The 71,527-nt window shown below is 32.6% G+C and overlaps 6 protein-coding genes and 2 long non-coding RNA genes across 14 annotated transcripts in view; 7 read left to right on the top strand and 1 right to left on the bottom strand.

The window, feature by feature from the left end:
* LOC111695047 (probable maltase-glucoamylase 2) overlaps positions 1–6,407 on the top strand; it is an 11,840-nt gene extending 5,433 nt beyond the window's left edge. The window contains exons 7-14 of the mRNA XM_023464197.1: positions 101–318; positions 952–1,071; positions 1,621–1,662; positions 2,044–2,126; positions 2,440–2,527; positions 3,850–3,963; positions 4,557–4,653; positions 6,221–6,407. Of these exons, the coding sequence (XP_023319965.1) occupies positions 101–318; positions 952–1,071; positions 1,621–1,662; positions 2,044–2,126; positions 2,440–2,527; positions 3,850–3,963; positions 4,557–4,653; positions 6,221–6,296 (838 nt within the window). The 3' untranslated portion in view covers positions 6,297–6,407. The remainder of the gene's footprint in view (positions 1–100; positions 319–951; positions 1,072–1,620; positions 1,663–2,043; positions 2,127–2,439; positions 2,528–3,849; positions 3,964–4,556; positions 4,654–6,220) is intronic.
* Positions 6,408–11,573: 5,166 nt separating this feature from the next.
* Positions 11,574–24,403, top strand: LOC111695045 (titin-like). The gene is made up of 11 exons (XM_023464196.1): positions 11,574–16,792; positions 16,941–17,289; positions 18,735–18,792; positions 19,392–19,536; positions 19,960–20,073; positions 21,406–21,577; positions 22,046–22,178; positions 22,257–22,322; positions 23,075–23,132; positions 23,559–23,828; positions 24,346–24,403. The coding sequence occupies exons 1-11, from the start codon at positions 12,075–12,077 to the stop codon at positions 24,401–24,403; spliced, it is 6,141 nt and encodes a 2,046-aa protein (XP_023319964.1). The 5' UTR covers positions 11,574–12,074.
* Positions 24,402–26,689, top strand: LOC111695048 (kinesin-like protein KIF13B). The gene is made up of 3 exons (XM_023464198.1): positions 24,402–24,487; positions 24,834–24,935; positions 26,348–26,689. The coding sequence occupies exons 1-3, from the start codon at positions 24,405–24,407 to the stop codon at positions 26,406–26,408; spliced, it is 246 nt and encodes an 81-aa protein (XP_023319966.1). The 5' UTR covers positions 24,402–24,404; the 3' UTR covers positions 26,409–26,689.
* Positions 26,690–32,896: 6,207 nt separating this feature from the next.
* LOC111695044 (uncharacterized) lies at positions 32,897–38,304 on the top strand. The gene is made up of 7 exons (XM_023464194.1): positions 32,897–32,968; positions 33,639–33,687; positions 34,364–34,463; positions 35,182–35,376; positions 36,504–36,626; positions 36,941–37,061; positions 38,223–38,304. The coding sequence occupies exons 1-7, from the start codon at positions 32,904–32,906 to the stop codon at positions 38,302–38,304; spliced, it is 735 nt and encodes a 244-aa protein (XP_023319962.1). The 5' UTR covers positions 32,897–32,903.
* A 2,125-nt stretch (positions 38,305–40,429) lies between these two features.
* Positions 40,430–41,435, top strand: LOC111695067 (uncharacterized). Its single transcript, XR_002763773.1, has 2 exons — positions 40,430–40,483; positions 41,258–41,435. It is a non-coding gene; the product is annotated as an uncharacterized LOC111695067 (long non-coding RNA).
* Positions 41,436–47,014: 5,579 nt separating this feature from the next.
* Positions 47,015–58,256, top strand: LOC111695056 (uncharacterized). Its single transcript, XM_023464217.1, has 13 exons — positions 47,015–47,301; positions 48,066–48,143; positions 48,281–48,318; positions 48,758–48,841; positions 50,628–50,701; positions 50,833–50,881; positions 50,941–51,028; positions 51,459–51,656; positions 55,576–55,698; positions 55,799–55,925; positions 56,914–56,994; positions 57,759–57,808; positions 58,074–58,256. Exons 1-13 carry the CDS (start codon positions 47,283–47,285, stop codon positions 58,163–58,165), a joined length of 1,101 nt encoding a protein of 366 aa, XP_023319985.1. The 5' UTR covers positions 47,015–47,282; the 3' UTR covers positions 58,166–58,256.
* LOC111695055 (uncharacterized) lies at positions 58,242–68,837 on the bottom strand. 7 transcript variants are annotated; one of them, XM_023464210.1, is made up of 16 exons: positions 68,777–68,837; positions 67,633–68,205; positions 67,500–67,553; positions 65,902–66,002; positions 65,531–65,588; positions 65,163–65,276; positions 64,776–64,861; positions 64,268–64,346; positions 63,843–64,020; positions 63,126–63,181; positions 61,392–61,624; positions 61,202–61,265; positions 60,022–60,123; positions 59,212–59,564; positions 58,908–59,036; positions 58,242–58,727 (listed from the first exon to the last, which is right to left on the bottom strand). In XM_023464210.1, exons 2-16 carry the CDS (start codon positions 67,675–67,677, stop codon positions 58,529–58,531), a joined length of 1,851 nt encoding a protein of 616 aa, XP_023319978.1. In that variant the 5' UTR covers positions 67,678–68,205; positions 68,777–68,837; the 3' UTR covers positions 58,242–58,528. The 7 variants fall into 7 exon arrangements, with proteins under 7 accessions (XP_023319978.1, XP_023319979.1, XP_023319977.1 ...); XM_023464211.1 differs by having other exon boundaries at positions 67,633–67,688; positions 68,777–68,791; XM_023464209.1 differs by having other exon boundaries at positions 67,633–68,831.
* On the top strand, positions 65,234–66,423 carry LOC111695057 (uncharacterized). Its single transcript, XR_002763770.1, has 3 exons — positions 65,234–65,326; positions 65,510–65,546; positions 66,232–66,423. It is a non-coding gene; the product is annotated as an uncharacterized LOC111695057 (long non-coding RNA).
* Positions 68,838–71,527: the final 2,690 nt, after the last annotated feature.

The following is a 71,527-nucleotide window of genomic DNA, read 5'->3' as shown; positions in this document are numbered from 1 at the left end:
AAAGGTGAGTGGGGTTTAGAGGGTTGATTCGTACCGTTTTAAGTCGTTCTATAGACTTTCTTTCATTAAAGCTAAAAATTCCATTAACAATTCTTTTAAGATGGGCCTTGGAGCAGAGATACAAACTTCTACCTTATTTGAAAACATTGGATAGAGGATGGTACAATAATTCTTTACCAATTGTTCGCCCCGTGTTCCTCGAGCACCCAGATAGAGATTATCTTCATCATTGGACTCAATTCTTCCTTGGAGAAGATATCCTGGTTGCTCCTGTACTTGATGATAACACAGAGCTGGTCAATATTCACTTCCCAATGGGTACTATTTTACAATAAGCTTTAGAGAGGACAAACAATCACAAATTAGATTATGTTATATTTCATATTCGAAATACTGAAACTTGTTGATAAAAAAATATCCAATAATTCTATTGATTCTTTTACCTATACAAGGGTCAAAGCATTGGTTTGGGCACTTATTTCTTTAGAACAAAAATTAGAAACGTAAACTATGAAACAAGTTTTTATAAAAAAGAATTCTTCTTAAAGGATTGTTTATATAATTTCAAGTGACCTTCCAGTAAAGAGTTACATGCCCAATTTTCTTTGTCAAACATTAAAATTTTCACTCAGGGAAATTAAGAGGTTGCCGTTGTGAATCAGACATGTAACAGTTTAAATATGAGATTATTTTCAAGGAGAATAACAAATTGGNAAGGGGGGGTCACTTATAATTTATTTTTTTATTAAAGAAGCCCGGACATTTGACCAACTGAACTCAACTAAATTATTTCAGTCAATTATTTTAAAGTAAACATCAGCTTTTAATAAAACACAGCTGCAGATGTAAGAACAAAGACTGAACAAATTTAGTAAAGTCGTCTTTGAAGTCTCATCCTTTGTGGTTAACCTTGTTTTTAAATTCTAGAACTGCAAAATTTAAAGTTTTCAGGGTCTTGGTATAATCTTGGATCTGGGAACATGGTTAGTTTACCTAGACCTGGAGCAGAGATAACAGTCCGAACAACTCTTTATGAAATACCAACTTTCATCAGGGGTGGCGCAGTCATAGGAAATCACCAACTTTATTCATTAGTTGTGATATAAAGCCTAATATGATATCAGTAGAGCTGTAGTACAAAGGAGTTGAGTCTTTGCCACAAACACACATTTTCTCATCCCAATATTTGTGCAATGGCATGGCTTGAACCTTTGATATTTCAAGCTTAGGTTATTTGATCTGACAGAAATCCAAGTTCGAAATATCTAATGTTGGCTTGCAGTGGTAAAATCAGAGTTCTGTGAAAGGATTAGTTCCAGAAGAAGTTTTATGTCTGTCCTGGAAACAGATTTCATGAATAGCAATATTAAGTTGAACTAGATAGACTTAGTTGAACCACTTCTCATCAACTTGAACCGGTCACACAAGAGAAGAAGTTCAACTAAGTCTACATAGTTCAATTATGTGTCACTATAGCGTTAAAATTGGTTTAAGTTATATTAAAAAAAAATTCTTGGAACCCGTACGGAAGTCCATTAAATTATTTCTTCAAAAGTTGTGTTTTTTGGTACATCATTTTCCCATATTACGTTCCAGTGTATCAGGTTGGTCATTTTTTAGTAATGTACGAATCTGCTGGAAGTGGGACGCTAATAGAAGCAGGTTAAAAAACTTTTTAATAATTAATACACAAATACAGAATTTCAAAGCTTATCTAGCGCACAATATGCAGGTCTGGTGATGTGCAATAACTTAGTTCGTTTTTTATTTGAAATTTTATGGTATTATTTCTTTGAATTCATTGCAGAATAAGTTAGTTGTTGTTAATTGCAATATAGTAGACGTACAAGTCATAAAATATTTATACATTACTACACAGCAGTACAATGAACCAATCAATGATTAAATATCGTACATACGCTCCTTAAACAATGAAATTAGAAACAAGCGCTTTTGAAGCTTTAAAATCTTCTTATCAAGGGAAACAAAAAAAATAGGCATGAACAAAAAAGCAAGGGCACTAACATGCATGTTTCTTTTAAGATCAAGTATCCAATTTCACTGTTTACATTGGACTGGAATGTACTGCAGATCCTAGGAGTCAAATTCAAGAAATCAACAACAAGGTGACTTAAGAACATTACAACAAATTTTGCACATGACTAAATATTATCGCATAGAAATAGAATAGTTTTTATAATTAACGTACAAACAAACTTTTTATTGTAATTGGGGGCATTTTAAAACAAAATTTGAAAAAACTTTCCTTAAAATGGGTTAAAGGTTTTTGCCCGTGGAACCTTTACTGCCTGTTTTACCAACATCGGTTAGAATTGAAAATAGAACCGATTGACTCATAATTTAAATAAAAAAATGTAAATATAACCCCTTTAAATTTTTCGAAAACACTCTAAAAAATGATAAATATTCTATCTCTAGATGTCCAGATGTTATGCCTCTGGGGAATCCTATTTAAACACAGAAACCAATATTCTAAAAACAGCAGTGACAACCTCCCAATCCAAAGGTGTGTATTAAGGGACTCTTGTTGAAATTTCCAGTATGCACGGCCCCCCCCCCTGAGCTTTGGCGGGGGGAGGGGCCGCCCCCTCGTAAGGAAATTCATGATATGAAATAAAAGCATCAAGGAATGAAAGATACAACGAACATAGAATTGAATAAATGACCTGAACTGAAATACCTTTTTAAATTGTTTTCTCATACAGTGATAACCAGAAAACAATGGAATAGAAAGACGACATTATAGCAATAATTAAGCGTTTTGATGTTGTTACAAATCAAATATTTTTACTAATAACTTAGCAAAGCACTATTTAAGTTAAATGGGTCCATTTACACTGATCAATTACTATGCCTAATGTTCATTGAACTAGTTTAAGTCCTAACTTGAGTTTAAAAGTCGTCTTCCTATTTCAGAGTTTTCTGGTTATCACTGTTAAAATTCATAAAACACGTATTTATTAAATTATTAATTAGCGCTCAAAAAAGAACGGATAATCACCAACCTTTGATTAGATATGTAAAAATGTTAAAGATGTTCCATATTTTGGAAATTGGTAAACAGTTTAAATTCCTATTCAAATTATGAGTTGGACAGCGACTTAATTGTTTATTTCTTAATTACCGATAAAATACTTATGCTTAATCGATCTCAATAAAAAAAAAATCTATTTTGGTATGCAAATCTAGAAATGTGATAAAAAATAAGAAATTGGAAATTTACTGCTTTTTGTTTAATTTTTAATTTATTTTTTTTTTGGCGCGCTTACGCGCTCAAATATCGATCCCCATGAGATATTGGATTAGTCCGCCCCTGGAAAGCATTGCATGCCTGATTCAAAATGGTGACCTTTAGAACTTTATTCGATCAATATCAATGTGAAAGATATCCTAGTAAAGAGTAACTTGAGTAACTTTAAAAAGTAAATAAAGTAATTTAAATAGTAACTCAAGTAAGTTTTATAATTAATTACAATTGAAAATAATCAATTTTTCTTAAATAGAAACATATCTGATATTATTGATCATAAGAAGGTTAAAGGATACTGTTGTAAAGCGGAAATGTTATTTAATAAAAATGTATAGATTCACTTAAACTTAAGTAAACGTCTCCAATCCCTTTAAATCTGTATTAAGAGATAAGAAAGTCCTGTAAAATAGCAGAAAATACAAGGTTTTGTGTGAAAACTTGTATAATATCCAGAGTGATGATTAAACACAAAGCTTTCTTAACTTCCCTATATAAGTTTCGTTGGATCAAGATTATATTGGATTAAAACTAATCATACAGAAATACGAAACCTTTAACATCTCTTCTGTTTTATTTAGGAACTATCACATTTAAGATGGACATGAATCCAGATGATAAACTTCGGAATATTAACTCTATGCGAATGTCTGGACTTCAAAATAATGGGGATATTCTGACAATCAGCTTGCCAGGTATTCTAGTAAAGTATACAAGGAAATAAAAGAATTGTTGTTTTATAAATCTGTGAGTTCAGAACGGTTTTCCCCCTCATAAGCTCAAAAGATTCATGATCCGAACCAGTACAAGGATACCAGTCTAGTTTTTACCGTACCATCCCGTCTAGTGTACCCAGTATGTGGTTGTGGACATTTAGAACACCTTCATGAATGCTAAGCTCTCCATTTCCATATTATTAGATTTGTGAATTTTAAAGACAAGAGTTTTGTTGAGTAAACATTTTTTTTGAAAAAGCCAATAAAGGTGTACTGTAAATTGTTCTGTACGTCACGTATACTTTTAAATCAGTAATTCATGATACGTATTTTTTGCCTTATAATTGCAAAAGTTAACGAGGAATGAATTCTTAACTCAAACGCCAATTTTCTAATTATTATATCTTTGGAACCTAATGGCATAGGCCAGTGATGTTTCAAACTATTAATTCGGTTAGCTCAAGGTCAGAGTTTAAAATATAAAATATTTACATCTTCAGGTTGCCAGCTACAAGGGTTAAAACATTAGTGTTTGAATTGAGTTATTAGTTTTTTATCCTGATTTATTCTAGGAGGGGTTAATATAACCGCAACAGATAGTATTGATACATCTGTGGGGGATGGACCGTCAGCCGTTTACAGCAAGGATAAACAGCACCTTCTCCTTAGGTAAATATCATTCTTTCTCCTTCTCATACTATAGCAAGGATAAACAGAACCTTCTCCTTAGGTAAATATCATTCTTTCTCCTCCTTCTCATACTATAGCATAGATAAACAGCACCTTCTCCTTAGGTAAATATCATTCTTTCTCCTCCTTCTCGTACTATAGCAAGAATAAACAGCACATTCTCCTTAGGTAAATATCATTCTTTCCCCTTCTTCTCTCTCTCCCACTATAGCAAGGATAAACATCACCTTCTCCTTAGGTAAATATCATTCTTTCTCCTCCTTCTCATACTATAGCATAGATAAACACCACATTCTCCTTAGGTAGATATCATTCTTTCTCCTTCTTCTCTCTCTCCCACTATAGCAAGGATAAACATCACCTTCTCCTTATCTAAATATCATTCTTTCTTATCCTTCCCCTTCTCATACTAAAGCAAGAATAAACAGCACATTCTTCTTAGGTAAATATAACTCTTTCTAATCCTTCTCCTTCTCATACAGCATCATAAATAAACAGCACCTTTTCCTTAGATAAATATTATTCTTTCTCATCCTTCTCCTTCTCCTACAGCACCATAAATAAACAGCACTTTTTCCTTAGATAATATTATTCTTTCTCATCCTTCTCCTTCTCATAATAAATTCCGAAGGATAAATACAATAAAAAAAGAACGACTCCACGTGGGCCTATTAGGCTGAAAAGTACCATCACGATGTATACAATTATTTGGGCGCATTTGGGCAGTATTCACATAAGAAATAATATTGATAAAGTGTACTGCAGTTTAGTGTTTGTAAACAAATCTAGAGGAGTTCTTCGTAAATATGCAAAGTTTGGCCGATATTTCATTGCGGATAAAAAAATTCTGGTTTGTTGATTTATTGGAAGCTTTTGTTAAAAAAACAGATATAATTGATTTAATGGTTTACAATGTGGATATTGTTAAAATGTAGAAGTATAAAGGATAAAAAGTACATCCAAACTTTAGGTGACATTTATTTCTATATTTTATGTGAAATCCTAGAAAAGGTCAACAGAAAACAGTCATACACAAAGCACTTTCTTTAATTAAGCGCAGATTTTAAATAAAATTTTAAAATTTGTGGCTTTGGTCATATGTTATTTTTCAATGGACACTATGTATACGTAATTTTTCAATGCCTCTTCATTTATCGAATAGCATGTTCGATTCACAACGGTGTTCTTTCAACCTTTGTGTGATCCAGGATAACATAAACACATAAACCCATAGTTTTTGTGACATTCTACTATTTATCTATAAAAACATATAATTAGACCTTTAAAAAGATGTTAGAAAAAATACGAAATATTAATGATTACTAGTTTAAACAAGAATTAAGGAACTGAGTTTTTTTTACACAGAAACTGTGATTTTAAAATCCCTATTATGCAGACCTTTGATATTTCAGACTATGAATTCAAAGAACAAAGAGTATAAGTTTGAAATATCAAATGTTTACACCATCAGGTTGGGATTAGAAAATTTGAGTTTGTGGCAAAACTCAGTTTTTATTGCGAAATGTAAAATAAATGTTATTGATAGGAATCTGGAGATGGAGTCCAGCACCTACCAGAATACCACTCTTAGTTGGGAGTTCTCTGCTGAAAACACTACCTAGAGAACGTGATGAAGAAGTCTGTCTGGAACCTCATTACGAGTGATATGTTTACAAACAAACCAGTGCTTTTTTGTCAATAAAAATTGCAATAATAATGTTCTTTAAAAAACATTTTTTGATTTGTAGAAAACGGTTTATCTTATTTTTTTAGTATTAATGATTTTATTTCCCGAAAATTATTAAGCCTATTTGAAAATCTAGAATATACCTTTTTAGTCTGAAATTTTATTCTCTGCCCTGCGATCTAATTTAAAAGTTTAATTCTCTATTCTATCCAAAGAAACAGACAACTCTTAATCTTTAATAATCACTATATCTTTGCAACCTCATGTTGCATGGACCTTTGATACTATAAACTTAAACTATATTGAAATTGGAAATCATAGTTTGAAATATCCAGGGTATACAACATCAGGTTGCAAAGATTAGATTAGAAAATTAGAATTTGATTCACATTTTTGACTTTTCCATTATAAACAAATACTTTTTTATTTTCCCTCCCTCAATCTATCGACTGAGGTTTCTGGAACCCCTGCCTCACATAGATCCGGACTGCTCTGAAAAGTTGCATCTATTTTCTTCAAAACTTCGTCAATTTGAAAGTGTCGCAACACCTTGACCTTTAATTTTACCCCATGGCATACTGGCTAGCTCACTTGTATTTGTGGTCGCCCTTTTTTTATGAGACGGGGTCATTTCCTCCTTATACATATTTCTATACATATGTATAGTTGTTTCAAAAAATTGAAATAAGGTTCCATATAAAGAAATTGAGTCTTTGGCACAAATTTTCTCTTCCCTTTATCTTTGGAACTTGATGGTGCACTATTACAGGGGCGGATCCAGAATCATTTAAAAATTTTGTAGAATGACTTTGCGAAGGTGAATTTGATGATTTTTTAAGATTTTATTTGATGAAATTTGAAAAATTCTTCGAGTGGGGGTCAACTTCCAATAACACTGTGATGGGGGAGGTCACCGAGCGAAATTTGTGAGCGAGGAGGGACTCAATTTTTTTTAAAGGAATTAGCATTGAGAGTGAGTATTTTAAAGGCTTAAAATATAGTAAATTACTCTTAAAATATGTACAAATATTGCCACCTTAGTTAGAACTGATACTTTCAAATTTTTCACTCAGGAATCTCAGACAAGACAAATATTGCCATATAAAAGGATATCAAGGATAGGTCGAGAATATAGCATTTTAAAATCAAACATGGCTCCCTCAAATTAGGTTTTAAGAAAAAAAGTTAAAAAATCGCTAGTAGTATAAGTGAAAATCAAATTTTTGAAAGCATTTTGATATAGGTATGCAATAAAATCTGCGTATGTAAACCAGAGTTTAAAACAATTTAAAGTGTTAAAAATGTTATGAATTGAGCAAGCTATGGTGAAATTTTTTTTTTCTGTATCTAAATTTGTTGGTACTAAAAAATGTGTTTTTACTTTAAATCTGTCAATTTCTAATATTTATATATTCTGTAATTTGATTTAAATTCTTAAAACAAACCCAGTTTCAAAAATACCCATATATTGAATTTCTGAAAAATGTCACAAAATGTCACATTATTTATCAATGAAATAAAAAATGTTTTGTCAAAGCACCCCTCTAAAATAAAAAAGTGACATCTTGAATCATTCTACTTCAAACTTGATTTTTTTAGAACTAAAGACGCTGTCAGATTTAGTATGAGTATAATTTTGTGTGTGAAGTTAAGAAGTTTTATTTTGGACACCCGGTTCTTCAAATTTTACGCACACATGTGTATTTAGGTAGGCGTATGTGTACATGGGGGGGGGGAGTGCTGCCCTATAAAGGGGAGGGGTCGGGTTTAATCTCTAACGTAAAACTGACAGTAACACTCCAGTTCCTTCTTAGCTGTATTCCGTTCTTATCTTTCATGTTGCAATTATAACAAAATCTTCAAGAAATTACATGTTTAAAATAAAACCCATTATTGATCGATTTAATAATGAATGAAATCAGCAATGTATAAAAAATATAAGATTTAAGACTAGTAAAAGAGTTAAAATTGCAACTGTCCTCATTTCTTCAAGGGGGGTGATGTAAGAAAGTATCAATTTTTGCGATGAACATAGATCGGCTTCTTTAAATATTAATGTGTGACTCATAATTGGAAATATTCTAGTTCTACCGTGAATTAAAATCAACAAGTGCAGAGGGAAGGATCCCTCCCCCCCCCCCCCCCCCCCCCCCCAACACCAAACTCAGCTGTAGAAAGCTCAAAATATTCAGTAACAGTTGCTAAGTTACAACTGTGCTCTTTCCGTAACTGTACAGTGCAGTGTACTGTGTAAGTGTACAGTGTACAGTGAGAATATAGTGATCGTATAAAGCAAGTAATGTGATATCGATAAACGTTTACAAATTACAAGAAGATTGAAAAAATAAATTTATACCTTACACTAAATAAATAACAAGAATAGTAAACTGCAAAATTATTCCTGAAAATCCACCAATTTTAGAATGGGAAAATCTGAAGAATTGTTTGCTTTAGAAAAAGAGGGAAATGAATTTATTTTGCAATTATCAACAGGTTTAATTGTTTAATTGTTTTGTTTTTATAGTTACTAGTTTCCTATTTGTAAAACAATTTACTCTGTTTAATTCATAAAAATTTTATTTGGCTTTTTGCTTCAAAATTAAAAAATTAAGACTTTGATAAAAATATGTTAAAATCTGCAAATTCTGTTATAAACACAAAATAAATTCATTTACTGTCATCAGGTGATTCATGCATTAACAAAAACAGTAAAAAAGATTCATCATTTAAATCTTGAAAAAAACTCTAGTTTTAACAGGAGTAATCCCAGTTTCAAATCATCCAGTGAAAAAACTGATTCGTTCAATGAATCTGGGGATCCAAGATTTTATCAGCCTAGTCCTTGTTCAATCAGCAGTATTGAACATAATATCTTAGATAATCAGCCAGGGCCTAGTTCAATCAGCAGTATTGAACATTATCAGCCAGGGCCTAGTTCAATCGGCAGTATAGAACATTATCAGCCAGGGCCTAGTTCAATCAGCAGTATTGAACATTATCAGCCAGGGCCTAGTTCAATCGGCAGCATTGAACATTATCAGCTAGATAATGAGCTAGGGCCTAGTTCAAACAGCAGTATTAAACATTATCAGTTAGATAATCAGCCAGGGCCTAGCTCAAACATCAGTATTAAGCATCATCAGCTAGATAATCAGCCAGGGCCTAGTTCAATCAGCAATCTAGATAATCCAAATTTCAGTGCAGTTGTCAACTTTGAAACTAATCAGCCAGAATGTGACAGAGGAGCACAAAAGGAGAAAGAAAATTCAACGGAGAAAATAAAGGTTAGAATTCAAATTAGAAATCTTTATAATAAAACAAGACATTCGTATATGTATACAGGGGCGGACACAGGATTTAAGTGAGGGGGTGGCAAGATTTTTTATTCCATTTATCGTATTTGAATAAGTATAGTCAATTTCTTGAATATTCTGATTAATATGAGCTTGGTTCCATATTACTTGATAATTTAGATTGTTCACAAAACCTGAAATTGAGTTCACAAACTGAGTATTTCTTCTAAAGTCACAGTTTAGATCACCACAAATAAGAACACTGGAAAGCATATTTTGTCTTATAATATCATTGATCTCAGCCAGAGTTTGAAGAAGTTCTTGATCATTAAAATCATGTTGAGGATCGTTCATCCGGCCAAACTGCTGGACCGAATGGGCTGAAATTTTTGAGGGAACCCATGGGTAACCTGGGGGTAACATGGGCTAAAGAAATTCTGAAATTTGTATTTTTAAAAAATTTAATTTATTTCAAAATCGGAATTTCATTCTTTCAAATTTTTTATTCAAAATTCCACGGGCAAAGCCGAGCCCTTCAGCTAGTATAGAAGCATAGAGAATAGAATATATATTAGAGGGGAATTTAGAGAATCTCTCGGTATGAGTTTTTTCAGTCCCTTTCAGCCTGAAAGGGAGTTCAAAGTGTACAAATCATGTAAATGTTCACAAATTATGTGCAGTAGAGTACATTAATACAGTATGTTCCCTAGACTATTCATTTCAATTTCGAATTTTTTAAAGCTCTTAAATAAACTTTATAATGAATTAAGTGAATAAAAAACATCATTTGATTTATAGTTATAACGGAAATCATCGTTTGTAAAGTGAAAAACATAGAGTCTATTTGAAATGATCATTGGTCAATTATGAAACCAGCCTATTTCATAATTTGATTTTCATTAATTTTAGATTTTCTATAAAATGATATTCCAGGGCCCAAAAGGTATATAGCATAAATATGTGATGTACACCTGCACAGTATGGAAACTGTACAACAAAATGGCCGTTTTATACTTTTTTCTAGTAAATTCCCCTCTAATATATTCTCTAATATATAATATTCTCTTTGTATAGAAGTAAGACTAAATCTCTTTTTTTGTTTATCAGTTATATTACTTCAAACATGTCTTAACCTTTTTAATGTCTTACTAAGATACTAGGCTTTTAGAGATGTCACCCTTCTTCTCAAGTTACAATATTAGTTTTCAACTGTGATTTACAACTTACAAGCCAACAACTTAAAAGCCACTATTTTATCATCGAACTATAATAAACAAAACTTGGCTTAGATTCTTCTGCTTAAGATGATTTTTATTCAAACATCGCAAAGTTTTTAATTTCGACCAGTTATAAACCTTCCCTAGCGTCATGTGAGTTGCCGCACAAATTTAGGCCCGATCGGTTCAGCTGTTTTGACGTTTATTGGATACAAACAAACAAACATGTAAAATAAATGGACTAACTTGAGAACCTGGAAACTATATCTAATCTATTAGATTAAAGCCAACTCAACCTATAATGTTTAAACCAAGCTAACAACATTTTATTGGTTCCTCCATCAAAATTCAAGGCAACTCGGATAAGGGGTTCCTGAGCTATGATCGGACATACATACACCCTTACAGAGATTACTGCTTTATATATTACAGCTCCACCTGCACACTAAACTTTACCTTTAAATGTAAATCTACTCAACTTTGAATCTTTGATCCAAGCTAAGAACATTAGTTCTACCGAGTTCTCCAATAAGATTGTTTTGATCCCTTATATCCTAATTTTTATATTTTCATCTCTTGTGCTTTTTTTTTTATAGTTTGATCCCTTGTATCTTTTTTATAGTTTGATCCCTTGTATCTTTTTATAGTTTCATTCCTTGTGTTTTTATTTTTTTTGTTTCATCCCTTGTATCTTTTTATACTTTGCTCCCTTATTTCTTTTTTGTATTTTTTTGATCCCTTGTATGCTGATATCCTTTGTCTATTGTAAACAGATTCCCTGTATCTTGTTCAATTGTATCCAACTGATCCTTTGTGTATTGTGACCCAGCCCTTGAGTCTACCTTACTTTATATTGTTGAATATTTTGTAAAATATATAACCATGACAACTTTCTAACTAGTCTAGTTCTTTTATTTAACTATCAATCTATTTAACTATCTATCTATCCCAATTATCTGTAAAATATTGTGAAGCTACTTATCATTAAATGGTATACATTTTGAAAGGTAACTTTAGAACAGAGGAGGGGGGAATCTAACCTCAGTTGCCATGGTTCTCCTACCTTTCCCCCCCCCCCTATCCTCACAACCAGACACAACTAGTTCACTCTAACTAATCATCCATATACACACTGTGTGTTTTTTTAAACCCAGTACCATTGTACAGCAAATTTATATACTGTATAAATAGTTCGTAAATATAATGTACGGGAGTGAAAGTGAAGAAGAAACTATCCACGAGGATATATTAGAACAATTTGTTCTTCTAGAACATCCAAATCAAGGATTGATGAAGAATGCATCCAACTCTAAATCTTTGGATGCAGAAAGTACCATCAAAAGTAAAATAAAATCAAAATTTGATACAGAGAAGGAAGAATTATTAGATTTTTCCTTGGATAGCCTCAATACTGGAGATAATATCGTTTTTAATTCATCTCATGCAAGAAATATTCATGAAACTGATAATGATGTTACTGAGGTTGATTTCACAGATATATTTAAACTCTCAAAGTCCGAAGAAGAAGAACGCTCTGAAATTCCTTCTGTATTTCATCTACCAGGAAGATATTTACTCTCTGCAAGTTCCATGTTGGAGCCGGAGTCAACAGACTCTTTATTGTCAGATACCGAACCTAAATCAAAAGATTTTCTAGAAGGAGAAAATGGAAAAGATATTTTTGATATGACAAATTTTTCTGACTTTAAATTAGAAAGTAACTGGCTCTCTAAATATTGCCAAAAAAATGGGATTGATGCGAATTCACAAGAGCTTTGGGACGAGGAAGAAAATTGTGAGCAATTTAAAACTGGCTCAGCTTTCTGTCTACCATTGATTTCTACGAAAAAAGAGATTCTTGATTCTGCTACGACTTTTACCAAGGATAAAATGAATAAATTTGATTTTCCATCTGAAGCGATAAGCTCCACTGTTAAAAGCATAAAACATCAAGATGAGCTTGATCTGGAAGAATCCGAATTTTCAATAGAAGAAGTAGATATTGTTGATGACACCAATAATTCTGTTCAAGAAACAGAAATCTCGGATGGCTTAGATAAAGCTAAGGTTGAACAAGATAAAAATCCAATAGATGAAGACGATAAACCTTCAGTAGATGAAATTAAATCAATAAATGAAGATGATAAACCTTCAGTAGTTGAAGATAAATCAATAAATGAAGACAATGAACCTCCAGGAGACGAATCTAAAACAATGAATGAAGACAATAAATCTCTAGTAGTTGAAGATAAATCAATAAATGAAGACTATAAACCTCCAGTAGACGAAACAAAACCAAAAAATGAAGACGCTAAATCTGCAGTACATGAAGATAAACCAATAAATGAAGACGACAAACCTCCAGTAGATGAAGATAAACCAATAAATGAAGAAAATAAACCTGCAGTAGACGAAACAAAACCAATGAATGAAGAAGCTGAATCTCAAGTAGATGAAGATAAACCAATAAATGAAGACGACAAACCTCCAGTAGATGAAGATAAACCAATAAATGAAGACGAAAAACCTCCAGCAGATGAAGATAAACCAAGAAATCAAGACATAAAACCTCCAGTAAATGAAGATAAACCAATGATTGAAGACAATAAACTTCTTGTAGATGTTGTAGGAGATGTTGCTGAACCTCTAATTGATCTTGTTTCAGTTTTTGAACCTCTGTTGGGAGATGATAAATCTCTTTTTGCAGATTCTGAACCTTTAGTTTATGAAAGTAAATCTCTGGTTGAAGAAACCGAACCTCTAGATATAGATTCTAAACCTCTAGCTGGAGATTATAAACCTCTAGTTGAAGATGCTGAACCTATACTTGAAGATTATAAACCTCTAGTTGAAGATGCTGAACCTCTAGTTGAAGATACTAAACCTCTAGCTGAAGATTATAAACCTCTAGTTGAAGATGCTGAACTTATAGTTGAAGATACTGAACCTGTAGTTGAAGATACTGAACCTGTAGTTGAAGATACTGAACCTGTAGTTGAAGATACTGAACCTCTATTTGAAGATACTGAACCTGTAGTTGAAGATACTGAGCCTGTAGTTGAAGATGATAAACCTTTAGTTGAAGATGATAAACCTCTTGTTGAAGATGCTGAACCTCTAGTTGAATATCCTGAACCTATGGTTGAAGATGCTCAACCTTTGGTTGAAGATGCTGAACATATGGTTGAAGATGCTGAACTTATAGTTGAAGATACTGAATCTGCAGTTGAAGATACTGAACCTGTAGTTGAAGATACTGAACCCGTAGTTGAAGATACTGAACCTGTAGTTGAAGATGATAAACCTCTTGCTGAAGATGCTGAACCTCTAGTTGAAGATGCTGAACCTCTAGTTGAAGATGATAAACCTATAGTTGAAGATGATAAACCTATAATTGAAGATGCTGAATCTCTAGTTGAAGATGATACATCTCGAGTTAAAAAAACTGAACTTCTAGCTGTAGATGACAAACCTTTAGTTGAAGATGCTGAACCTCCAGTGGAAGATGCTGAACCCCTAGTTGAAGATACTGAACCTATGGTTCAAGACACCGAACCTATTCTTGAAGATGCTGAACCTCTAGTTGAAGATTCTGAACCTCTTGTTGAAAATGATAAACCTTTATTTGAAGATGCTGAACCGTTAGTTGAAGATGCTGAACCTTTTGTGGAAGATGATACATCTCTAGTTGAAAAAACTGAAGCTCTAGATGAAGATGCTAAACATTTATTTGAAACTGCTGAACCTCTAGCTGGAGATGCTGAACCTCTAGTTGAAGATTCTGAATCTCTTGTTGACGATGATCAACCTATAGTTAAAGAAGCTGAACCTATATTTGAAGATGCTGAACCTATGGTTAAAGATTCTGAACCTATGGTTGACGAGGCTGAACCTCTAGTTGAAGCTGATAAACCTCTAGTTGACGATGCTGAACCTCTAGTTGAAGATGCTGAACCTCTAGTTAAAGATGCTGAACATCTAGTTGAAGAGGCTGAACCTTTAGTTGAAGATGCTGAACCTATAGTTGAAGATTCTAAACCTCTAGTTGAAGATGATACACATCTAGATGAAGATGTTGAACCTCTTGTTGACGATGATCAATCTCTAGTTGAAAGAACTGAACCTCTAGTTGAAAGTACTGAACCTATTGTTGAAGATGCTGTACCTCTAGTTGCAGATGATCAATCTCTAGTTGAAGATGAAAAACTTCTAGTTGTAGATGATCAACCTATAGTTGAAGATGATAAACCTCTGGTTGAAGATGATCAACCACTGGTTGAAGATGATAAACCTCTGGTTGAGGATGATCAATCTCTAGCTGAAGATTACAAACCACTAGTTGTTGATGATAATCCTCTAGTTGAAGAAACTGAACCTCTAGTTGAATATGATAAACCACTAGTTGAAGATACTGAACCTCTAGTTGAGGACCATAAACCTCTAGTTGAGGAACCTCTGTTTGTAGATGATACACCTCTAGTTAAAGATGCTGAATCTATGGTGGAAGATGCTGAACCTCTAGTTGAAGATACTGAACCTCTTGTTGAAGATGCTGCACCTCTAGTTGAAGATACTGAACCTCAAGTTGAAACTGATAAACCTCTAGTTGTAGATGCTGAACCTCTAGTTGAAGCCACTGAACCTGAAAACTATAAACATAGAGTTGACCATATTGAACTTCTAGTTAAAGATGATAAGCCTCTAGTTGAAGCCACTGAACCTGGAAACTATAAACCTAGAGTTGACCATATTAAAGGTGCTAAGCCTATTGTTGAAGACACTGAACCTCTAGTTGAAACTGATAAACCTCTAGTTGGAGATGCTGAACGTTTAGTTGAAGATGCGGAACCTCAAGTTGAAGATGATATACCTATTGTTGAAGATACTGAACCTCTAGTTGAAGATGATAAACCTCTAGTTGAAGATGATAGACCTCTAGTTAAAGATGATCAACCATTAGTTGAAGATAATACACCTCTAGTTGAAGCTACTAAACCTGAAAACTATGAACCTAGAGTTGACCATGATGAACCTCTAATGGAGAATAACGTGCCTCCAGCAGAAAATACTGATCTTCCAATTGAAGATTCTGAAGTTTCAGCTAAACCTGAAGTAAAAGAATATGAACCTCAAGATGAAGATATTGAACCTGTAATTAAAGAACTTTGTGATTTGGAAAATGGTTCTGTTAACAAAGAAGTTTTAGAAAGATGTGATTCTGAAGCAGAAAAACATTTGAACAAAGATATCACTGGTTTGAAATATATTTTAGAAAAAGATTTTCATTCTGGAGATGAGATTTCAAAGAAAATTGTTGATGTCCAAGAACCTAATGCATTAACATCTTCAATAGAAGCAAACGAATCTTTGGACAACAATCAATTACTTGTCGAAGAACAAATTCTATCAGATCAGGAACTGGAGATGGTTCAAACTGAGAGAATCAGGAAAGTAGAACCAGTCAAAGATGTTCTAGACACAGAGCAGATGGAAGACATTGAATATTCAACAACAGAAAGCTATTCTATAAAAATAGCTGAGAATAGAGTTGAAGATCATCATTTCAAAATTTCTAATAAATGGGTTCATGATGACAGCATAATTAATGATGATTGTATGAAAGCTAAAGAAAAACTAGAATACTGCTCAATAGAAAACCTTAATATGAAAAAGTTTATATCAATGACGGCAGATCTTGAAATAGTGGAAAAAATTGAACTAAGCTCTGATGATGATTGGGACATGAATGTTAATACAAAAGAACATGATGAAAACTTTCCCTTTGGGAATTCTGTGGAACAAAGGCTGACTTCATCTGTGGGCTCACATAACAATATTAATACAACGTTTGATCAAGAAGTACAGAAATTGAAAAATATTGCAAGTTCTCCTCAAAACCTGAATTCAACTTATTATGAAAGGAATATTTAACTTTATTGGTATTTTTGTTTAAATTTGGATTAACACAAGCTTATCTTTAGCTGTACAATAAAATATAAAATTATTTAGTTCATGTCAATAATTCACTCACAAGACTTAAAATATATAAAGTTAAGTATCATTGATCAGACCTGGTTCCTGTAGTGAGTCTGTACTAGAACCATCAGTTCCTACCTGGAATAGAAGGATGAGTGAAGAGAAAATAGTTCCTGCAGCTCCTCTGGCTGGTAGATTCAAAATAAGTCCTGTCTCTGATTTCTCTAAACCCTCATACTTAAAGAAGGAGAAATCTGTTCACAATAAAGATTCCTCCACGGATGAGAGTGAGGATGAGAATACAGTTCATGTTTACAAGATTGTTCATGATAACCTGGTAGAGCACAGGAACCTCAGACCTATCTTGAAGAAACCAAACTCTAACAGCAGTTTCTGTTCTGGAGGGAGTCAAACAGATATATCTGCAATACAATCAGTTTTGGTACATAATACACATTTACATACAATAAAGATATATCTGTTTGGTACATAATACACAGATATATATGCTATGCAATCAGTTTTGGTACATAATACACATTTACATACAATAAAGATATATCTGTAATACAATCAGTTTTGGTACATAATACACAGATATATATGCTATGCAATCAGTTTTGGTAAAAAATATACAGATACATTTAATATAGATAGATATTATCTTCAATACAACTAGATTTGGTACAAAGAACATTTATATGCATTATTTCCTAATTTTCATGAAAAAGTTTTATGTGTACACCAACTTTGTAAACCCAGCTTGGCCTGGAGAAGATAAGTTTTCCCTGTTAAGGTCGGCCCGGGACAATACCTTTGACCAACAAACAATCAGATATTAAATATCTGTGATTTACTGAATTTATTGAAAATCAATAATAAAACCAGGATTACAGATATCTAAAAATCAATAATAAAACCAGGATTAAAGATATCTGAAAATCAATAATAAAACCAGGATTAAAGATATCTGAAAATCAATAATAAAACCAGGATTAAAGATATCTGAAAATCAATAATATAACCAGGATTACAGATATCTGAAAATCAATAATAAAACCAGGATTAAAGATATCTGAAAATTGATAATAAAACCAGGATTAAAGATATCTGAAAAGATACCAATGTATGGAGCTTCTGTCTAATTGTTAATATCAAGATCAAATAGTATTTCCAATATTTTACTGCGACAGTTCCTTCATTAGTAACTTATTCTTTTTTTAAAGAAAAAAACAACAATTTTCTAAATTATTCACGAGATATATAAATACATAGTTTTCGAATCCATTAAAGTACTCTCAAATTAAGAAAAGATTAAATTTTCGTTTTTATATACCTGCATGGGTTTCAGGCAGTGCATTATAATGAATGGTCTTTTTGTTATTATTACGCTGAAAATTTTAAATAAAGATAAATTAAAGTTCATCAAAGATAAATACTCTTTAAAACACAGAACTTCACCAGCGTTAAACCTCACAGACTTAAAGAGACTGTAAGCGTATAATTGCATGTGACCCTCCATGTAAAGATTGAAATCCTCGATTCACAACTATACCCTTGAGACTTTAATCTGATCAATGATGTGGAATGTATTGTCGTTTTCTAGGTTTATAACTGTTTAATTCTGATAATTTTAAAAGTTTTCATGCAGTGGAATGCGCAAGTGACTTTTACAGAGAACCCAAAGTTTCCAAAACTATAAACGTTGATATCTAATTCGTACTTGACCAGGCATTGCTTTTAAGGGTAACATTGTGAATCGGGAATTGCCATCTTTGCATTGAGGGACCTTGAAATTTCGCTTACATTCCCTTTAATAATAATAAACAATTTCCGAATATTCAGTTTAACAGACCAGCATTAGAAAATTACATATATTTATTCTAGACTCGGAGTGATGATAAATGGGATCCCCAGGTTCTATCCAAATCCAAATATAGTTCAGGTAGAATCATTACAAATATGTTGGAGAGAAAATTAAACTATAAATGACGATTCAAAGTTTAAATTAAGTCTTCTGCCATTCCACGTTTACCATACAAAAGTCGAGTTAAATTTTGCAATAGTCGTGTGTTACAGTGCTTAGGATCCATTTAATTTTGATGCGGATTCAGATCCGGATCCAGGTCATTTCTATAAGATTTACAAAAAATAATTTTCAAATTTTTTGTTTTATTTTTTTCGCATATTTTTATCCTAAAACTTGATGAACCATTCAGAAATGAAATTTTATAATCTCTCTTTTTTTCAAAAGTTCAGATTTTGGGTTTAGGCGTAAAAAAGTATTTTTTGCAGTTTATAGTTGATATTTTACCCCCTTGGATCCGGATCCGGATCCAGGAAGCCAAAATCTTGCGAATCCAACGGATCCGGATCAGGATCCTAAGCATTGGTTAACAATAACACCGACTTTTGAACCACTTTTGAACTTGACTTTTTGAATCCCAGTTTGGTTCAAAAGTCTGTGTTTTGCAACGACTAATGCAGAGTTTAACTAGTTGTTCCCGCCAGTTCTGTTCGGTGGGACCTTAATCCTAATTTTAGAATCCAACCTGGGGAGAAGGACGATTCCACACTACTCCTCCTCCTCCTCCCTCCCTCCTCCTCTTACACCCATCCTTCCTTCAGTACCTCGGGAACTCACGAAGAGTAATTCTGTTACCTTTCTGCTTCACAACTCTAAGGAAGTGTAAGTATTTTTTTTCATGAGAAATTTTTATTTTTCCAAATGATGAATTCAAGATTTAAAAACTTCATGACTGTGATCATGTAATGGAATATTTATAGGTTTTCTTCTTTAGTTCAACATTGATATCTGTGCAGGAAAGGTTTTAGACCTTTCTTGCTAAGCTAATACGAATTGTTGTCGTCATACAAAGGTGGATTAGAAAGACTCATAGAATAGAGAAATAGAATTTTAATTATTTTTGCGACTACTATATTGTATCGTATAGTTAACCTACTATATAAAGCTGCCCTCAGTAGTGCCTCCTCAATTGTGCTTAATCCCAACTACATAGTCCTCATTATTAGTGCATCTTTTGCATAGTGATTCATCCATATTCAATCCTTGCCTATTTTTTATCGTAAAATATAATCCTGCTTGGTTTAGATTAAGACCTGAGAAGTGTGGTAGTGTGGAGAGTATATTCCAGGACATAAATTATCTGAAAACGTTTAAGAAGAAAATATCATCATCTTCTACACAAGAAGAAACGACTGGAAGGTACCCTCCCCCCCCCACAGTGGGGTAGTAGGGGGAGGGGGGGAATAAGCCAAAATGAGTTTATCATCTTATTTATGTCAAATAAGGCTTGGCCGCTCAAGGTTTTTTTTGAGAGAAGTCTCTTAAGTTGTTTAAATTTTATATTTTAGTTAAGAATTTCGACCGAAACCCACTATTTCATTGAAAACTCTTAAAAATAGGATTTTTCAACACGCTACTCTGACTAAATCAAGGTTTTGGCGTGCTGATTGAGCCCCTAAATCTTTTCTTATGGCTGTTAGAATCCTTTTATATATTTAGATTATACCGAACCCCATATGCTTTCTTGCTATAAAATATATGTTTTTCTTCCGAAATAGCTCGCTCAACAAAGACGACATCTACATATATTGCGGGTTTACATGATCCATTCAAGGAGAAATATATGTGCGGGAAAAGTAATTATAAATTGAAATCATAAATAAATGCTAGCTACAATAATTGCAATGTTTGAAAAAAAAATATTAGAACATATTCATTTTCTCCATTCTCACCATGTAACACAAAACAAATGCATTTTAAGAGGAATTTTGTGACAAAAGCCAGTCACCCTCACTCCATGACCCCCTAAAATATCCCACCGTGCCCCCCCCCTTATAGGGACTCCTTTATTCTTCTGTACATTAATTTTTATCGTAACATAAAACTAATTACACCTCTCAAAATCGAATTTTCTAATCCTAATATCTTTGCAACATGATGTCTTAGACCTGAAATATTTAGAACTCTGATTTTTTTAGATCACAAAGTTTCGGTTTGAAACATAAAAGTTAACACCATCACATTGCAAAGATATAGGGATTAGAAAATCAGATGTTGAAAAAGTAATGTGAGGGAAAGAAATACAGTTTCATCCAAAAATTTAGAGACATCTACAATATCCAGGGGATTTATTTTATTCATATAATCCAGAAAAAAATAAAAAACCATTTAAATTCCTTTAAAATTCTGTGTGCACAGTGTAAACTCAACACAGCTGATGCGTTACTTGTGTCCCTTGATATTACCGAATATTTTACATCCATAACGGTTTCCAAAGATTTGAAATAAATATTTATTTTCTACCAATTCTAGAAAGTGAATATTAAGAGTTAGAACTTAAAACAGCTTGCAAACAAAGCGTTTAACAATTAAAAGCGTTTTCGTAGATTAATGAGAATAAGTCCGAAAACCTTGATCAGTCAAAGGTTTACAGGTACCATTGTGAATCAGGCATTACCAACTTAGCACTGAGAGTCACTTAAAATTACGTGGACAGTCTCTTAAATCTTATAAAATTCTATTTTATAAAAGGTATTCTTTACTGGACCGGAATCTGACTGCTCTTAAATCTTACAAAATTCTATTTTATGAAAGGTATTCTTTACTGGACCGGAATCTGACTGCTCTTAAATCTTATAAAATTCTATTTTATAAAAGGTATTCTTTACTGGATGAATACCGAGCCTTTTTTTCATTAAAACTAGTAATTTTTGTTTGATAATTAGAATATATTACGTAGATTTCTTTGCATTATTATCAGTTTTAAATGTTAAGTACAGTTAATTTTTGTATTTCTTTGTTACTTATTTTTAAAACCAGCCTTTTTTTTCATGAAGAGGTAGATTTTGATATATTGTTTCATGGAACGGGTTAATTTAACTTAACTTTTACCAAATGAAATTTTTATCAGTTTAGCTTGAATATAAGGATATCAAAACGAAATCCATTATCAAAACTTAGCTTGATTGATTTTTTACTATGTACAATGAACTAAACAGTCTACCATAAAGTCAACCATTCTGACCTATAAACCAACTGTATTATCTTGAGATATTGCTCAAAATGTGATGCTAGAGTGGGAGCGGCGCCCCTCCCCTGCTTGATTATATGTATGGGCGTTTTTTTTTGAGTTGGGAGGATTTGTCACATTCTTCAAATGTTCGATTTTTAGGTAGACCTAGCTCTAGTAGGACACATGAACTCCTGCGAGGAGGAGGATACGGAGATAGATTGTTCAATTCTTCCCGGTTCATCTCCGATCCTCTCCAATCTTTCTCATCCGTCCCACCCTGCAATCAAGCGAAGTAAGCGAAATGTTTGTTAAATTTCGCTACTTTAAAAACATGTTCAAAAGAATCAAAAATTTAAACTTTTATTTTCAGTTGATTACAGGAGTGAACTTGTTCCTGGCACTTCCAGGGATGTTCAGTCAGATAATTCGGATTCAGGTACAGGGTGTCCCACGAAACATGACAGTTGGTAAATATTTTTGAATGTCGTCTTCCATACACAGTATTAGATACTAAAGGCTGTTTCCAGTTTATTCATTTAAAAAATATTTTGCTCAAATATATTTTACTTTGAAGTTAATTTTACTGTAATATGACTCCTATATAATATTTTTATTATTGTCTTTGGTATTAAACAACTTAGCAAATTGTGGAAGAAGACATTCTAAACTATTTACCAACTGTTATGTTTCGCGGGTACTCCCTAGGTATGTGACAAACACAGTAATCCAAAATGCGCAATCTCTCACGAATTTCTCCTCCTAAACTGAAGTCAAAAACTGATACTCTGAAGTGCTAAAATGGCTTGGGCTACAAAAATGTACAAGTGAGCTTCAGTATCACATTCAACTCGTGTACATTTGAACCTGAGCTAAAGGTCCTTTGTACTGCCCCACCCGGTACACCAACTACATTGTCAGGGATCAATAAAGTTGGCCTAGCTCTGTAGGCAAGGCTAGCTGGTTCAACTAGGTTGACGCGGTCTGACTTTAGGCTGCATATAAGAGTAAATTTACTAAAGTTGACATTTTGCTTGGTATGATTAAACCAAAAGCCAAAGAGTAACAACACTGTAAAGTTAATGCTTTAACAATTTATGCATAATTTTCACAGATGTCTGAATCTCTGTGCATAGTTAATCAGTTAGAAATATGGTAAGGTTCATTCTCAAATTAATTTTTAAATATTAGGTAACGATACAGACGACCTTATTGAAGATGCTCGGAACTTTGTTAAACTCGGACAAACGTAAGAAAATTTTACTAAATCATCATGATAATACATTAACTAAGAATATCCCATACATTCAGAAAGTGGAATTAGTGATTTCAATTGTACAATACATATATATTTAAACCTTTATCAATGGAACATTGATGGAGGTACATGGTTATCCACAAAGATTGAGACTGTAAGACGATCCCTAGTTTAGATTAAGTCTTCTGACTTGAATCTGGTCTTTATATGGCTTATTTGATAATTTGATCCTTTAGGGGTAACCATGGTATCTCGTGAACTTTACTTGAATGTCAAGTAGATTATTTCCACACAAAAAAGAAAAAAAATATCTTTAATTGTCACATTTCAGAAAAAGAACACACTATCTTTTCTCATTGAAATAAAAAATGTGATGTGGGATTCTTTAAATGAGAGCTTTCATAAAAATTAGTTTAGTAAACTTGTAACACTGGATGACTGGGAGGAAATTGACTTCATGCGAAAGGAACGAAGGAGAACAAAGAAGGAACGGAGCAGAGTAGGAAGGGATGGATTCAAGGATCAGGAACAGACGACAGCTGGAGATATTGAACTTAAAAACAGGACGCAAGATAACTCAGATCCAAGTAATCCAACCCTTCCTCGAGCACTCTCCGACCTTGAGCTTGGCTCTGTTGTAAAACTTCTCTCTAGCTCAGGAATTGGAGTTCTACTGGGAGTAGTCAGGTAATCATGTCAGTTCTAGGAGAGGAGTTCTACTAGGAGTAGTTAGGTAATTTTTTCAGCTCTAGGAGAGAATTTCTACAGGGAATGCTCAGGTAATTATGTCAGCTCTAGAGGGTTTATATTGAGTAATCAGCTCTGAAAGGCAAAAGTTGTACTGAAAACGGCCTGATTTAAATATTTTTCAAAAGTTGAACTAATCGTTCTGCCAAAAGAATTCGAACCTTTGCCACAAACTCTGATATTCCAAACCCTATATTTTTGCAACCTGTTAATGTAAACCTTGGAGAAGTTGGAGATTTTATAGTCTTTATTTGGACCTTTGTTCAATATGGTTGAAAAAGCCTTGTTTATCGTCTTCCTGAAATAAATGACTCCGTCCTTCCTTCTCATAAGACTGTCTGTGACTATTTTAAAAATGGTAATCCTACTCTGCAAACCTGTAAGGTCCTCCTGTTATCTATATCGACCAGAAAGCTAAACTGCTTTGTCAGACTGCCTGAAAGTATGATACTTTCAGAGTGTGCTGGTCGATCTGGTTTGACTGGCCGAACCGTGATGGTCTCAAGGTCTACTGAGATGACCTGCAGTCCGGCCTGGCTTAAACGGTCAACCGTATTGATCTTCACCTTGAGACAAAGCTACTACTACTTACTTGTAAAGTAAGCATGGGGTGTCAAGCCATGTGTTTTGTTTCAGTGTGCATCTGGACCTCTAGTGGGTATTCAGGGCCGGTCAGCTGGGTTGACCGACCCTGTTGGTAACGCCCTTGAGGACCAGAGAGTAGAGAGGGTGTTAAATCCTCTTCTGAATCATGGAAGACGACAAACATAGGCGACTTTTTATTTTCTCCTGAAAGTACTGTAAACTTAATTTAAAGTGACCCAGCTTTCCATTATGGAAAATCACTTAAAATTGCGCTTACAGTCCCTTCACGCAATTGAGATTTTTTTTATTAATTTTTTAAAAACTTTTTAAATTTCCATATTATGATTTTTAATATTATAGATATCTTGGTTGTGATGAGGGTGAGGATAAGGTGGGAGTAGAACTAAAGATGAAACGAGGAGATTCTGATGGAACATTTAATAACAAGCAATATTTTCACTGGTATATTCAATATTCATTCACTATTTTCATGTGTCATAAAAAATAATAGGATTTTAAAGATATGACAGATAATATACAGGATTACCCACAAAGGACGAGACTGTAAAGACGACCCAAAACTCTAAAAAAGTTTTATTTTTAATTTCTGCATTCAATTGAGTAGGTTGATGGTTTACACAATGATAAAGCACAGAAATGAACAAGTTTCGGCCGAAAAGGAACCCAGAATATATAAGAACGTACTAAACAGAATATATAAGAACGTACTAAACAGAATATATAAGAACGTACTAAACAGAATATATAAGAACGTACTAAACAGAACGTACTAAACGGAATATATAAGAACGTACTAAACAGAATATATAAGAACTTACTAAACAGAATATATAAGAACGTACTAAACAGAATATATAAGAACGTTTCATCCTTTGTGGGCAAAATAGTAATCTCCGTTTGTCTGTTTGTTCGTTTGTCCGATCATAACTCAGGAGCTCCTTGATCGATTTGCCTCAAATTTAGATTTTAAAGGGAGTGTTCGGTTTAATCCGATAAATAGCGCTTTTGATCGCAACTAATCTTACTTTTATCTGTTGCGTCTATAAGGAGAAAATTGTAAAAGACGTCTCATGCCGAATAACTTAGCGCCCATGCAAATTGAGAAAATTGCAACATACGACTTAGACCGTAAAAAATCAATTTAAATTTAAACAAATCATTCAGATATTACAGCTTATAGTGATCGATTATCTTTCACCACATTTGTATATAGTTTATATTTTATAATATTTTTTAATTAATTTGTTTTGAATTTGATTATTTCTCAAGAGAAATAATCAAATTCAAAACAAATTAAAAATAAAATATTATAAAATATAAACTATATACAAATGTGGCGAACGATAATCGATGACTATAGGTTGTAATATCTGAATGATTTGTTTGAAATTAAATTGATTTATTACGGTCGTATGTCGTCGAATGTTGCAATTTTCTCAATTTGTATGGGCGCTAAGTTTAACAATTTTCTCCTTATAGACGCAACAGATCTAAAGCGCTTTTTTATCGCATTAAGCCTATACCCCCTTTCATTTTTCGCGAACACTCCCTTTAAAAATTCTTAGCTTGGTTAAAAAATGTTACTTGGGGCGGTTGACTTTTATTGAGAAGTTCAGTTTCAAATGAAAGCTAGTTTCCAAATTGAGCGCTTACAGCTGAAAATAAATCAAGAACGTTTTTGCATAGAACTATGATTGATTTCATATTTTTATGGCATTGTTTTATTTTTACTTTTACAAGAAAATAATCCGTTTTATCGTTAGCTTTCTTGTTTCACAAATAATTAATTTTTCAGCTCTTAATCATAATAGAGTTTCTTGAAACTAATTATAAATTAAAATATTTTGTTTCAGTGCTCCCGGGTTTGGAGTGTTAGTTCCTTTAAACCAGATTCTAATCGCCTGGAGACCATAGATTTATAATTAAGCGTGAAATCAAAACCAATCTAATAAATGATTGAATGTATGTACTTGCACAAACTTCCAGTAACAACGTTAATATACTTATATATTTTATGTACAATTTCAATATTTATTAAGTAGATAAATTCTATTTTATGTACAATATTAATATTTATCAGATCAAATATCCTTCTATATTTTAAGTACATATTATGGACGTTCACCAAGTCAAATAAACTGTTCTATTAACAATATTTATGTTTATCAAGTCAAATAAATTGTTTATTTTATGTACAATATTTATGTTTATCAAGTCCAATAAACTGTTCTATTTTATGTACAATATTAATGTTTATAAAGTCAAATAAACTGATCTATTTTATGTACAATATTAATGTATATCAGGTCCAATAAACTGTTCTATTTTATGTTACAATATTAATGTTTATCAGATCAAATAAGTTGTTTTTTTATGAACAATATTTATGTTTATCAAGTCATATAAACTGTTCTATTTTATGTACAATATTTATGTTTATCAAGTCAAATTAACTGTTCTATTTTAAGTACAATATTAATGTTTATCAGGTCCAATAAACTGTTCTTTTAAGTACAATGTTAATGTTTATTAGGTCAAATAAACTGTTTATTTTATGTACAATATTTATGTTTAACAAGTCAAAAAAACTGTTCTATTTTATGTACAATATAAATGTTTATCAGATCAAATAAACTGTTTATTTTATGTAAATTATTAATGTTTATCAGGTCCAAAAAACTGTTCTATTTTAAGTCCAATATTAATGTTTATCAGGTCCAATAAACTGTTCTATTTTAAGTACAATATAAATGTTTTATCAGAGTCTGAAACTAAAGAATGCGCGAATTTTAAGTTCGAGGTTAAAAGTTCTGTAAAATAATGAGTAGCTACTTAAATATTAAACTTTCTCAATTTTAAATTTGAATTTCCCGGGAAAAATCTGAATTTATCGGTAGATAAAGTATCCTTTAACTTTTTCAAAAGAACTTCACATAGAACTATTTAACCCACAGAAACAAAAAAATAAAATATAGAAGAAAATTTGGCGATATTTCGAAGGAATATTATAAAGGAATCAATATGTATACTCTAAATTAGAAAATCGTAATTAAGCGATAAAAAGTCGCCTAATCGGGTGAAAAAGTTGGATGGCACCCAATCAATAAACAACATTAATCTTAAGTAAAATTCTTGTGCCACCATGTTGAAAAAAATCTTTTTTCTGCATAGCGGAGGCTCTGTCTGCCTATCAAATATGGAAGGCTCGTGTCTGCATGGCAGAGGCTCATGGTGTCCGGGGGTTCCCTCCCTCACTCGTGACCCAACACAGCTCTTGTTACACATATATGTATACCTCGAACAACGGGATTATATCTAAATATTATTTTCTGTATCTTCTAAAAAGTAAATATCAATAGAATTAATATTAATATTTTCAATTGAATTAATATTTAACTATATGATTTTATAAATATAAAAGAATGAAACAGTTTGCAAACTGAGTATTCAACAATTACAAGGGTTTCTGTAGATAAATAAGGAAAAATCCGTTACCCTGGATTAGCCAAAGGTTTTAAGGGTAATGTTGTAAATCGGACATGCCACGCCCACTCGTCAATTAGAAGGTCAAAAAACAAGATAATTATAAAGTTTGACAATTTTTCGCTTTATCAATGAACTTTACCAAATAACAAAGCTATATTCTAAACGAGTTTGAAAATTATAAAAAAAATTCTTGAAAAGAAAATTTGAAAAGAAAATATAATGTTTTGTAACTAAATAATCATCAAACTATATTATAATTTAACGAATACATGCACAATTTAACCCACAGAAAAATGTTCTTCAATTGTTATCTAATTGTTAATCGATTTTATTGAATGAACTGAATACATTTTTGTCATGAAATTAGAGTTTTTAGACACATATTGTTGAAGTTTTGTTATAGTTTAATACAAGCCATCGGATTGTCTGGTTGTCCTGAAGCAAAGAACATGAAGATCCTAAGTTTCTGTAAGATAGAATTATGTTTATGCACAAATGTTAGAAATTATCAATTTGGGAATTGAGCCAACCGTGCAATAGCCACCGCCCCCCCCCAAAAAAAAATAAACCATGTTGAATCTTATTTTCTTGGAAATTTTATGTTCAATTCAAATTTGAAAACCATTATTTGAAATAGTAAAAATAATAACACTAAGGAAGGCCAAATTACAATCCAAAATAATAATGTCTTTTTTGAATGTTTTCGGTGTAATTCGTACTCTAACTCATTTAATTTTCATTTAAATAAATGGCTTTTTAAGGAATTGAGTCTGATGTTTTAATCCCTATATCTGTGTAACCCAATTGTCGTATACACGTTTGATATTTTAAGCTAAGAGTTTAATGATTAGATTTCAAAATAAAATGAGGTATAACACAAGTACTATTTTAAAATACTTGCTGCAGTAATTTCTCTGATATTAAATTGTCAATTCAAAATTGAGTGGAAGATTTTGAAATTTAGTTTTGATTGCATTATTTCTTAAAGAAAGGGAGTGTTTGCGAAAATTGAAAAGGGGTTTAGGTTGACGTCGAATAGAATTCGATATAGATCGCTACTAAATTTACTTCTATCTGTTGCGTCTATGAGGAGAATATGTTTTAGAACGTCCAACACCCCAATAGCGTAGCGTCCAAACAAATTCACGTAGTTGCATTTTTCGTAGATACTTCAATTAATTTTAAAAATACTCATTTAGAGATTACAACCTACAATTGTAGAATTGAATCCGTATATTGTTGATATTTCAAAATGTTTTTATTTGGTTTTTTTAATCAATATTTCGTTTACAACTTGTTTTCACGGCTGGCGTTGTATTATTTTTAGAACATTCCTGGAAAGTATGAAAATGTCGTCTTCATTATAAAAAATCCTCGAAACAGGAATAAATGTTTTCTAAAGTAACTATTAGATCATAATTTTTTTTAAAAAAGACACTATGACATATCAACTATTTACGAATACATCGAATTTAATTCGACAACTAGATAATAATATATGACAGAGTAATTAAATTTAATTGAATTACTAACGATCTGAGCGGAAAAATGGTGCTACGTGAATTTGTATGGACACTGCGCTCTTGAGTGTTTGACGTTTTTTAACATTATCTCCTCATTGACGCAACAGATAGAAGTAGCGATCAAAATCGAATTAAATTCGATATCAGCCTGTACGTTCTTTTAACTCGCGAACACTCCCTTTAAAGTCTTAATGTACAAAACCGCCGGAAGGCGGTTGGCTGATTACTAAAAGAGTCAAAAATCAATCATCATAATCATGCATTTGTATTAAACAACTAGTTTTTGCAAATTATTTAATCAAAATATGAAACTTACTAAAATGGTTGTATAGTCAAAGATTATTTCTCCCACTATTCAGTATACAGTATACACATATTTTAGATCTTGTTTTGTGTTAAGTATTAGTATTCAACCTTTAAAGAGACTGTCAGCATAATTTAAAGTAAACCATCATTTAGAATTTTTGGGTCTGTCCTAGTATACGATTTTTGGCCCCTAAAACTATTTCATCAGTGCTATTAGCTATATATCTTTGTTGTAATTAAGGGTCGTTTAAATTACATTGATAGCCTCTTTAAAGGTGTTAAGTTCTTTCCTAAAGGCATTTTCCCAAGAGCGACTTCCCAAGTGACAGTTTCCCAAGTGGAAACTTCCCAAATGTGCATTTCCCAAGCGACAACTTCCCAAAGGTTAGGTTGGCCCTCTGAGGCGCCGCAGGCTGCAATGGGGCCTAGCGCTGCGGCTAGGATGGGTTAGGGGTCGAACGCTGCGACTAGAACAGGCTGAGGACCGACCGCTGCGGCTAAGACAGAATTGGGAAGTTGCCGCTTGGGAAATTTCACATTTTGGAAGTTGTCACTTGGGAAAATACTCTTAGAAAGTTGCCTCTTGGGAAAAATCCTTTGGGAAAGTACTTAACATCTCTTTAAATATGAACATAATCAATTTGTATAGTCAAGTTTGGCGTCACATATTTAATAAGACTGGTCTGCCTGTTTTTGCTCTTCTACTTCTGCTGGAAGTCATTTCTAGGAACAGTTTTAGAATCTAATATTTTTAACATTTTCTTCCATCACCCATATTCCTGATGTGTGGTCTCAGTTTTGAAAGGTCCAGTAGGCAAAGGGTTATCTAGTAATATCCATTAAATATCCAGTTTTAATTTGCCTCTCAGAAATCATGATGAACGATTTTTTGTATGGTTTCATAGAAGGGGCTGTAAGCTCTTAATTAGAAGTAGGATACTAGGTGTCAGCCCCACCCCACCCTCAGTTTGTTTGCGCTTCACGTACATTAAACCCTCGGGGTCCTTAAAGATTGCACAAATATTTTTTTAAATTTTAAAATTAAACAGTTCTGAGAAGATTATGCTATGAATTAACAAATTTTATTTTCTTAAAAACAGTTTAAAGTTCAGTTCTTCTTAAAATCATATACAGTGAAACCCTTAATAACGAATACATCGAAAGAATTCATCAAATGTCGTATTCTTTACTTTCTGATAATGGAATGTTGCAGTTATTTAATTTTTTAATGATTATATGGAACTCTTTAAAACTGTTCCCGCATATTCATGGCTATTTTTTTATTTTCGCAAATACTGAAATTTACGTATTATAGTATAAAACTCATTGAAAAATTGTCAAGACGACATTTGATAAATTCTTCCGATGTATTCGTTATTAAGGGTTTCACTGTATCATCTTTATCCCAAAGTATTAAAGAATATTAAGTTGGTTTGATTCTACACATGTAAATATAAAGGTTACATTGAAGGTCCAGTCAACACCAAGCTTATCTTGGTGAGTAAAAACATTAATCTTCAATTAATAGAAGTATAAAAATTGATAATTAAAAACAAATTCATGGCTCTAAGAAAAGACATAGAATGCGAAAGAAACTTTAATTTTAAAGAAAAAATAGTTAGGCGGACGCATTTGTTCGCTACATTGAATTATTTTTCAACCTATAACGTAAACCACACACCAAAATCATTTAGTTGTGAATAAAACTACACTAATCACGTTTTTGTTTACTCACTCTGTAGATATTTTTGTAGACACACCCTGCAGATATTTTTGTAGACTCACCCTTTCTATATTTTTGTAGACTCACCCTTTATATATTTTTGTAGACTCACCCTTTATATATTTTTGTAGACTAACCCTTTATATATTTTTGTAGACACCCTTTATATATTTTTGTAGACACCCTTTATATATTTTTGTAGACACCCTTTATATATTTTTGTAGACACCCTTTATATATTTTTGTAGACTCATCCTGCAGATATTTTTGTTAAGGTTGCTCCTGTGCCAGACGACTATCCTCAGATTATTGTTTGTAACAACAGTAAAACAACACTAAGTACTTCACGACCTTCACAGGAATAATATTTTAATCCTTGATTAAATAAAATTCTTTATAAAGATATCAATTCTCGATTTACAACGGTATCCTTAAAACCTTGATCTGATCAAAAATGTGGAAGATACCGTCGTTTTTCTGACTAGAAAAGTTTTTTTTTTCATGACCTCCATTAATGCTTCTTAAAGGAACTGTAAAGGAAAACAATGAGCCTAAGAAACTTATGTTTGCTTCTATTATTATTTGACTTTAATAATTTTTCCTTTTAAAAAGATATAATTTATAATATAACAAATGCGTCCGTAATATGTGACCAGAACTCCCACAAAGCGGTAGTGCAGTCTCATTACCACGTGATACGGACGTATAAATAATATTATCAATTATATCTTTTATAAATGAAAGATTATTAAATTCAAATAATAATAGAAGCAAACCTAAGTTTCTTAGGCTCCCCTAGGATATCGTCGTTTTCAGATTGGTTGTGTATTTGCTGAATATGATCTGTTCAATTACTAACTATTTTATACAAAATTTTATATATATATAGATTTTCGACTAAATTTAACACAGTTTTATATCCATTTCTCGAGACAGGAACAACAGATGGAAATCTCATGGATCAACTCTTAAAATGCTGGGTTTCAGCCTATACCCCCTTTCATTTTTCCTTTACAGCCCCTTTAAAAGCAAGAAATGCACAAGATACTTCCGAGGAGAAACCGCAAATGAAAATAAACAGTTTAAAGAATCAAAAACATTGATATCTAATTCATACATGATAAAATAAAGCTTTCAAGGGTACCGTTGTAAATCAGGCATTGCCACCTTTGTATGAGGGGTCACTTTAAATTTTTCTAACAGTCCCTTTAAATAAAATATCCAAAGATTCGTGAATGAATAAAATAAGAACCAAAATCTTAAAGCAACTTTTTTCGGTTGGATTTGTCCAAGTTACATATTAAATTATAATGGTTTATGTTAATCAACTTATGTTTTGTAACGAATAGAATATTATAACAGAATGAAACTATGACTGAGTTATTGTCACTGATCAATGCTGTTTTGGTTGAATACAAAATGAACAATGGAACCTTGTAAGTAGGGTCTATTTTTAGGGGAACCAGCATGTTTTTTTTTTGTAAAAAAGAACAATCAGAGCATGCCCCGACTAAATTTGTCCTCTCAAATGTGTTACAGTTTTAATGTTATCTTTAATATATATAAAGTTATATGAACACAAACAATTAAAAAATAAACGCCGACACTGAATACTTTGTATTGTGAATAATATTAAAGACTATATAATACAAACTATACAGAGTTGGCATTTCTTCATGTAATTTAATCAAAAATATTATAGTAATAATAGAAGACAACTTGTCCGTCTCTTTATATCAAAAATGTTATAGTAATAATAGAAGACAACTTGTCCGTCTCTTTATATCAAAAATATTATAGTAATAATAGAAGACAACTTGTCCGTCTCTTTATATCAAAAATATTATAGTAATAATAGAAGACAACTTGTCCGTCTCTTCATATTAAAAATGTTATAGTAATAATAGAAGACAACTTGTTCGTCTCTTCATATTAAAAAGTTATCATATTTGAGAGGTCACAGTTTAAATTAATAAATGTTTCCGTAAAGGTTTTTATGGAGGACGCTTTTAAATGAAAGGTCGTTGATCTAAAAAAGCATCCAATTACTCCATAGTATTGTTTAGGTTTTAAAATATGATTTTAAATAAATTGTATATATCTCAGGATCAACACAAATGTTCTGCCTTTGATTGAGACAACGTCGATCTATGTGGTAAGCCATGTATAATGTATATGATAAACTAAAGAATAATCTTTTAATTAAAAATAGTATAATCATTTTATCCAACTTACTTTTTGATTCCATTATGATACTTTAAAATAATTTAATACCAACTTTACACATGGATATGAAGAACTGTTTTTTTTTATAACATATTTTTTCAGTGCAAAGTGATATATAATTTTAGGACAGGCATTTTTCTATTTATCAAGACAAATCAAGCCATTTTAGATATATAAAACATTCGATAATCCGTATTCAAATGCTTGGTCAAAAGAAGTATAAAAGGACAGGCTGAGGGGCTGAGCGCTGCGTCTATAAGAAGATATGGAATATTTACATGAAAAAAAAAACATAAAAGAAAAAGACACAGCAAAAATGACACTAGAAAAAATAAAAATGACGCTAGCAAAAAAGAAACTAACAAAAATGATACCATGTTAAATGTTAAATGTTGAAGCGACTTCCAAATCTTTTCCTGTTCTACACAATGGCCAAACCCTTTAATTATCTTAGCGTCGTCATATTCAATATTCATATAGCATAAATTCATGAACGATTAAACTTTTTAATTTACAAATTTAACGTAAAATGTTTCATATCTCATTATTTTTGAAAGAAAAAAACAACATTTCCAGCCCTGTCCTCGAAATGAAATACAATTTAGATGGAATTGTTTGAGGGTAGATATTGTTCTAAGTTTGATATCCCCCGGATCCCCCTGGATACTAGGATATTTGATCCTCTCAGTCTAGTTCTAACCCTAGGTAATAATTATCTTTCTGAATATAAGAAACTAGACTTTCCCCCATCCTTTGATTTTAACTTTTAATTGTTGCTCTTTTTTCGATTTTTTTCGTGGATGTAAAAAAAAATTTTTTTTTTCAATTCTAACAATCCATAAACCTTCCCTGCAGGTCATTTGAGGTCCAACAAAAATTTGAGCCCGATCTATTCAGCCGTGTTGACGTTTGTCGGTTACAAACAAACAGACAGACAAGCAAAGTATACATATAATAGGCTTACAGTTCACTGTGCGCCCATCTTCTTTTGCAATTGTGAACATTTTCTCTATGTATACATTGTAAAACAAAACAAAAAAAGTATAGAGAATTTTTAAAAAAATTTCGTGGATTTTCAAAACTTAATGACAATCAAATTTTGTTGGCACCTAATTTATGAAATTTTGATCATCCATAAACCTTCCCTTGGGTCATGTTAGGTCCCGTACAAAATTTTGGCCCGATCGGTTCAGCCGTTTTGACGTTTATTGGATACAAACATACAGACAGACAAGCAAAGAATATCTAGAAATATAGAAAGATCTTGCAATTAAACAATAATTCTGCACAAACGTTTGACAACCACATACGTTTTTTAAATAAAAGTTAATGTAGAACTTTAAAACGAACATCCATATACATTATACAAATATCTAATCATAATAGTTTGATTAATTTCTCCATAATTATTTTTATATTGTAGTAAAGACGGCAGATACAAACACGAAGCTGGGTGTTTATTTGACGGAAAAAAATCGTTACTTGCTCCGGCTCAGTGAGAATTCAGTATTAGAACCAATAGAAGTGACCAACAGCGATATCTTTTATAGTCTTCAGATCAACAGAGTCAAAAGATTACCCAGAGATTCTAAACTTGCAACTTTGCAGAAAATATTTAGTAAGTAGTTCAAGTTTTATCTGAGCTGTACTGGAAGTTAATATTTAGTAAGTATAGTTTTATCTGAGCTGTACTGGAAGTTAATATTTAGTAAGTATAGTTCAAGTTTTATCTGAGCTGTACTGGAAGTTAATATTTAGTAAGTATAGTTTTATCTGAGCTGTACTGGAAGTTCATATTTACTAAGTATAGTTTTATCTGAGCTGTACTGGAAGTTAATATTTAGTAAGTATAGTTCAAGTTTTATCTGAGCTGTACTGGAAGTTAATATTCAGTAAGTATAGTTTTATCTGAGCTGTACTGGAAGTTACTATTTTGTAAGTTGTTCAAGTTTTATCTGAGCTGTACTGGAAGTTAATATTCAGTAAGTATAGTTTTATCTGATCTGTACTGGAAGTTAATATTTAGTAAGTATAGTTTTATCTGATCTGTACTGGAAGTTAATATTTAGTAAGTATAGTTTTATCTGAGCTGTACTGGAAGTTAATATTTAGTAAGTATAGTTTTATCTGATCTGTACTGGAAGCTAATATTTAGTAAGTATAGTTTTATCTGAGCTGTACTGGAAGTTTATTGTTGGATACTCATAATCCCGATATCCACTGTACTAACTATACCTTTCCTTGTTGGATACTCATAATTCCGATATCCACTGTACTAACAATACCTTTCCATGTTTTCATTTTAGTTATTTCTTCCCTGATCAAAGATCCCTTTAACCCCTGACAGGGGGCGATTACCATGTAGGATATCGAAGAAAGATTAAATTAATCTGCAGATTAAGTAAAGGTCGAGATCAAGCATTGATTTCGATATCCACAATACATACAGGGTTACCCACAAAGGACAAGACTTCAGAGACGATTGTACAGAATTTATACTGTCTGTTTCCTTGTTCCTTTTTACTTAATCATGAAATAAGCCATAAAAAAGATTGTATTCAAGGCAGAAGACTTAAGTTAACCTCGGAATCGTCAAATTTAAAGAGTTTCAGGTCGTCTTTACAGTCACATCCTTTGTGAGTAGCCCTGTACAAGAGTTCCCAGCTCAGATATAAGAAAAATAAATACTCAAACTTTAATTTCTCTTTACCATAATCTCAAATTGGATTTGTAAAAATATTTTAGGATTGAATCAGAGAGAAGACTGTGATTCCTTCGAGGATATAGATATTGATGAAGGAATAATTTCTTTTCGGAAAACTCAACTTGAGAATAGATTCAACTGCAACATTCTTGCTGACAAAAACAGTAATATTATTAACTTTAGCATTTTCTAAATTATTGATGAAGAAAATTTCTTGCTGAAAGGGATAATTAACTTGATTATTCGTAAGCCTCTACGAACCATCGTAAGGAACTAATTACTCCATTTAAACTGTAATTTTCTAATCCTTTTAAACCAGCAACCTAATGTCGTAGAACTTTGATATTTCCATGAATTCTGCAAGATTAATTATCAAAGTATTACACAATCAGGTTGCAAAGATATAGGGATTAGAAAATTGTGGCGAGTGTTCAGTTCCTTTGTAAATTGAGCTTGAATTCTTATTCTAAAAATTAAGGTGATCTGGAAAACTGCTCAAAAATTGACTCAACACTGTTTGAAAAAATCTATTTTGAAATTTCTCAAGAATTGAATCCAACCTACCTGCAACCCTGCACATCCATGAAATTTTACTCCAGGTAAAAACACCAGTACATAGAACCAGAGTTTGATTTATGAAAAATAAAATTGCTATTTTTGTAAAAACTCAATTTATTTAAAAAATAAAAGATTTTGCTATCTCAGGAATGTTACAAATTTTACATTTGGTAAAATTTTACTTGCGAATACATTTGTTTTGATCAAATACACGGACAAAATTTTTGAAAAAATTTTAAGATTTACTTCTTTTTAATCGCAATAAAATGTTCATTATGAACGAGTGCGTCTAGTTTCCCAGACATTTTGTGATCAGAGACGAAAACTTTTGTGATAAGAGAAGAACACTTTTGTGATTAGAGAAGAAAACTTTTGTGATAAGAGAAGAAAACTTTTGTGATTAGAGAAGAAAACTTTTGTGATCAGTGAAGAAAACTTTTGTGATCAGAGAAGAAAACTTTTGTGATGGATTCCTCGGCTTAGGTTCTTTATCAGTTCATACCCTGTGATTTTGCCAAGGCAAAAGATGTTCATTACTGGCACGGCTTTGTGAACTCGTAGCTTCTCTAGTTTAAATTTCACAAGTTTATTTGGTTTCATATCAGACAAACATTTTTCTTCTTTTCATATCTCTTAAATAATATAATCGAAAACATGTAAGATATCAACCTAACGTTAAATTTACCTTAATTTGACGACGTGCAATAACTGAACACTATTGTATCTATGTACACAGCGGAAAGTGATTAATCTTTGAAAAAACAGCTGATCTATGTTTCCAGCATAGATATATTTGTTTCAAATTACAAATTGATTTTATTTTATTTGATATTTTCTTTTAAATATCAGCTTTGAAATATTTTTAAAGTAATAAAGTAAATTCTTTGGACTTTTTGTAATATAATGTAATATTATGGCTAGCTCGATAAGAAACTTTGAGAAAAAACGATTTAAATAAAAAAAATCTTAGTTAGTAATATCTTAAAGGGACCGGTCACTCATTTGGGTAATTTCATGGTAACCTATAATTAGCCTATTAGCAATTTATTGAAATTAGTCTTACTTTTTAAAGATATCTATGACCGGAAAAAAGACGATTTACCTAATTACCTAAATAAGTGAACGGTCCCTTTAAGCATTAATATGAATCAAAATGGCAGAATTTCATCATTTTATAATTTTGTGTTTTTTGTTTGTTTCAGCTCATCTGCTCTGATAGTTCCTACGAATGGCAAGGAACTTCCATCTTTGAGTATTATATTCCCTAGAACTATACTTAGGTAATATTTCCTAGGACTATACTCAGGTTTATTTCCTAGGACTATACTCAGGTTTATTTCCTAGGACTATACTCAGGTTTATTTCCTAGGACTATGCTAAGGTAATATTTCCTAGGACTATACTCATGTTTATTTCCTAGGACTATGCTAAGGTAATATTTCCTAGGACTTTACTCAGGTTTATTTCCTAGGGCTATGCTAAGGTAATATTTCCTAGGACTATACTCAGGTTTATTTCCTAGGACTATGCTAAGGTAATATTTTCTAGGAAGATCTGGTATATTAACTAGGCTATGCTATTGCTCAGGTAATATTTCCTTGGACTATTCTCAGTTTTTTTTCTTAGGACTATACTCAAGTTATATTTCCGGCGCTATGTCATTTGTCCTACAATCATTTGTCCTAAAAATCATTTGTCCTACACATCATTTGTCCTACAGGGCGGAGAAAACTTAATTTGTCTTCCACATCATTTGTCCTTCACATAATCTGTCCTACACATCATTTTATCCTACAGAGAGGAGATAACATAATTTGTCCTGCACTTTATTTGTCCTGCACTTAATTTGTCCTACACACCATTTGTTCTACACACCATTTGTCCTACACCTCATTTGTACTTCACACACAATTTGTCCCACACCTCATTTGTCCTACACACCATTTGTCCTACACACCATTGGTCCTACACCTCATTTGTACTTCACACACCATTTGTCCCACACCTCATTTGTCCTGCACACCATTTCCATTTGTCCTACAGAGAGGAGATACCATCAATTTTCCTACACATAATTTTTTCTACACTTCTTTTGTACTCATACACATCAATTTTCCTACAGAGAGAGAGAAACATCATTCGTCAAGTTGTCCTACAATTTAATTGCACTCTACATTATTTGTCTTACAGAGAGGGGATAAAATAATTTGTCCTGAAATTTGTTCTAAAGTAATGTTTAAAAAGTTGAATTTAACTTCTTTTAATATGTTAAATGATATACTGTCATCTCATCCTATTTTGGGTTAGAACGGCTTAAGACAATTTCTGGACCAAGCGCTGCGGCTAGAATAGGCTAGGGGGCCGAGCGCTGCGGCCTCTTAAATGTTAAATAATATGCTGTCTCTCACCTTATTTTGAGTTAGGGTAGGTTAAGAAAATTTCTGGACCAAGCGCTGCGGCTAGAATAGGCTAGGGGGTCGAGCGCTGCGGCCTCTTAAATGTTAAATAATATGCTGTCTCTCACCTTATTTTGAGTTAGGGTAGGTTAAGACAATTTCTGGCCAAGCGCTGTGGCTAGGATGAGCTAGGGGGCCGAGCGCTGCGGTATCTTGAATATTAAATAATATGCTGTCTGTTTTGAGTTAGGTTAGGTTAAGACAATTTCTGGGCCGAGCTCTTCTGCTAGGATGGGCTCTGGGTGCCGAGCGCTGCGGCCTTTTAAATGTTAAAAAATGTGGTGTCTCTAAAAAAAATTGCCCCTTTGTCTCACTTTTTGACCCTATGTCGTTTTACCCTTTGTAGGACCAATACTTTGTAGGACCAATGATATTTAGGACAAAGGATGTGTAGGAAAAATTATTTGTAAGACAAATGATTGTAGGACAAATGACATAGCGCCTATATTTCCTATGACTGTACTGAGGTAATATTTACTAGGACTATATTCCGGTAATATTTCCTAGGATTATACTTAGGTAATATTTACTAGGACTATATTCCGGTAATATTTCCCAGGATTATACTTAGGTAATAGCGACTAATTAAACATAAATTTTCAGATTTTTCTCTTTTTATTTATTTTTGTTGGCGGATTATTTTTAATGAAAAGGTTGTAAAAGACATCTCTGTTGTTGAATTAAAAACTCGATGAATTCGAATGTAGCATACTAAAGACTCATATAACCCGGGTCTATCAAGGGAGCCTTGTCAGGTTTTCTGAGATTTTTAAAGTTAAAATTTTGACAAATTCGACTTTTCTGCAGGACTTTCAGCTTGACATTTTAAAAAGTTTTGCCTCATTCACTTGTTCCAGCGGAAATAGTTCATTACCTCATATAGGGTATCGATCATGTAGAGAAAGTAGAAGTGATTCAAATTAAAATATTTGTGAATTAAAATATTTGTGAATTTAGGCAAACGGAGGAGATAAAAATTACTTTTCTTGATTTCCTGGTCAGTCTTGGTAAGCATAACACTACTTGTGCACTAAGGGTGGTTCACGTCAACAGTTTTGTTTTTTTAGATTGATGTTTTTTAAGAATTACAAAATGTCAGATTTTTTTCTTTTCTTTACGATATTTCCTTATTTTCTCAGGTTTGAAAAGGTTTGAATCGATTTTACGTCCTATAATATAGTCAAAATAACAATATACATTTACAAGATGTTTAATCATGGATGTGGGCGAAGGGTTTATTCTAAAAACTTATAGTGAAATTAAATTGTTCACTTTTCGGTCTATCCTTTAACCCAGAAAACATCCCTTTCACAGGCAAAAGAATATTTGCCTCAAAATATACTTTTCTTATCTAATCTTTGCAACCTGAAGATTTAGGCCTTTGTCATTTTAAACTATGAATTCTTTTGGATCTAATAGTCAAATATTAAATTACAAAAGGGTTGCAAAGACATAAGATTTAGAAAATTACAGTTTGAGACAATTTTTAAAATTAATAATTCAAACTTCTATTGAAAACTTGAAAATTGAGAAATTTTTTTTTGTGATTTTCGGGATCGAGAATTGATATCCATCTTCAGATCTACGGATAAATTAATTCAATTTTTTTTCTATTTATCTTTAGCTTTAAACGTGCCCACAGTGGATATCGAGATCAAACTACAAACATTAACGACACTCCATGCACTAAAGTTCCAACCTTTCATTATATCATAAAGATGCTTCTCGAGAATACAATAATATCAGAATAAATTCTAACAAATATTTTTTTAACATTTCAGGAGGATTTCTTGGTTTGTTTGTTGGGAAATCCTTGTTAGATCTGGAGAGGATTGCAGGAATATTCTTCAGCCTATCAAGGAAACTATTCAAAATTTAAATTATGAAAAATTTATGAATATTATTCGTCCAAGATTATATATTTGACTTTTCTACGTGTAATAAATGTTAATTGTGAAATTTGTTAAAAGTTTTTGATTTTTTTTAACAATAGTTTATAAATAATTAGATGCTAGCAGATGCAAATATTTTGACATTTCTGTATTTCTTGTTCTCCCCACTTTTCTTTTTCGAACATCTTTTAACATATTTTGGCTAATTTTGGAAAAAAAGATTTTTTTGGGACATTACAGCAGTTGCCGGGCTGCTAGATTAGAACTAGGTTGAGAGGCTCCTGCTTTCCTTTTTTTCTGAGTTTTGTTTGTTTACACATGTTAGTGTATGATTCGGTGTGCTTTTTTTAGCTGACTCATTACTGATTCAGTTAATGGATTTATTGCTTTAACCAGGAATGCTGACACAGTTGATAAGGCTGCTGTCACCATTAATTATATTTCCGGACTGGGGCATTTTCTACGTTTTGAGTCCTCTCCAGGTAGTTCTTGTGACATCGAGTTGCGGAGCAGGAAGGAAAGTTTAGAGGAGAAAGGGTATGATGCGAGAGATGTTGACAGCCGCCACGCTGTCCTCCTACATCCGTCAGGTGGTCATAACTGCTTAACCAGATGTTAGCTTCAGATGATTTTGAAAGCACTGGTTATAAAACTTATGCAGTTTTAGCTGGAAGCTTCCCTCTTGAAAAGTCTCCCATTTTCCGTATTCTCTGAAAAATAAAATTTAAATGAAATGTAAAAGTCGCCGACGGTGGTCGATGTGGAAGTGAGCTTCTCAGGGCTCACCAGGACCGAGCTGAACTCGGTGCCGCGCTCTACTCGTCTACAGCGCCCTCTCTTTCTTCAGCCGCGTTCGTACTCGTACCAGGCGCGTTTTAAAGTTCAAAAGGGAATATACCTGACAATTTTAGATGAAGCTTATGTATCAAAAATTGCTGTACTAAGAGAAACGAATTTGCGGGATTGTAATCCGGCCGGCGCAGAGGGTTTGTGAGGAGTGCCGGTCTGGATACCAATCCAGTTACTGGCTGCGGACAAGTGTGCTTAACTTCAGTGATATATCGAGAACTGGTGCTACACACTAGCAACCCCAAAAAAGAGAGATGTTTCAATATAATCTACATTGGCAGTCATTGCATTATTTTGCACTACTGTTTGCAAGACAGAAATGTTGATCTCAGAAAAGTTCTGTTATTTTCAATGCCTTAAAACCCTGGTAGAACCGTTAATTTCATAAGGAAAATTATAAAAGTTTGAACTTGCTCCTGGTTCAACCTTACTCCAGGGCTTGCAGGTTAAACCTTACTCTGCATTTTTGGTTTAATCTTACTCCGGTAACTAAAAACTAGAAACAAGCAAGCCCACCTAACCAGAGTAGGTTGTTTCAATTGGTTGGTCCATCATAAGCGAATGGGAATTGTTAAAAAAAATACATGGTTGTACACTGTTCAGTTTACATTTTATACATAATAATGGATGCAACAGGAAAAAGGTAAGTAGGTGTATAAGAAAAGTTAGGGTACTCAGCGGAAGGGTTGGAACAGAGGGTAACCTATGTTATAAAAATTATGTTTATGTACCCAAGGATGAAGAAGAAAGTAAAAACTAAGTTTTTCCACATGATACACAGTTTTTTTAAAGATACAACCTAAATAGATCTTGCGACTTTTCTTTTAAACGACTTTTCAGATTTAGTTTCTTCAGGCTCTAATTCAATCAAATTCAATATTTTTGGAAATTGTAGTATTTAAAGCATGGTGTAATATTTAGAAGCATGACCCGATGCAAAAACCCTCAACCCTTTGTATGACTCTACGTTATTAGAGAACCTGGAGAATAGGATCAGTACACTCCAGGATCTTAGACAGGATAGACGCTTGAGCCTTGGCTCCCGTTTATCCCCTTTAAGGCCTGGGGACTTATACTTCATTGACAGCTCTCAGGATGATATAGCTTATCAGGACTACCAGAGGTTGGCCAGCCTTATTTTCATCATCTACTCTAAATGCTCGCAACCAGAGTATCAGAGACTATTCCGAGCTACAGCTAGTTCAACTACTCTAGATACTTGCAACCAGAGTATCAGACTATTCCGAGCTACATCTAGTTCAACTACTCTAGATACTTGCAACCTGAGTATCAGAGATTCTTCCGAGCTACAGCTAGTTCAACTACTCTAGATACTCGCAACCAGAGTATCAGAGACTCTTACAATCTACAGCTAGTTCAACTACTCTAGATGCTCGCAACCAGAGTATCAGAGACTCTTCCGAGCAACAGCTAGCTCAACTACTCTACATACTCACAACCAGGGTGTCAGATATTCTTCCGAGCTACAGGAAGTTCAACTACTCTAGACACTCACAGCCAGAGTATCAGAGACTCTTCCGAGCTACAGCTAGTTCAACTACTCTAGATACTCGGAACTAGAGCATCAGAGACTCTTCTGATCTACAGCTAGTTCAACTGCTCTTGGTACTTGAGTTGGGCCACTGGAGATATAGAGCAAGTACAGATCTAGAACAATGAGGTTATACTCCAGTCCAGCTAGTTCAACTACTCTCTACCGACCCGTCTGACCTACCCATTGGAATTTTCTGGATATAGAGGAGAACCAGGATATTAAATATATCAGATACTGCCTATAACACCTGAGATTGGAGATGCTGATCTTTACAGACAGCTCTCCACATATCTGGAGCAGCTAGAAGATCTAGTCAGACTTAGGACTCCGGGAGCAGAAGCTAGACCTGTTGTTGAACCAATAGTAGAACCAGAGGATTCTGTGAAGGAAGACGCCACTCATTTGGGAACAGATCTCCACAGATCTATTCTAGATTATAACAATGATGACAACAATGATAATAACAACGAGGATCTATGAGGATGGGATATCTAGATATGAATGAGATAATCCAGTTTACCAGGTTTGGTCCATCACCATCACCGAATTTTAAATCAGATGCTATACCATCCTGTGATTGGAGACGTTGCTCTTTGTAGACAGCTGTTCACACATCTTGATGATCCAGTCAGGAATAGGAGATTCACTCAATCTCATCAAGAGATTTATATCCTTTAGTTTCTGGGACTGGACTAATTCCTCTTGTACCAGCCCGTCTAAAATACCTATAAGGATATAGGAGAGAACTCTGATATCCAGGATAAAGAGAGGAACTAGAAGCTCTAGGATACCGAGGGGAACTAGGATATAAGGAACAAGAATGTCTAGGATACGGATTGGTGAGCTAAGACCAAAGGCTAAGGCGTTGCGACACTTCAATGTCGACCCGGTAAAAAAATTGAGTCTATAACTTTTCCAGCTCTCTGGATCTCTATGGGTTTTATCCTAATCCAATTCCTTGGTTTAACCTTAACCTGAGTTCAATTATATTCGGGGTTCTTAGGTTCAATCGTGTACCTAGAGCTAAAACCATAGATAAAAACTCTGTCCCCTCCCTTCCACCCCATCCCTCAATTACGTACGTATTTCGTTTTTCATATTTATTTACAAAATTGTGATTGTTAATTAGATATATTTAGATATCACTCCTGTATGCCGAGTCCATTAGTGCCTGATCCAATCAGGGTTGATTCATGTGTTTGTTGTCTATTCTGAACCAATAGAAATAGTATGGCGGTAACTTCTATCTTTCTAGCTATCTCATTATCCAATCAGAGTTATGAATCCTTCAATCGTCGCTATCAGTAAATGGAAATTTTTACTTCTACTGAAACTTTAGTGATATAAACCATGCCAGATAAACTCTTCCTAACTTTGTGTTTAGATCGATATATCGAACATTCTTTTAGAATTTAACTTTAAGACTTTTTAGTTAAACCAAAGACAGTATAAATTTTATAATAGCTTACCACAAATGAATTGACATTTTAGGAAGATTTTTTTCATCTGTTTTTTTAAAGAAGCTTTACAACTTTGAGAAATTTAACGTAAAGTGAAATTTTAAAGTTCTATTTTTTTTACACTCGAATATTCCGGTTTCCAGGCATGCTACACTGTATATAATTAATCCCTGTTATTATCAGAGCATTTATTATATTTAATTGAAAACCAATATTTATGCATAGCACTCAATTAAATACTAAATAATTACTCGATATTTCTTAGTATTACCGGTTAAATGTTTACTTAAGTTTAAAGCATGACCAAAAATAAAATATGGAATGTTTGTACTAAAGGTTGTCCAATTTTCCAATTTAGTTCTCAAGGCTCAAACCATGAAGAATTAAACAGATCATGGAACAGTAAACATTAACATTCCTGATGAATTCTGAGGAATCGAGTCTTCGTCATAAAATGAAAAAATAAAAATAATCTAATTCATTTTTCTTTGCAACATAATGGTGTAAACTTTTGATATTTCAACTTATATTTTATTATGTAACAGACTATAACTGGGTTCACATGACGGGCTGGTACGAGTTTGGGCTTCTGCCGCTGGGTTTTTGTGAACGAAAAACCCCTAATATTGAAAAGACGGCATCTATTGTTCTATCTGTGTTGTTATTAATCTATGAATATAATATTGAAAACTAATGGTAACAACTTATTCTCAAAACTAGACCCTAGTCCAGTCTAGAGAAACCAAGCAGTCCGATACAAACAATTAATTAATTACCACAGAAAAGGGTTTACAACAAACCATTACGTTTTTATGATTAAATATAAGAATTAAAAAGGGCACCACTCGTGTATTCTACTTTTCTAATTTTCCCCCAACTAAATTATTTTGAGTTTGTCCTTGAGGTTAAATCAATTAACAAAACCAAAATTGGCGTCAGAATTTTATTTTATTAATGAGGGTTGACTTTAAAGTAATTGAACGCTGCAAATACACTTTAAAAGGACTTAACAGTCCTCCACACCCAACAAATTTTTAAATGAGTTATAAATTGTAAAAAGTATATTCGTCGGAATAATTTAAAAATTCCTTATCTTTAATTTTGAAAAAGATTATATGTGTTACATATTTATGCATATTTTTTAAAAATTTTAGCTATGCAGAGCTGGGAACTTTAGAATGGGATACCTTTAGTCCCGAGTGCTTAATCCGAATATCCAATGTGGACACTTTTGATTTCTTGCTTAATCCACTCTTTTTTTGGATATAGTACAGATAAATCAAAAAACGGTTTATCAAAATTAGAGAGTCCCTCCCGTTTCTGTATATATTAATCTTAAATGGCGCGCAAAATTTCAAATTTCCCGGCTTCTGATACGCGACTCTGATTGGTTCAATTTTATACACTTTTCAGGATACAAGTAAAAGATTAGGTTAGTCTCGAAATTAAGAAAAAGAGAGGATCAAGCATTGATCTCGATATCCACCATTCTAAAGTTCCCAGCTCTGATAAAATATTTTTTAAAGGAAATAACCGGCAAGAAGGATAATAAAATAATGAGAATTTATTTGATAACAAGAAGATGTTTCACGTTGTATAACTGCTAAGAGAACAAACCCGTTCTTCAAAATATCACGAGGCCGAATAATCTTGGGCAACAAGAAAGTTTTTTTTTACAATTATTTAATATGTAAAACTAATTACACTGAAGAAAAAATGTTAGACAAATTCTTCTATTTACTTATGTCAAGTTTAAGAATAGGTTGAGGTTTAGGTTATCTTCTGTAAAGGATATTTTAGATTTGTTCAATCATCAACTTTTCTTAAAAACAGTAGGGCCAAAAAAAACTATACCAAGGTAGACATATTAGTATTTATTTTAGACTATCAACATAATTTCACGGGACTCCCCAATTAAGGTGTTAAATGTAAGATTCACAACGGTACCCTTTCATCAGACAAAGGTTTAACCAGTCCGTTTTGAATCCAGCATGAAATTCTTAAATATATATTTTAAACTGCAGCTCAGATAAGAAAAATTACAGAAAAGATGAATCTTAGAGGTGCAGGTAACCGTAAGAATATTATCATAAATGGGAAAAATATCCCGTCTTCGTTTATTCTTTTAATCTTTTGTTATAACTGCAGATATATATATATATATAATGGGTAAACCCTTCATAGACACTTTCCTGTATACGCCCCTGCGTAACTGTTAAAACTTTAAAAAGCTGCGTTAATGATTTTGAGTTCATAGCAAAACAGATTTTTTAGTTCCTCGTGTCCTAAAGATAATAATTAAGATTTCTTGTTTTAGTTCCATGTGTTCTAGAGATAATAATCAAGATTGCTTGTTTTAGTTCCACGTGTCCTAAAGATAATAATTAAGATTGCTTGTTTTAGTTACACGTGTTCTAGAGATAATAATCAAGATTGCTTGTTTTAGTTCCACGTGTTCTAGAGATAATAATCAAGATTGCTTGTTTTAGTTCCACGTATTTTAGAGATAATAATGAAGATTACTTGTTTTAGTTCCACGTGTACTAGAGATAATAATCAAGATTGCTTGTTTTAGTTCCACGTGTTCTAGAGATAATAATCAAGATTGCTTGTTTTAGTTCCACGTATTTTAGAGATAATAATGAAGATTACTTGTTTTAGTTCCACGTGTACTAGAGATAATAATCAAGATTGCTTGTTTTAGTTCCACGTGTTCTAGAGATAATAATCAAGATTGCTTGTTTTAGTTCCACGTGTGCTAAAGATAATAACCAAGATTGCTTGTTTTAGTTTCACGTGTTTTAGAGATAATAATCAAGATTGCTTGTTTTAGTTCCACGTGTCCTAGAGATAATAATCAAGATTGCTTGTTATGCTGCTTTCCTGTATTTTCTCATCAAAGCACTCTTAGGCAAAAGCCATTTATCAAGAACAATTTAATTTAAGTTTTAATTTATTGCGTAAGATAAATAGCTTTTGAGTGATATAAAAATAAGATTATATTCAGGTTTTTTTATTTGAACTTTACTAATAAAATGGTCTGGTTAGACTTCATACAGCGTCCTACCAACAAAATTCTAATTCTGGAATGAAACCCATTTTTATTAAATATCAATTTGATGTAAACTACAGGGTTATCCAAAAAGGATGAGACTTTAAATACGACCTAAAACTCTTTGCATATTGTGATTTAAAGGTTGAATGTTTTTTTGCTTATAAAGTCTTTGAGTGTTATATTAAATGATTTGGCAGAGAAAGAAACCATTTCTTTCAGCTGCAGAGAACAGTGTAAATACATTTTCAACAGTCGTCTCTGAATTCTCATCCTTTTTGGGTAACCCTCTATATTAATGACTAGGAATTCCTTATAAAGTAATTTAAAAATGTCTAATGTTCAGTAATCTTTGGAGGATTTTTGAATATTCACTTTTTACAACCTAAATATTCCTAAATAGGTTAACTGTCTTCATTCAATGTTCAAAAACAGTCTGTTTACAAACTGGGTTATATATATACTATGGCCAGGCTCCGCCATTGTTCCAGGACTATCCTCAGATTGCAGTTTGTGATCTAGATAAGAACCTGACCAGCTTCAAGAAACCTACTAAGGCACAATCATGATTAAACTTTCCAATATTCTTTACTTGTTTGTTTGTATACAATTCACGTTATAACAGCTGAATTGATCGGCCCAAATTTTGTGTGGGACCTAACATGACTCATGGAAGGTTTATGGATGGCCAGAAAAAATCTTTGCTTTTCAAACATTTACAAAATTTGGCAAAACTCCGAAAAATAAATCGGAAATTTTTTTTTCTTGTTTTATAAATATAATGGACAAAGAGAAAATGCTCTCAGATAGAGCTGCAGACTGTAACAAACTTTAATTTGAAACAATTGCTGAACCACGTAAAGTTTCCCCAAAGTTAATTCACAGAGTAGTTTTCCAGAAAGAAAGAAAGCGATTAATAAACTTCGAGACATGGTTTTTAGACTTATACATTGTAGGCTACAATTTGGCAAAAATTCTAAACTTTATAGAAAAGGTTTCATCTATAAAAAAAGTCAAAACGGGATCACCCTTACTAAGGAAATGTAGAAATTTAATGGTTCTTTAGTTTTAAAATAGATATCTCTGTAGAATTCAGAAAAATGTCATTTTCCGATTTTTTCATCGTTATTTATTTATTTTGAAAACTCTTCTTTTGCTTTGATATAAACAAATGCCCTTGACGAAAAAATTGTACATTATTAAGTTTGCAAAAAAAGTAATGTTCAAAACTTCTCAATCTAAAAACTTGGCCCAGTTTTGATATTTGAGCGGCAAACTTCTAGAACTTTTTAAAAATTGTGTTAAAATATTTGAAATGAAAATAGCCTTAATATCGTCTTAAGATGGTGGTATTTTTTATTACCCCGTAAAATATATAAGAAATTTTTATTGTAAAGCGATAAAAATGTCAAGGACTTAATTATGATTATCAAGGCCTTCACAGAAAACCTACCATAATAAAACATTTTTAAGAATTGTTGATTCATTGATTAATTTAAATAACAGAAAGGACACTAGATTATTATTCTACTTAGTTTAGTTAGAAACAATAGTCCAAAATATCACGAAATATCGCGAACTGAAATTTTCTAATCCCTAAATCATTTCAACCTGATGGTGTAAGTCTTTGATATTTCAATGGAATTCATATTTTCTGTTACCATGGTTTGCAAAGATATAGGATTAAAAAATAAGAGTTTGTGGCAAAGATTTAATTCGTATATGTGGATAGAAGTTACAAAAGAATTAAATTTTATTAATTTTAGTTGTTTTCACATATCAAGTATCACTCCTGTAGCTGTATGCCGAGTTCATTAGCGCCTGATCCAATCAGGGTTCAGTCATGTGTTGTCTATTCTGAACCAATAGAAATATTATGGCGGTAACTCCTATCTTTCTATCTATCTCATTATCCAATCAGAGTTATGAATCCTTCAATTGGCGCTATCAGTAAATGGAAATATTTACTTCTACTGAAACTATAGTGATATAGCTGAGTTCTTATTACCTGTGCGGATTCTTTACTGTCTGTTTTCTTATACTCTTGATTCCTGCTAATTTTAAACTTGTTAATTCGATTCCTTTTCAAAATTATGAAATAAGTCATTAAAAGATTACATTCAATGCAGAAGACTCAATTTAGTCTGTGATCGTTAAACTTTAAGAGATTCATGTCGTCTTTACAGTCTCATCTTTAGTAACTGTGCACCTTATTTAGAAGACATTTGATATTATTCTATCAGATAATCCATTAGGTAGCAAAGATATAGGAATTAGAAAATTAGAGTTTTAGATAAGTGATCAATTCCTTAGTTAAAATCGTGATTTTTACTGATACTCAAGGAAGCTATGAAACTAGAGTTAAATAATCTTTTATCATTCATAAAAGTGTCATACAAAATGAAAAATGGGACCAAGTAAGAACATTTTTGAATTTTAATTAAATTTTTTGTTATTTGTTTTCTTCTCAAAATATATTTTTGTTATTTGTTTTCTTCTCAAAATATATTTTTTTCATTTGTTTTCTTCTCAAAATATATTTTTGCAGGAAAACAACTGATGTTACAGCTATGGTAGACGTGGACAATGTTCTTGTTGTAAGATTTTTTTATATATAAATAAATATGTTTATGAAATAATTTATATAAATATAAAGGAGAATGTATACTGTCCTGTGTTTTCTATTCCTCAAATACCTCTGGATCCAAAGATTTATGACCCACTAAGCTTAACATTAGAACTTGGTAAGTAGGTAAGTCAGTAAGTAATCAAGTAAGTAAGTAAGCAAGTAAGTAAGCAAGTAAGTAAGTTAGTAAGACAGTAAACAAGTAAGTAAGTAAGTAAGTAAGTAAGTAAGTAAGTAAGTAAGTTAGTAAGTAAGTAAGTAATTAGTAAAGCAAATTAAAAAGTAAGTAAGTAAGTAAGTAAGTAAGTAAGTAAGTAAGTAAGTTAGTAAGTAAGTAAGTAATTAGTAAAGCAAATTAAAAAGTAAGTAAGTAATTAATTAATTAATTAATTAATTAATTAAGTGAGTAAGTAATTAAGTGCGTAAGTAAGTAAATAAGTAAGTAAGTAAGTAAGTAAGAAAGGTAGTGAGTAAGTAAGTAAGTAGGATACATTTTCTCTTTATTACTAATTAAAAAATAAAAAAATTATCCAATTTCTATTTTTTAGTGAAGAAAACGTTAGTCCCTGATGAAATCTACATTTACATTTATGAAAAAGAAAAGTTTTTGCTTCATTCGAATGAAAATGAGATAAGTCCTTTGATCTACATGAATACAATCACAGCTCTGGTCTCCAACCTGGAGATGAGCAAGATTACTGCAGTACCTAGAGATCGCACCCTCTCAACATTTCAGACACTTTTAGGTAAACATATATATAGGTAAACATATATTAGAATTGGAATTTTATTTAAAAAGTTCCCGAGTTTATTCCGATACAGCCCGGAAATATATAGCTAGTTTAGGTAAACATATATTGGAATTGGAATTTTATTTTAAAAGTTCCCGAGTTTATTCCGATACAGCCCGGAAATATATAGCTAGTTTAGGTAAACATATATTGGAATTGGAATTTTATTTAAAAAGTTCCCGAGTTTATTCCGATACAGCCCGGAAATATATAGCTAGTTTAGAGTCTTTGTGGCGGAGAACCAAAAACGATCGTTTTTAAGGGACTGTAAGGGAGTGTAAGCATAATTTAAGGGACTGTAAGCATAATTTAAGGGAGTGTAAGCATAATTTAAGGGACTGTAAGCATTGTAAGCATAATTTAAGGGACTGTAAGCGTAATTTCAAGTAATTCTCCATGCAAAGATGGCAATACCTGATTTACAACCGTACCATTAAAAGCCTTGTCTGATCAAGAATGAATTAGATCTCAATGTTTGTGTTTCTTTCAACACTTTATTTTCATCGGCGGGTTCTTCGTGAAAATAAATTGCGCGCACATCTTTCAGTTCCTTCAACACGTTTGTTTTTGGAACGTTTTTGGTTCACTTTTAGCATATATTTGCTGTAATGATCGAAATTGACATAGTGTCATAAGAACAAATGTTTATAATTCAAAAACATTTGATTTTCTAATTTTGATCAGCCATTAAACTTCCCTGGGGTCGCGTAAATTACCACAAAAAAACAGTTGGCCTTATGATCGAAAGCTTTATTTGGGGAGTTTTGTTAATCTTTATCGCTGGATCTCGTTATCCGATGAGGGCACTTTGATTTTGAGAATCAAATTTTTTATCTATTAATTAAAGATATCCAGGCAGGACATGACCACCACGGGATTTCGAATAAGAATTAGATACTAATCCGTAAATCTGAATATGATGGCGATCCATGTTGGATCCCGAGATCAACACAAAACTTCTGATTGGTTTAGACGTTGTGAGGTTTATGGGACACTAACACACAAACTATCAGACAGACAAATATACATACTTACAAATAAGAAACCTCACCGTACCTACTTCATGAAACACAGCGTATGAGGATGTAAATCTCTTTTTTGATAAAATTATTAATTGAATATATATATATATATAAGTAAAGTGAAGTTTGTACGCGTCTGCAACCAATGGAAAATTTCCAACCAGGTTATATCTATAGATTGGTTTGAAATACTGGATTTGATATAGTATCGTAATACCCTTCTATAAAGAAAAAAATACTTTCTAATACGCTACAATGCATGGGCTGAGAATTTCACCATTTATTCTTCTCATGAAAAAGAAGTCTTGGATCATGCTAGAAAATTATACTTATCCCAAAAAGAAGAACCATGGGTCAACAAGAATGATTTGTTTTTTGATGTTCCAATGGGATGTTTTAATGGAGCAGAGGCGATGTGACCTGGTTGGACTATATCTGCTAAGCAAACTGGAGAATCTAATTGATCACACTCATGTTGGACTCTACAGGGATGATTGGTTGGCAGTTGTAAATCTGTCTGGAGTACAGATCAGGAAGGCTCAGGAAGCAGATGTTCAAATTATTCAAGTCTCTGGATCTTTTAGTAACCATTGATGTCAACATTACTGCTACAGATTTTCTGGACTTATACTTAGACCTTAGAGAAAACGTCTTGTAAACCCTAGAGGAAGGAAAATATCTCATTACTATACATTTATTCTGATTCCAACCACTCACAGTTACCAGATATGATTTCTAAACGCATTTCAGACATTTCTTGCTCCACGTAAGTCTTTGAGAAAGAAGTTACAGTATACAATGAGGCTTAACTTAAAGCTGGATACAGATCTAAGACAGAGAGTACAACAAGAAGAAGAACAGATCTAGAAATATTTGGTTCAAGGAGTCATACATTGCCCCTTGGAAGGGAGATGCTTAATAAAGTCTTGTGAACCATACCCCCTAATGTAACCCTGTTGTAAAGGTCGTCTCCGATAGACTGTACCTCCGTTGAACCCTCCGTCCACCCGCCAAACCAAACATTGCCAAGGATTTTGCATAAATATAAACAATAACCTCATGGAGCTAATAAAACTTAGAGTGCATTAAAAGAACTCATTTAAACATAATTTTCAGTGAATTATTCACAAATAAACAGTGAAATTACTTTAACCAGATAAATATTCATTTCAGAAGAATTGAATTGCTTTAGACTTCAGTTCAAACAACTTTTCGGCCTAACACAGTTTTCTAGATTGTAAGTTCCATATACCTAATTCACAACAGTATTTTTTTAAACCTTTTTTTTTATTTTATCAGTTCACAACAGTGCCTTTAAACACTTTATTCATCGATTCACAACAGCATTAAAATATGATCCCAAATCCTGCTAAACCTACTAAACCTAAAATCTCTAATCCTGCTAAACCTACAAACCTTCAACTGTTTAATCTTTATTAACAATTATTATTTATATGCATGTACGCCAATAACAATTTGTATTTTGTAGGAAACCTCGTTACTGAAATATACTTTTCAAGAAGTTGTTCTCATCTATGTGTGTCTGGTAGAAAAGAGTGTTTTCCTTGCCAACTCGCCTTATTTCCCTCTTTCGAGTATTATTCCTTTTGTTCAGCTCACAAGTCTATTGTTTATAGTTGCAGAAGTGATCTCTGCAAATATTATTTGCATGTAATACAATTTGATTTTTAAACTGTTAAATAAACTCTCTATAATCTATTTATTCATAATCTCAACCCTTTAACTTTATCCATAATACCTTCTTATCAACAAGGTCAAGTACTGGTTTAAGTTTAGACTATATTTTGGAACAAAAGTCTCAAACTATAGTTGAGTAGAGCAGGTCCGTATATAACCTTTAAATATCTGCACAGTGAGAAACAACAACATCTGCTGGTCTAACCCCTCTACATCAACATCTGCTGACCTTAACCCCTCTACAACAACATCTGCTGGCCTTAACCCCTCTACAACAACATCTGCTGACCTTAACCTCTCTACAACAACATCTGCTGTCCTTAACCCCTCTACAACAACATCTGCTGGCCTTAACCCCTCTACAACAACATCTGCTGAAAAAGAGAAATGAGCTGTTGGGAACCTGCCCCAAAAGAAAAAAATTCTCACTCATCGATAACCTGATATTATTTTTTTTAAACTAGGCTTTAAGGGCCGGCGCTTCGCGTTCAATTATGAACATTTTCCCTCTGTACTTTGTACAATGTACATACATTGTAAAACAAAAACAAAAAAATCGCGTACTTTATAAAAAAAAGATTCAAGGATTTTCAAAATCGAATTTTGTTGGAGGCCAATTTCTGAATTTTTAATCATCCAAACATTCCCTGGGGTCACGTGATGCCCCACACAAAATTTGGGCCCGATCAGTTCAGCGGTTTAGGCTTTTATTGGATACAAACAGACAGATAGATAAAGAGACAGTAAACTAGGCTTTTAGGGCACTTCGCTCCTATCTTCTTTTCAATTGTGAACATTTTCATTTTCTCTTTGTATACATTGTAAAACAAAAACAAAAAAAAGTTCGCGGATTTTATAAAAAAAATTTCGTGGATTTTCAAAATTTAATGAAAATAGAATTTTGTTGGAGGCAAAGTTTTGAAATTTTGATTATCCATAAACCTTCCCTGGGGTCATGTGAGGTCCCACACAAAGTGCAATCCAGGAACCTAATTTAAAAAGTCTGCAAGTTTAAATTATTTTCAGTCAGAATTAATCTACTGATAATTGCGGCAAGGCATGAAACATCATGTTTAGTAAGATCCTATTTATTAAAATGTTTTAATTTGATTCTTAAAATATATCTATTTATATCTATATATATTGTTTTATAGGTTTGACTATCAGTCCTGACTGCGACCCCAGCACCACAAGGGAGTATGATGATGAAATGTACAGTTTCATTTTTAAACAAATAGAGAATATATATAGCTGCAACGTTTTTCAAGATAGCTTAAGTAAGTTTATATCTAATTTGATTTTTTTACACCCAGTATTAAAATAAAAATATTATTTATTGAGATCTAAGAAAACAAAGAAATTTGATTTTTCCCCCAGGTCCTTTGAGAAATTGCACTCCAGGAGAACTAGTAACATTCTCTGAGACAGGACCGTCCAATTCTGATGTTGTAACCCAGGATCCAAATCTTCTCCTACCCTGCACCTCAACCATCTACTATTTTAGGCTAATATAACATTCTTCAATATGTTTTTAAGTTGTAGTTTTTTAACAATCAAAATGTGTTTTAAAAAACTTTCAAATTCTCTTGCTGGCTCTAGACAAATAAAATTGGGAAAATACAGATTATGTTGAATTCCTGATAAGGGAATGTAATGATACTATGGCTTTTACAGCGCGAAGCCCAATATATTAAATCTTTATATAATAAAACAAGACATTCGTATATATGTTGCCTATAGCCGGTCAAACGGCAGGACCGATTGGGCTGAAATTTTTTGTGGACACTCATGGGTGGTGGGGGGTGTTATAGACTTTAAAAAAATCAAAAAATTTTTCTTTAAATTTTTTTTCCACGTGCAACGCAATGTACTCGTTGTCTAGGTTTACAATAACTTGGCCAGGGAAGCATAAAATACAAAAAAAAACTTTGAAAACATGAACTTAAGAATTATGATAGACGATAAATATTTAATTCTTTTAAAAAAGAAACATTTTGAATTAACAGACTCCATTGTTAGTATTTTTAACGACGAATATTTATAAAAAAATTATCATTTACTCCCAGAAAAATTAGAATCTAATAGATTTTAGACTGACTTAAATAAAGATATTCGTTCTTAAAGTGTGTCAAAAAAAACTGATATGTTTCGGAGCCATTTCCGGTTGGAAAGCAACTAAAATGCAAGCAATTTAATGATTATACAAAATCCTCTTCTGAAAAACCTTCCGAATTTCAAGTTTAAATTATAAAAAGTACAGTGAGAACCAGAAAACTATAGAATAGGAGGACGACAATAAAACAATAATTTATTGTATTTGATGTTGTTACAAAGCAAATACTTATAAAAACAATTTATTTAATCAATTATTAAATGAAATTGGTCTGTTTCCACTGGACAATTTCTGTGTTTATTGGAATAGTTAGTCATAAATTTAGTCTGAAAGTCGTCTTCCTATTCCACAGTTTTATAATACTGAATGTTGTTTAAAGTGGAGTTGAGAGTGGGTTTGGTGCCGAGAACACGACAACAATTCCTTCATTCAGCATAGTTTTCCCTCGGCATATTAATAGGTTAGTTTAATCGGGGATATATGGTTCATCGGGACTATAAGGTTCATCTGGTTCATCGGGACTATAGCTATAGTTTAATTGGACTATAGGGTTAATCGGGACTATTCTTCCTTCATTCAGCATAGTTTTCCCTCGGCATATTAACAGGTTAATTTAATCGGGGATGTAGGATTCATCGGGACTATTGGGTTCTTCGGGACCATAGGATTAATTGGGACTATAGGGTTCATCGGGACGAACATGTTTATCGGGACCAAATGGTTCATCGGGATCACAGGGTTGAATGGCACCAACTTCTACATTCAGTATAGTTTTCCTTGGCATATTTGAAGGTAATTTTAATTAGGGATATAGGGTTCATCGGGACTGTAAGGTTCATCGGGATAATAGGGTTCATCGAGACTATAGGGTTCATTGGGATTTAGGATTCATCGGGATTATAGGGTTCGTTGGGACAATAGGATTAATCGGGGCTATAGGGTTTCTTATAGGGTTCAAAGGAACTATAGTATTAATCGAGGCTGTATGCAGTTTATAGAGGAATTAGGGTTAATCTGGACTACAGAGTTCAATGGGGCTAAAGAGCTGACTAGTTAATGTTCAACTCTTTTAAAATCCAAACTTTTTTTCAGTTGCAAAAGATCCAATTAAGCTGACCCTCTTTTTTATCTTCCGATAACTTTTAATCCCAAACGTTAAAACTAATCCAATAATAATACCGACACTGGGATATATTTTTAGTTTAGTTATTTATTTAATTGCAGTCAAACTGAAGAGGTCAAAATCTTGTTCCTGGATTTTCTGGTTAACGTAGGTAAGAACTAACCACTTACCTTGAATCTTAATTTTCCAAATTTTCATTTTTTGTTGTATTATCAATTAAGAATAAGAAAGACTCAATTCTTAGTGAAATAGATTAGTAATATATACAAGAATTTGTAAAAATAAAACAAAATACACTAACGGTTGAATTTTGTCTTATGCCTTGAATAATGTATTTTAATTGTATAAATTTCATCAAAAAATAAACAAGTTTATATATGTCTCATCTTTGTGGGTAACCCTGTATTTTGATATAGGTGGATTCCTGGGTCTATTTGTTGGAAAGTGTGTGTTAGATCTAGGATTCATCATTTCTAACTTGGCTAAATGGATCTTGCAGAAGAAATAAACAGCACAAAAGCAAACAAAAATGTTGACCTCATTCAAAACATGTTACATTTACAATATTGAAAGTATAGAATAAATTCTGGACATTTTTACTTTATTTCAAAGATTTATAAGTTATGCTCTATGATAGAGGACAAAATGTTGTTGTTCTACTTTAGCTAAAATTTAGATTTCTTTGTAAAATTTATTCTCGTCTTCATTTTGCTCTAATTTGCCCGTCCTACGAGGAAAAGGTTTGCAAAGGTGCAATATTAATATTGATAAAGAAATTGTATTTATAAAGAGTGTGTTCTCCAGTGCCAGTCGGAGTCTGGATCTTCTGGTTCTCTTATCTCCGTCCTTCTCTTAATCTTGTTCTCCAATGCTACTCGGAGTCTGGATTCTCGACTGGTTCTTTATCTGTGTCCTTCTCCTTCTCTTCATCTTCATCTTCATCTTCATCTTCCTTCTCTCCAGTCTGTTGTCCAGCTAGGTCTTCTTCTTCTTCTACTTCATCTAGATCCTGTTCTTCATGTTCTCCTTGTTCTGATTGCACTTTCTTGTCGTTATCAAACGAATCGTCCCTGAATCAAAATGAATGATATAATAATATTCAAAGATTTCCAGAACTGCGTTTTATACAAAATAAAATATTAAAAGATAATTTTACTCATAGAAATATAATTATATGAATATACGAAATCTATATATCTAATGAGAACATTTAGAATTATAATCTGCACATCGTTTTGTTATAACCCAACCTTCTGTTTAAAAGTTCATCTTTCATATACTTAAGTGCAAAAAGTTTGGCAGTTGAGGTCCAGGGTTTAGGTTTAGTTTTCTCCGGATATTCGGGTTCATCCCTCTCCTCCTTCAGGAACACACTAAAGCTTTAAATTTTTTTAAAAATTTTAAAAAGAAAAGAAATTTTAACAATGAAAAATCATCGTCATTCAGATAAAGTTTTTTTTTAGTATTGAATTGTAAATCAATGAAGGCATTTTCTAATTTAAGAGTAAATCAAAGTAACATGGACAATCCCTTTAAAACATGATAAAGTTTGACCTGTCAGAATGGTTTGAGGAACACTCAAGACTCTGCTCAGAGTTTACATCTGTTCTCTCGGAGTTCTGTTGCGAAGTAGGTTTTGGTTTAGTTTTCCTTCTCCGTCCTGCTCCTGCAGGCTTTACTCTGCTATTGGATATTTCTGGTTTTCCAGTTCTCTCAACAGCACTGGGAACATACTTCTTCTCCGGATCAGGTTCAGGGACAGATTTCTTCTTTCGTGGCATTGGAGACCGTTTATTTCTCCTGGTTCTTACTTGGACAGGTGGAGCAGGTTCAAGTTCAATTATGGGTTCACGGCTTGTCTCATCAGGCATATAGGACAAAACACCCCGATCTGATGGCAGTCTTGACTGAGATAAAATATATAGCTAATATAAACCAAGATTAAATAAACTGTAGACATATTTGAAAGTAACTAAAAAAGGTCGGTAAAATTCAAAATATTATATATAAAATTGTTAAACCATGTAGGACTATAGAATATTAGGGATCTGTGTTGATTTCACACTTTATGATAACAGCGAATACTCAAGTTTTTCGTTAATGTAAACACTGTTTTAAAGACACACGGAGTTCTCCGAAATTTATGGTCAGTCCAAAAAAGTTCAAAAGTATCGTTGTAAACAGGACTTTCTGCTGTTTTCTCTTTGCATGTAGGGTCGCTAAAAATAGCACTACAGACCCTTTAGTTAGTTTTTTAAAGAATAATACTGAAAAGTATTTAGGGAACATGTTTGATATATCAATATACAATTAGAAAACTTATGCATAACATTGAATAAAAAATTAAATGCTTAAATATTTTCCCTTGGATCGTATATCCGATGATCTACTTCTAGATTTCTCCGTACTTCTTACTTCGTCTCTTCCCGTCTTACTACTATGTCGATCTACATGACACAAATACGCCTGAAACAGTAGACAATTTTTTCTACAGTTTGCCTAGCTTCAAATACCTCTAATTACCTGAATTATTCTAGGTACAAGCTTATGGCATCCTAATAATTTCAGTGATACTCTATTTTTATTGGTAATTGTTTATAAGTTTCGGGTATGTACTCAGTGATAATATATTCTTACCTAATCAGCTCTTGGTATTTATCTATAAAATTTGGATTTTTAATCATTGATAATCTATTGTTACCTAATAAGTTTTTGTGTAGTTATCTATAAGTTTCGGGTATATAATCGGTGATAATCTATTGGTACCCAATCAGCTTTTGGTAGTTATCTATAAGTATATTATCAGTGATAGTCTATTGTTACCCAATCAGCTTTTGGTTTATTTAGACATCATCTCTAAGAACTTTATTAATCCCGAATAACTTATGTCACCGTTTGATAACTATACATGATAATTCATTTCTGAAGAAGATCAAGAATAACCTTCAGATCATGCAAACTGCGTAATTTTCAAAGTTTTAATTAGTCCTTGGAATTTCATCCTTTGTCGGTAGCTCTGCACCTGAATACCCTGTAAACTGTAATCTCGAGGCACGTGATTTTCTCTAAGTACCTGATCTTTCCTAGGTACCTGATCTTCTCTAGGTATCTGATATTCTCTAGGTACCAGATTATCTTTAGGTACTTTGTCTTCTCTAGATATCTTATCCTCTATAGGTACCTTATCTTCTCTAGGTAACTGATTTTCTCTATGTACCTGATTTTCTCTAAGTATCTGATTTTCTCTAGGTAACTGATTTTCTCTATGTACCTAATTTTCTCTAAGTTTCTGATCTTGTCTAGGTACCTAATTTTCCCAAGGTATCTGATTTTCTCTAGGTGCCTCATTTTCTCTAGGTACCTGATCTTCCCTAGGTATCTAGGATTATCTTTGGGTACCTGATCTTCTCTAGGTTCCTGATCTTCTCTGGGTACCTGATTTTCTCTATGTTCTTGATTTCATATAGGTAACTGATCTTTTCGAGGTACCTGATTTTCTCTGTATACCCGATCTTCTCTAGGTTCCTAAGTTTCTCTATTGTACCTGAGTTGCTCTTCTTCTTGCTCCGTCCTCTTCCATATTATTGATAAGGTTTAATGCAGTCGACCTGAAATGAAAACATTTTTCAATAATTTCCGATTATATCTAAACCTTTATAGCATGAAAGTATGTTCTTGTGAACACACTTTTTATTCAATAATTATTACAATAAAAACCTAAAGTTTTTAAACACCTGTTACTGTCTCCACTCTCAGTCTCTAGAGCCAGGAACAAATCTTCTTCCTTAATATATCCTCCTCCATCCTTCCCCTTGCTTTGCCACCTTTCCTTCTCCTTGTTCCTCTCTTTGCTCGGTTTTCTTATACCGGACCTTGAACCGTTCTGTGGTCTAGACTCTTCTCCATGTCCGCTCTCAACCACATCCTCTCCGCCCCGAGCAGAAAGCAGGGCTCGCACTTTTCCAATCTGTAAAAGTAGCACTTTTCAATTATGAATTAATTTCCAGCCTAAAGATAGAACTTTACTAAATATACTGATCTATATTAGGCGGCTAAAACTCAATTTTTAAAGCAACAAATTATTTTTTTTAGTTATGGAAGACGTTTAGCGTAGTAAACGTATAAACTAGGTTCTCCAGTATAGAGATATATTGTATCTCATCCGGAGTATGTAAACTAGGTTCTCCAGTATAGAGATATATTGTATCTCATCCGGAGTATGTAAACTAGGTTCTCCAGTATATATATATTGTACCTGATCGGGAGTATATAAACTAGATTCTCCAGTATAGAAATATATTGTACATGATCTGGAGTATATAAACTAGGTTCTGCAGTATAGATATATTGTACATGATCCGTAGTATATAAACTAGGTTCTCCAGTATAGATATATTGTACCTGATCCGGAGTATATAAACTAGGTTCTCTACAATAGAAATATATTGTACATGATCCGGAGTATATAAACTAGGTTCTCCAGTATATATATATATAAAGATTTATTCACACACAAAGATATAAATACATATATAAATGGTGTAGTTTAAATTTGTTTAAATAAATTTTTTTTGAAAATACAGGTTTCCAAAAGAAAAGAGAGAAAATATGCAAAATTATGCACGAATAGAAAAAATAGATTTTTACTCACTACATAACATATTTATTATTTCAGTTATTACGTAATCATCGAATCCTTCAACATATAAATTATTCATTCTTGTATTTAAAAGTTCTTGTAAAACCGGAACTTTCCATTCATGTTCCAATGGGACATCAAAATATTTCATTTGTTTCTTAACTAACATTTTTCTAAGATCCGAAGGATTTACAGAACAATCATTTGCAATAGAAAATAAATTTCTGCCAAGAACTGTGTTGAGGTCATTTTTACATAAATTAGAAAGAAATCTAATGCAAAGCTTAGAACTTGCTTCAATAGTCTCATAGAAAGACACACATCTGCTAGCTAACATAGTTTTTACATGTAAACATTGAAATACTTTCAATCAAGTTCCTATGCGTATCTCTAGGTACATTAAAAAGAATTCTAAAAGCAGTATTCCATGCTGTATACAATTTTGAAACACATTGGGAATTCAAGTCCCAATTACTAGTTCCATAAAAACTACAACAGTAAATATTATACAGTTTCAAAATAACATCAGGACTGTTAAAATAAAATTCTTGGTTAAGGGAATGAATTTTTAAAATGAAAATAGCTCGTTTTTTATTGCAATCTATTTATTGCATTATATATCTATATACATGATCTAGAGTAAATAAACTAGGTTCTCTATAATAGAGATATATTGTACCTGATTCGGAGTATATAAACTAGGTTTTCCAGTATAGAAATGTATTGTACATGATCTAGAGTAAATAAACTAGGTTCTCTATAATAGAGATATATTGTACCTGAACCGGAGTATATAAACTAGATTCTCTATAATAGAGATATATTTTACCTGATCCGGAGTATATAAACTAGGTTCTCCTTTCTCTTGACACGGAATCACTTCAGCTAAAGACAAATTAAACAAAAGCTAAAGATATTACTCTGCCAAAAGATATTATCAAAATTATTTGAAGAACTATTTAAATAATTTTTCTGTGCAGCATAATTCACGAAATATTTCCAGTGACCTCCATTTATTTACAAAGTGGTTGTCCAATCCACAACAGTATCCTCAAAAGCTCTGTATGATCAAGAATCGTGGTTTCACTCTGAACGTGATTTCTTTTACAGAACAATGGAGGATGTTAGGTACTTTCCCAAGAGTATTTTCATTAATTGCAGCTTCCCAAGTCTGTAGCCACAGCGCTCGCCCACCCTGGCCCATCCTAGCAAGAGCTCTCGGCCCTCTTTGCAGCCCGAGGCGTCTTCGAAGGCCAAAATTAATCTTTAATATACGTTTGGGAAATTACTTGGGAAGTCGCTCTTGGGAAAAGGCCTTTGGGAAAGTACCTAACACCCAATGGAGTATTTTGTAAGAAATAAATTCTTTTTATTTCAGAAAAACGACGATATTTTCCACATGGATTCGATAAAGATTAGAAGGGTACGTTGTGAATCGGGCACGCCCCACGTACCTTAAACGGAGGATCACTTAAAATCTTAACGAAAGTCCTTTTAATCCTTTTTTCTCGAGGCATAATCAGTTCTAGAGAATAATAAGCTGGACCTGTAACTGCCCAGTGATCTGATATTCTCTCTCCAATCCTTGCAGCGCTGAACTCTGTTATCTTTATATTCTCTTTGGTGAACAGGAAACTAGATCTGAGTTCCTTCCTTTCTCCGGGTATAGGTCGGTTAGAGTAGAGAACCGGGAGAAAATCAGGATACCTCCAGAACTGTATGATCTTTACAGTAAACACACTTTATATTATTTTTATACAATTAACAGTCGTTAAATAAAAGGATTAGAAATTGTTGAAAAGTGTTAATTATTGTTTCTTATAAATAATTAATAATTTTTCTAAAAAATAAAAACCAATTTTAATAAATACAAAGAGTTTTGGACAAGTTTGCAACTGTAGAAATTTCAAAATCGACATAATCACTTGGTGTATAGCTGACAATAGAAATATTTCTAATAAAATTTGAAACCTTGATATCAATATTGAACAGTCCTCCAATCAATATTCTTAGTTTCAAATTGTTCAAAGTTCTGAAGGCTGTGAAGAATCTAGAAAGAAAATTACATTTTATTGACTTTCACATTTCAAAAATGTAAATATGTGAATCTTAAGTCGACAGAATATAACAATATAACAAAACAATTTTTTCCTAACCAATGAATTGAGTCAAAAACTCTCATTTTCTTATCCCTATATCTTTACATCCCAATGGCGTAGACCTTAGATTTTTTTCAAATTACGAATTATTTAAGATTAAAAGATCTAAGTTTGCAATATCTACGGTCTACGCCATTGGGTTATAAAGATATAGGGCTGGGAAAATCGAAGCTAGTGGAAGGGCCTCAATTCCTTTATGGAACCGTCCAAGACAGCGCTAGAATGCATCTGGCTGAAGTGCCTGATGCGGATTAGTTTTAGAATGATTGATTAGATCTCTCTATCAAGTGGGGTCGGATGATCCAATAAATTGAACTAACCTGAGAGCAGTTTCAAAAACACATAATCTATCACGAGCTGTGTTCCGGTAGGTTAAACCAGACCAGGAGACAAGGCTTAAACTAGCCTAGACACAGGTATCAATCTTTATCCGTCAATAAGAGAACTAACCCGCTCACCTAGGAGCGGAAGCTAACAGAATTGACTCAGGATTGGCTCAAGAGTCAAGATGACCTATTGCAGAAGAGGACAACAAGTTTTACGAGTAATGAAGTCAGTCAAACTCAAGTATTGATTAATGAAGTGAATCAAACTCAATTATTGAGTAATGAACTCAGTCAAACTCAAGTGTTGAGAAATAAAAAATTTATAATCAAACTAGCAACTATTAATTTGACGGAAAAGTTTGGTATGATAAGATTTGATTCCTCAGTACTGTTCTGAGCCCAGAGATGAACCATGGTTGATGAAGAGCAGAGGGTTTGTGGAAACATTGTTGATATCTTGCTCAGATCCGAACTTGTACCAGTAAACTCATCCTTCTGGAATATTCAAACAAGTAATGAAACAGGGATTGTCAAAGTCAACAAAGGTATTGAGCCAATCTTTGAGCCAGATTGCGTAAACTTTTGATATTTCTAATTTAGATTATTTAATCTAACAGAATTGACAGTTGGAAATATCCAAGGCTTCCGACATTGTGTTGCAAAGATAAAGGGAGCTTTTAGGCGTAGCAAAGACTCAATTCCTTCTAAATGAATTATTTAAATTTCAGAATTAGAGAAGTTGTTCTAACCTTCCACGCTATGCAGGTGTTTGGTATATTTTCAACATCTGGTGAAGTGGTGAATTTTCTAAAAATATAGTTTAAAATCGTTAATGGTTTGCCCCAAGGTGGAAATGGAGAAATCCAACGAAGTTCTTTAAAATTTATTAATCCAGGTTTATCGGTCTGGTCCGTCTTTGAACCCTTACAGCTTCTTCGGTTTTATTTACATACAGGAACTAAAACAGATTGTTAATATACTGTGTATGGGAATGAGATTCTTAATGAATGGCAAAAAAATCATAAATCACCCCCGCTCCGACCTCCCCCCCCCACCCTCCTCCTCAACTTAATTTAATGAATGATAAAGACTGATTTCCATTTTTCAGTTCAATACGTACCTTTGAAATTTTCCTTCAAACTTCTTGAATATAAGATAATCCAAACTATCTTCTGTTATACAACATTGGATAGTCAGCACTGATGCTTTAGCAGTCTTTACCTTTAAAATATATAGGATATATTTGTTGTACGAGCTGTACAATACAGAAGAAATTGAACATAATGTGTGTATATTCTCTCTCCCCCCGCTCCTTACTGTACTGCAGGGACCCTGGAGTACAATAAGGAGCACTTTTATAAGTTTTTTAGCGATAGTAAATACAGGTAAATTCAAAAACCATTACCCTCTAAAGAGAAACATTCAAATTTATATTTATTTTATTATTTAGAATCACTGATAGAGGTTAGAGTGGGCGTTCCTCTCTTCCCCTCCTCCCCTTCATACTTCGACTCTCTGCGTATACTGAGAGCCTGGAGTATAGAAGCAAGCCAGAGATGTCGACCTGGCAAACCTCCTTGGAAAGGTCGTAATAATTTATCTCTGTCATTTCATATTGAAATAAATGATTTGTACAACTTTATTTCACAGTCGTATTTTCTATCAGTGAATGCACTGAATAATTCTGGTTACAAAAAATATAAAGGTTTTTACGTATAGAGAAGATAATCCTCTTTAAACAAAATCTGGTCTATACGATAATATTTATACCTCGTCTATAAAATTTATGAAAAAAAATGAAAAGAAAAATTTAAGAATTTTGAGGGAAAAAAAACAAATCTAAAACAATGGTGTTTTGAAAAGTATGTTTTAAGTCCCTTGAGGGTTTGAGCTCCAATCTAAGGTATATGTATACAAGGATTAGGAAACTCGTTTCCTGAAATGAATGATATGGCAGTCTAGAACAGACCTAGAGCTTGAGCTTAAAAACTTAATAGAATTTGTCATATTTTTACATTTAAGAAATGTTCAGGTTTTTTGTCCAGCCTTGTTTCAATTTGTTTTTCCGAAATTTGTACGGACATCAGTTTTTTTAAGATCACAAAGAAAATTAAGTGTATCTCGAAAAAATCGACCGTGCACTTAACAAAGGAATTGAGTATTTGCCACAACCTCAACCACATTTTTCTAATTTCTATATCTCTGCAACCAGTGGGTTTAACCCTTTGATATTTCAAACTTAGATTATTTGATCAAACAGAATTAATAGTTTGAACTATCTAAGGTCTATGACATTGGGTTGCCAAGATATAGGGATAAAAATATTTGAGTTTGTGGCAAAAACTCAGTTCCTTTGGGAGAAAATTTGTTTTCTTTGTTGTCGTACAGTGTATATTTACTGTTTAGAGTATGTACACTGTAAATGAGTTTACCTATCAACCTGGGTTAATAGCTTAGGTTAGTTACATACTAACCTGAGCTGCCACATTGACTGTACAGTGTACACTGTACATATGTATGCATACTAACCTAAGATGCTATACTGGCTGTACAGTGTACATTTTACATGTGTGTAACTGTGTACGTACTTACTAACCTGAGCTGCCACATTGACTGTGCAGTGTACACTGTACATATGTATGCATGCATACTAACCTAAGCTTCTACACTGGCTGTACAGTGTACATTGTACATGTGTGTAACTGTGTACATACTAACCTGAGCTGCTACACTTGCGGCTACAGATAAACTCTCCTCTAGCTGTGAACTTACCTAGAAGAAGAAAAATAAAAAAAATGGGAAAATAACATTGAGCTGAAAGCTTAAATCTTGAATTATAACTATTCTGTACCTTTAAACAAGTTAAATCAAGGTTCAAAACGATGGTTTTCTCCATTTTTTACACTTCTGCAAAAATACATGTTTTTAGTTTTTATTTTTCTGTCGTCCTTAACTTTTTTTTTCCTAGGAAAGGTTTAGCAATCCTAATAAAATTGTAAAGTTAGAAGAATATTCTAGACAGAACTCTTAATATTAATATGTTTAAGTTGACTGCAGTATTATTGATAAATGTTGATAAATATCTCAGGTTGATATAATTACTGAGACTCATGATTAATCCTTAGGGAGTCCTAAAAAACTGTGTGACTGTGCAAAACTAATTGGGCTCTCTAATTTTAGGCCCAAATTAACGTGTTTGCATTTAATTTGTAATCGAGTTAGCTTTTTAGATATCTAGTTTTATTTTTTAACTTAATTTCAATACTGATAAATATATATATAGTCAGTAAACATCTGTAAACAACAGATAGTTTTTTTTCCTTTCCCTACAAAGTATTTGTAGACACAAAACTACGGACGGATGGTTTGATGGCTCCTCTACTCTACAAACACATAGTTGCAAATGAATCAATTTATTTCAAACCTGCAAAATACAGTTTTAGTAAAAATAAAATGTTGGTATTAAATTGTTTTAAATGTTTAATTGGGAAACTTCCTAGTTGAGTGTGTCAGGGGTAATAAAGGAGTGATTTGAGATTGTAGGATGTGATTGGATCAGTCTAAACATTTGGATGTTACTTCTGAAAATAAAAACCCGGTTGTTTGAGTAAAATTGCTATGGATTGCAGAATTATTCACGGATTTTAAGATTTAAGTATTCACCAGTTAAAACGTTTTACTATTCAATGTTTTCCTTTGTCAGGATAATGCCGGAGTATATTCTTTGGTTTGGACTGGTCCAAAATAAGGGAAAGGGTAGTAAAGACAACATTATGCAGGATAGAAGTGGGAGGAAGATTTATATGCAACAACATTATTTAGAAGCTATTTTGTATTTGCAATCAAAACAAAAAAATGCTTTTCAATATTTCCTTTTGTTAAACCATTAATAAATGTATTACTGCACATTTTTTTATCAAAAAGGATGTATGTTAAAGCAGCTCAAGCATGAAAATGTCCTTCTTAAAATGTCCTAAATATGTCGGAAAAATTACCCTGCAGCAAGGTGGCCTAAAAGTACAGACAGCTTCTCCTAAAACTTGCAACATTTTATCTGTAATTTCGATTTGCCTCCTTATTGTTATTTTTTTGCTGTAAGACAAATAAGGGAAAAAGATGAGTTATTCTCAAAAAAATAATTAACATATAAAGAAGAATCCTGTTAGGTTGTGTACCATGGACTATGATCTTGGTTATTTTTCTCTAGCTGCTGCGAGGAAAAGATAGCTGTAGACGAAGCTGTATTCTGAAGCACTGTCCAAGATGAACTTACAAGAATCAAGAATTCTTTTGTTGAAAATTTCCACTCCTTGCCTAACCTTTTTTATCCCATTTGTCATTATTAATGCAAAATTTTGACAATGGTTCCACAAAATTTTTAAATCTCGCTTACCAGTGACTTTTATTTTTCCACCCTGTAAGAAAATATTTAAGAGATATGAACACTGGATGAAAAAGCTGCGTCATCAATCCACATTCCGCAAGTTAACTTGTCAAGGAAATTTGACACCTCTGGATGAATCCGTTATATATAGGGAGAAAAAAAGCAAAACTATGTGTCAAAATGAATTTTTCCCTTGTCTACAAGGAATTAAAATGCGTAAATCTAAAAGAAAGGTACAGAAAACAGATGTATGATCAGCTAAAAAGAAGATACAACAGTCAGAGAAAAAATTCACTGCTCTTTTTAAAATTTTGTTAAAAAATTTAAATTAAAAAATATATCAGTTAAAAATTTAAAAATGTGCTGGCCACTCTTTTGGGAAAAAGAAGGAGAAGTGCCACTGAGCTGGGCTAGCTACACTCGCTACGCCATAAGAATGTAAAAAATACCAAAAATACGTTATGTAATGTCGTCTTCCACATTAAGAAATTTTACTGAATATACTGTTAAATATAGGGAGGCTAGGTATCCTAGGTAGAATATAAAGAAGATGTAAGAGTAGAATATAGGGTAGATGTAAGAGTAGGATTTACAGAAGATATAAGAGTAGGATATAGTGGAGATGTAAGGGTAGGATATAAAGGATATGTAAGAGTAGGATATAGAGGAGATGTAAGAGTAGGATGAGGAGATGTAAGAGCAGGATATAAAGGAGATGTACCAGGATATATAGAAGATGTAAGAGTAGGATATAGAGGAGATGTAAGAGCAGGATATAGAGGAGATGTAAGAGTAGGTTATAGAGGAGATGTAAGAGTAGGATATATAGAAGATGTAAGAGTAGGATATAGAGGAGATGTAAGAGCAGGACATAGAGGAGATGTAAGAGTAGGATATAGAGGAGATGTAAGAGTAGGATATATAGAGAAGATGTAAGAAAAGGATATGGAGGAGATGTAAGAGTAGGATATATAGAGAAGATGTAAAATGTAGTTGAGGATAGGATAAAGGGTAAAAAGGTAGTAAATAGAATATTTTTAATCGAATAATCGAAATCGTATTTGGAGTCGCGTCGTAAATATCAATAATCAATAAAGACAACTTTCAATTTCAATTTTGATTTCTACCAATCTTTTTAAACAGAACAGACACATAAACATGTAAACAAAGAGATGTTTTTAAATAATAGCATCTTTTTGTGTACTTGTAAACTTGTATTGTATTGTGAAAAATTATTTCTCGATATCAAATCATTATTTAAAAAAGGTCGTCTTCATTGTATTGATATAAAAATCACAGACCATTGTAGTTATACTACAGTGCCAGAGTTATCAGAATGTAAAAACGGCAATATCTTCCATATGAATGGTACTATTCAGGGAATCGGACCAAGCCATCTTTGAATAAAGGATCATTTGAAATTACGGTTTACTCAAGCATCATGCAATAACATTTTCGTTGTATTCATGGATTTCTTTCAAAACATATTTTAAACCCTGCTATTGTAATTTGAATAATTTGGGAGCTCTCAAGACTGTAATTGATACTCAATTATGGTTCGTTTAAGCTTTGAACTATTTTTTAGAGTTTAGACTAATTTAAAAAATACTAAACCAGTTTGTAAGAAAACTAAAAAAATCGTGTCTAAGTTGATAAAGTTGTGATTAAGGAATTTAATCTCAAGACTAAACTTATAATTCGCGGCTTCTGAACAGACAGTAACAATGTATAAGATTTATGTCATGGATTAGTTTAGCCCTTCATATTCATGATTAATTGAGATGTTTTTTATTAATATGTAGTTGATTTAATATAAAAAATGTAATGAAATAAGTTGATTTGATATAATTCATTCCTAAATAGAGCGGAAAAATATGCAAAATAAATTTATTGATGTATATGTATTCTAACTTAATAAAGTTTAACACAATATAATAAAACTGCCATTGGCAAGTCAACATATCTTTAATTTTCTTTTTGAAGTTATTATTTAGTTATAATCCCAAAGGGACTATATAGACGCAACCCTCCAATATAAGAGGATAGTTTCCGATTCACAACGGTACCTATTAAATCTCTATATATATACAACAATTTCAGGAAAAAGTTAAAGTTTTAAATTCTCACGATTTCCTCCGTTTTCTCTGCAGCAGAATTCCAAAAACAAACAAAAAAGGCAATAAACAGAATTTTGGATTTCATGCTCAAAGTCCTCATTCTGATTCAGGCACCATTTTATCCAGCTTTGACCTAAAGGACCTTGAATGAAAAAATTACAAATTTGATTTATTTAAGAAATAAACAACACAATTCGTATCCTTTATTGTCTTGTAATTAATGATCGTATATATTAAACCTTATG

The sequence above is a fragment of the Eurytemora carolleeae genome, unplaced genomic scaffold, assembly GCF_000591075.1.
Source record: "Eurytemora carolleeae unplaced genomic scaffold, Eaff_2.0 scaffold191, whole genome shotgun sequence".
Lineage (NCBI taxonomy): Eukaryota > Metazoa > Arthropoda > Copepoda > Calanoida > Temoridae > Eurytemora > Eurytemora carolleeae.
This window is presented reverse-complemented; position numbering and strand designations above follow the sequence as displayed.

Bases quoted from the DNA above. Each gene is read 5' to 3' on its own strand.
- LOC111695048 (XM_023464198.1), top strand. From the start codon at position 24,405: ATGACCTGCAGTCCGGCCTGGCTTAAACGGTCAACCGTATTGATCTTC. The intron at 24,488-24,833 runs GTAAGCATGGGG...TTAATATTATAG, and splicing joins TACTACTACTTACTTGTAAA to ATATCTTGGTTGTGATGAGG. The intron at 24,936-26,347 runs GTATATTCAATA...ATTTTGTTTCAG, and splicing joins AACAAGCAATATTTTCACTG to TGCTCCCGGGTTTGGAGTGT.
- LOC111695056 (XM_023464217.1), top strand. The intron at 51,029-51,458 runs GTAAGTAGGTAA...TCTATTTTTTAG, and splicing joins AAGCTTAACATTAGAACTTG to TGAAGAAAACGTTAGTCCCT. The intron at 57,809-58,073 runs GTAAGAACTAAC...ATTTTGATATAG, and splicing joins GGATTTTCTGGTTAACGTAG to GTGGATTCCTGGGTCTATTT.
- LOC111695044 (XM_023464194.1), top strand. From the start codon at position 32,904: ATGACTGAGTTATTGTCACTGATCAATGCTGTTTTGGTTGAATACAAA. The intron at 36,627-36,940 runs GTAATATTATTA...CTAAAAATTAAG, and splicing joins CATTCTTGCTGACAAAAACA to GTGATCTGGAAAACTGCTCA. The intron at 37,062-38,222 runs GTAAAAACACCA...TGTTTGTTTCAG, and splicing joins TCCATGAAATTTTACTCCAG to CTCATCTGCTCTGATAGTTC.
- LOC111695045 (XM_023464196.1), top strand. From the start codon at position 12,075: ATGTACGGGAGTGAAAGTGAAGAAGAAACTATCCACGAGGATATATTA. The intron at 16,793-16,940 runs GAATATTTAACT...ATCATTGATCAG, and splicing joins AATTCAACTTATTATGAAAG to ACCTGGTTCCTGTAGTGAGT. The intron at 22,323-23,074 runs GTACAGGGTGTC...TTTAAATATTAG, and splicing joins GTCAGATAATTCGGATTCAG to GTAACGATACAGACGACCTT.
- LOC111695055 (XM_023464210.1), bottom strand. From the start codon at position 67,677: ATGGAGAAAACCATCGTTTTGAACCTTGATTTAACTTGTTTAAAG. The intron at 67,554-67,632 runs GTACAGAATAGT...TTCTTCTTCTAG, and splicing joins TTGATTTAACTTGTTTAAAG to GTAAGTTCACAGCTAGAGGA. The intron at 59,037-59,211 runs GTCAAACTTTAT...AAAAATTTAAAG, and splicing joins TCCTCAAACCATTCTGACAG to CTTTAGTGTGTTCCTGAAGG.